The sequence below is a fragment of the Somniosus microcephalus genome, chromosome 13 (genome assembly GCF_052327205.1).
Source record: "Somniosus microcephalus isolate GS21.2 chromosome 13, FLI_Smic_1.0, whole genome shotgun sequence".
Classification (NCBI taxonomy): domain Eukaryota; kingdom Metazoa; phylum Chordata; class Chondrichthyes; order Squaliformes; family Somniosidae; genus Somniosus; species Somniosus microcephalus.
The window spans coordinates 174,019,449-174,091,537 of NC_140999.1; the positions used below are offsets into that span (position 1 = coordinate 174,019,449).

General features: G+C 45.0%; 1 protein-coding gene across 14 annotated transcripts; it reads left to right on the forward strand.

Moving 5' to 3' along the window:
* Window positions 1–5,913: 5,913 nt before the first annotated feature.
* On the forward strand, window positions 5,914–46,795 carry LOC147108783 (uncharacterized). Of its 14 annotated transcripts, XM_086005613.1 has the most exons (5): window positions 28,602–29,623; window positions 29,655–29,876; window positions 30,218–30,318; window positions 34,258–34,375; window positions 36,849–46,795. In XM_086005613.1, exon 5 carries the CDS (start codon window positions 39,501–39,503, stop codon window positions 40,401–40,403), a length of 903 nt encoding a protein of 300 aa, XP_085861739.1. In that variant the 5' UTR covers window positions 28,602–29,623; window positions 29,655–29,876; window positions 30,218–30,318; window positions 34,258–34,375; window positions 36,849–39,500; the 3' UTR covers window positions 40,404–46,795. The 14 variants fall into 14 exon arrangements, with proteins under 14 accessions (XP_085861741.1, XP_085861742.1, XP_085861747.1 ...); XM_086005614.1 differs by lacking the exons at window positions 28,602–29,623; window positions 29,655–29,876; window positions 30,218–30,318 and adding exons at window positions 8,373–8,616; window positions 9,889–9,949; XM_086005611.1 differs by lacking the exons at window positions 28,602–29,623; window positions 29,655–29,876; window positions 30,218–30,318 and adding exons at window positions 9,261–9,530; window positions 9,889–9,949.
* Window positions 46,796–72,089: the final 25,294 nt, after the last annotated feature.

Here is a 72,089-nt window from a genome sequence, read left to right on the forward strand (position 1 = left end):
CAGGACTAGACAGACTAGATGCTGGAAGGATGTTCCCGATGGTCGGGGAGTCCAGAACCAGGGGTCACAGTCTAAGGCTAAGGGGTAAGCCATTTAGGACAGAGATGAGGAGGAATTTCTTCACCCAGAGAGTGGTGAACCTGTGGAATTCTCTACCACAGAAGACAGTAGAGGCCAATTCATTAAATATATTCAAGAAGGAGTTGGATACAGGAAACTTTCGATTAACCGGCCCCTAAATAACCAGAACGCTCTATCCACCGGCAAAATTCAGGAGTCGGTTCAGGTAACTTTTTTTACTTTTAGTTACATTTTTTTACTCCATTTGTTGCTGTGCAAGGGTGTAACTGAAGCTGTTGCTAAGCTACAGAGACGCTTGCAACTTGTGCCGATTGTTTTGAAGCTGTTGCTAAGCAACAGGTTTTGTTGCTTTATACGGAGCTCTGAGCTCCGTATCTTTTACTATAGCGTTCGGTTATCCGGAATTGTTGATGAACCGGCAACACGTCGATCCCATCCGTGCCGGATACCAGAAAGTTTCCTGTATATTTCTTAAGGCTAAAGGGATCAAGGGATATGGAGAGAAGGCAGGGACAGGGTACTGAATGTGGATGATCAGCAATGATCTCATTGAATGGCGGAGCAGGCTCGAGGGGCCGAATGGCCTACTCCTGCTCCTATCTTCTATATTTCTATAGGTCCATCTGTTATAGCTTCAGAATCATTATCAGCGACTCATGCAATGTCAATGAGAGAGATGGAAAACTATTCTGTCACCAGCTTGCTGTGATGCACCCATCTGTCCATCCCCCACTTGCGCCTCATCCTCCAGTCCTACAATCACCAGGACCACCTCCTCCCAGGGGGTGAAGTGGGCTACTGATCGTGGCCCTCCTCCTGTCCTCGCTCGTTCTCTTTTATTGTGAGCTCTCTTTTCCTGCAATGAGGGAGACAAGTGGAGGTTGAGTGAGAATGAAGGAGTGAGTGTAGAGAATCCATAGCATAGATGCTTAGAAGGAGACAAAGATGGAGTGAGGTGGCAAGACCAAGGGCCTGCCCTGTGTGTTGTCAGTTATTTTCATAGCATCAGAGTGATAGGGAGTGTGAGCACTTCATAGTCGAATAGTTAGGTGAATGTGAGCATAGAGAGAGAGGGAATGGTTAAGGGTGCATGGATGTGTGTCAAATGGGATGTTGAGGAAGAGATTGCTAAAGCTGAGTACTGGTGAGGAGAGGCAATGGAGATCAGATTGAGAGTGATGGGAACTTCATACTCACTTTTCCAGTGTGCTGAAGATCATGAAATCTCAGGAAAAGAGAGCTCACAACAAAAGAGAGCGAGCCAGGACAGGAGGAGGGATAGCCTCAATAGCCCACCTGACCCCCTGGGAGGAGGCCGTCCTGGAAATTAAGGGAATAGAGGATGATTCGCGCGTGGGGGACGGACAGATGGGTGCAACACAGCAAGCTGGTGACAGAGAAGTTTCCCATCTCTCTCTTTGACAATGCATGAGTCGCTGATAATGATTGTGAAGCTGTAACAGATGGACTTATGAGCATCTGCAAAAAGCTATGTGCATGTAGCCTTTGCATCACATCTCTGACTCTTTCCTTTACTCCCCCACAGGACCATCACAAGCATCCATCCCCTCTAGCCAGGAAGAAGAGGCTGAGCAGCCAGACTCCTCAGAGGAAGCTGCAACCTCTGAGGGCGCAGCGTCACCAGAATTCAGTGCACCCAGCACCAGCGCAGACACTCACACCTTGGTGGGGCTTTCGGGACATAGAGTAGTGTTGTCACCTGGTGTATCACAGCTCACAAGTGAGCATCAGCAGATTGTGGAGACAGGGACAGCGGTGGAGAGTCCTAGTCAGAGGGCGCAGGATTCTGCCAGCTCGGCTCAGCAGCATGTCGACCCTCTGCCTCTGGGTCCATCCATAAGATCAGAGGTGATGGAACTCCAGGCACAGATGCAGGAGTCTCTGGCAGGTTTTGTCTCTAGGGTCGCTGCGAGTGTGGAGTGAATGGAGGAGTCCATAGCGAACATGAGCAGAGCCTTTGTGGAGTCATTGGCGCATGAATGCATCACCACGGAAAGGATGTCAACCTCCGTGGAAAGGATGGCTACCATAGAGGAGAGGATGGCTACGGTAGAGGAGAGGATGGCTACGGCCATGGAGGAGCTTAGTCGCCAGGGTATGGAAAATATGGTCATTGTTCAGAATAGAATGACATCTCTTGAGGAGTGATGGGCATCTATTGAACAGAGAAACCAGACCTTCATGGAAGTCCTTCTGAGTAGGACTGCCATTGCAGATATGGGTCCCCATGGCCCCCCCTGATGTGCAGGAAGATGCTCTCCAGCCACTTCCAGGCGCTGGCCCCTTCTGGCCTGTGCAGCTTCAGGTGGGTGAGCAGCAGCCTGTCGCTCCTGCTGCTGCTGCTGCTGTTGTTCCTGGTTCTGCTGCTGCCCCGGCTGGTGCTCGAGCTCCTCTAATGCCCAGATGGGAATGAAATAAATGGCTCCCATGCTTCTGGTATATGCCTCCGTTGAGGAAGCGCTGAGTGAAGGTGGCGAGAGGGGTTTCCCAGGAGGTCACACTGGAGATCTGTGTGAGGCTCCAACCTTCCACAGGTGTGGTTAAGCCTTCTAAAAGTTGCCCCAGACCTGAGACCACTAAGTCCTGCCACCTGCAAATGATGTCTGATCAAATCTGCTCTTTAATGGTTGACATGCAGTTGATAGTCAGCAATCCAATAGTGCTCCCGCCAGGTTTCACCATCGTGTTTCCCACCAGGCGTGTTTTACGTGGGAAAAGGGTTAAATTTGCAAAGGCCTGTTAAAATAGGATTATAGAGGCCATTTAGTGGTTATTAAGGGCCTTAAAGACCAGTCCCACCTGTTAGATGCGGGACGGAGTCGGGACCATCAGACATGCCTGAGTTAAAATTGCTTGGAGTCGGGACCCAGGCGGGGGGGTCCCGCCGGCCAGTTTTTGCGATTTTAACCCCCCGCACGCCTCCAAGCTCGCCTCCACGGCTCAATGAAAATCGAGCCCAATGGCTTCGATCTTCCCAATATTTAATTGGAAGAAATGTCTTCTATACGTGTGTCAGCCAGTGGCTCAGAGGGTAGCACTCTCACCTCTGAGTCAGAAGGTTGTGGGTTCAAATCCGGGCTGACATTCCAGTGCAGTACTGAGGGAGTGCTGCACTGTCGGAGGTGCCGTCTTTTGGATGAGACGTTAAACGTCTGCTCTCTCAGGTGGACGTATGAGAGCCCATAGCACTATTTCAAAGAGCAGGGGAGTTATCCCCGGTGTCCTGACCAATATTTATCCCTCAACCAACATAACGAAAACAGATTATCTGGTCATTATCACATTGCTGTTTGTGGGAGCTTGCTTTGCGCAAATTGGCTGCCGCGTTTCCTACATTACAACCGTGACTAGACTTCAAAAGTACTTCATTGGCTGTAAAGCGCTTTGAGACGTCTGGTGGTCGTGAAAGGCGCTAAAAAAATGCAAGTCTTTCTATATTGGAAGAGTTCAGTGATGTTATAAATTGAGTGCATTGTAATCTTGGATACATTTCCCATGCTTTTATAAATTAATGCTATAAACAGTTTTTTAAAGTTATGAGGCATTATGATGTTATCATGCCCAAAGTATTGATAGCTGAGGTCTGGTTATGCAACCCTGGGCCTTACATTAATGATGTGTGTTTCCATAGTGATGCAAAGTGTTTGCACCCCTCCTCCTCCTCCAAATTTCCTTCCTGTGTTCCTGAATTGAGTGCTGAATGCCTGTGGAGTAAGAGTTACTAGTGCCCTCTGGTGACCGATTGCTCTTACTGCACCCCCCTTAATCTAATTCCTTTTCACAACCTTTGCAAGGAATTCTTTATTAAGCTTTTATTTCAAAAATCAATGATTACAAACAGATTACAAGTTCGGTCAGGAAATGGTCAAACCATTTAACAATTAGTGCTCAAGATATAAAACGTTTAAGAAAAAAATCCCAAAGAGAAATGATAACGGGCTTTCCACAGTGATATGGTAGCGATACATACTGTCAACAGGGCATTTATAAAGATGAATATAATTATGCTTGTTTTTACAGTGGCGTAACATACTTCTGGCTCCAGGCAGGCAAGGAGGTGGGACAGCACAATTGGACACAGACGCGCAGGGGCTATGCCGCCTTATCTGGCCGTGTTTTTTTTGCTGCGTCACTCTTCTTGTCCCTCGCAATGCTCATTCTGTGCCTGGCAACCATTGCAGCTGTTGTGGGCCTTATGTGAGGGGCCTCTAGACTTGGTGCTTTCCCAGTTCCAGCAAGAGGTGGTGCATCCTGAGCTGTGACCAGCTCATAGAAACATAGAAACATGGAAGACAGTAGCAGGAGTAGGCCATTCGGCCCCTCGAGCCTGTTCCGCCATTTAATGAGATCATGGCTGATCATCCAAATTCAGTACCCTGTCCCTGCTTTCTTCCCATATCCCTTGATCCCTTTAGCCTTAAGAAATATATCTAACTCCTTCTTGAATATATTTAATAAGTTGGCCTCAACTGCCTTCTGTGGTAGAGAATTCCACAGGTTCACCACTCTCTGGGTGAAGAAATTCCTCCTCATCTCAGTCCTAAATGGCTTACCCCTTATCCTTAGACTGTGACCCCTGGTTCTGGACTCCCCGACCATCGAGAACATCCTTCCTGCATCTAGTCTGTCTAGTCCTGTTAGAATTTTATAAGTTTCAATGAGATCCCCTCTCATTCTTCTAAACTCCAGTGAGTATAAGCCTAACCGACCCAATCTTTCCTCATATGTCATTCCTGCCATCCCAGGTATCAGTCTGGTGAATCTTCGCTGCACTCCCTCCATGGCAAGAACATCCTTCCTCAGATAAGGTGAACAAAACTGCACACAATACTCAAGGTGTGGTCTCACCAAGGCCCTGTACAACTGCAGCAAGACATCCTTGCTCCTGTACTCGAATCCTCTCGCTATGAAGGCCAACATACCATTTGCCTTCTTAACCGCCTGCTGCACCTGCATGCTTACCTTCAGCGACTGGTGCACAAGGTTATTATACCCCACGGGTGTTAATCCGCATGTCTGTGGTTGGGGTAGGGTAGCGTGTTGTCATGCGGAGGCACCTTCTTGCCACTGTCAGTGAAAGCTGTGCTAACCTGTGCATCTCAGGCAGACCTGGGGGCCCCTGGGGGGCAGGCCTAACAGACAGGGGAGTGGATCTGTGGGGAAGTCAATGCTCGTCACAGCCTATTTCAAACCTCAATGTCCATAAATTCTATTAGAAGAGTTGCTTGAAATAAAAAGAAAGACCATTAAAGGTTACAGAGATTCTATGAATTCTTCAATAAAATATAATTATATTATGGGCCACTTTTACCGTTGCTAGCCCTTAACTTTATGACGCTTTTTTACTGTGTAAATGTATTAACTGTGTGTAGTGTGGGCTATGTGGGGATTTCTGCTGAACATTTCAGTTGAATTTTTAGATTTCTGCTGCCTGAGTGGTAATAAAATATTATATAAAATGTTTTATAGCTTATAAAGACACATTATTATCCTTATACATGCTCACTTTTGCCTGTCTACCTAACATTTTGTGAACTATGCTTGCAATGGCTTGTACAGCAGATATGTTAATCTCCTTCAGATAATGAAAAGTCTTACTCAGAGGGCAAATTTTCATATCTAAACAGATGATTCATAGCAACAACAATTTGCATATACAGTATAGCACCTGTAATGTAGAAAAACATCCCAAGATGCTTTACAGTGGCATAATCAGACAAACTAGTCGCGGAGCCAAAGAAGGAGATATTAGTTGGGCCGTGACCGCCTGACTCAGAGGTAAGAGTGCTGTCATTGAAACCGAGCTGACATTCAAAACTATTTTGTATTTCTAGTTCTCAACTTACAAGTATGTCCGGCTAAATTCCAAAGCATGCCTAAACTTCAGAGCCCAGCCAGTTTGCATGCTGCGACGCTAAGATGTGATTTTTTTTTTAATTCGTTTTTATGGGACGTGGGCATCGCTGGCAAGGCCAGCATTTATTGCCCATCCCTAGTTGCCCTTGAGGAAGTGATGGTGTGCCGCCATCTTGAACCGCTGCAGTCCGTGTGGTGAAGGTACTCCCACAGTGCTGTTAGGGAGGGAGTTCCAGGATTTTGACCCAGCGACGATGAAGAAACGGCGATATACTTCTAAGTCAGGATGGTGTGTGACCTGGAGGGTAACTTGGAGGTGCTGGTGTTCCCATGCATCTGCTGCCCTTGCCCTTCTAGGTGGTACAGGTCGAGGGATTGGGAGGTGCTGCCGAAGAAGCCTTGGTGAGTTGCTGCAGTGCAGCCACGATACACCGGTGGTGGAGGGGGTGAATGTTTAAGGTGGTGGATGGGGTGCCAATCAAGCGGGCTGCTTTGTCCTGGATGGTGTTGAGCTTCTTGAGTGTTGTTGGAGCTGCACTCATCCAGGCAAGTGGAGATTATTCCATCACACTCCTTCCTTGTGCCTTGTAGATGGTGGAAAAGCTTTGGGGAGTCAGGAGGTGAGATACTCACCGCAGAATATCTAGCCTCTGACCTGCTCTTGTTGCCACAGTATTTATTTGGCTGGTCCAGTTAAGTTTCTGGTCAATGGTGGCCCCCAGGATGTTGATGGTGGGGGATTCGGTGATGGTAATGCCATTGAATGTCAAGGGGCGGTGTTTAGACACTCGCTTGTTGGAGTAATGGTACAATGGCTGTTGGTTGACACCGATTTACATAGACTCAAAGTCCCTTTGGTAAGCCTGATCCCTCAATAGATTCCCTGTAACATCTTAAGTTGGTATTCTGAAGGGGTGCTGGTTGCATTGTTTACAACACTTGATGAAGCCCTATTCCAGGTAGTTAAGCACACAGGCCTGGATGTTTCTATGCTAGCCCACTCCAACTCAGGCGGATTAGCAGCAGAAAAAGGTGGGAAAAATCAGGCAGCGTGGCCCACCATCACAGTCCCACCCAGTCCTCCAACCCCAGTTGGAAAGGCCTTTGGCCATGACATTACTGTTAACCACGTACAAGTGCCAGGGGAGAGGTCCTACTGTCCTCAGCGATTGGCAGGAGAGGGGTGATGGTAATCCTTGGAGCAGCAATGGAAGGCCCACTGTTGCTCCTTTTTGGGAGAGAGGGTTCCATAGTGGGTAGGTCTCCCTCATATTTAGAGTGCAATTTTTTTTACTTTAGTCCAAAACCTAATAGTAAAATGTACCTTTGGTCTTCAAGGTCCTGTGGCATCCACTTCGTCTGCTGCTGCAGTGGCGGAACTGTAACTTGCCTTTGTTACAGCAGTGGGCTCTCATTTGCTGGCATTAGTGTCTGCTGTGGTACAGTTGGTAGCCCACTCGCCTCTGAGTCAGAAGGTTGTGGGTTCATAGTCCCACTCCAGGCACTTGAGCACATAAAGTTAGGCTGACACTCCAGTGCAGTGCTGAGGGAGTGCTGTACTGTTGGAGGTGCCATCTTTCGGATGAGACATTAAACCGAGGCCCCGTCTGCTCTCTCAGGTGGATGTAAAAGATCCCACAGCACTATTTCGAAGAGTAGAGGAGTTATCCCCTGTGTCCTGGCCAATATTTATCCCTCAACCAACATAACAAAAACAGATTACCTGGTCATTATCACATTGCTGTTTGTGGGAGCTTGCTGTGCACAAATTGGCCACATTACAACAGTGACTACACTTCAGAAATACTTCATTGGCTGTAAAGTGCTTTGCGACATCCGGTGGTTGTGAAGGGCACTGTATAAATGCAAGTCTTTCTTTTTTTTCAGTGATCCCACCAGGAACCTGCCCTGCATGCAAAATGACACCTGACCCACGAAGGTGGGTTAAGGTCACGGTGAGGTCAGGCAGTGGGCAGTAGTCCAGCACACAGCCCCCTCCCCCTCCCCTGTCAGGAAGAGGAGAATCCAGGTCCTTGTGTCTACGCTGCCATTTCAGAGCAGTACTGAGGGAGTGTGGCATTGTTATAGGTTGTACAGTTACTATCATTTGGTTGAGAGGTTAATCTGCGGCCCTGTCTGTCTGTTCAGGTGGATGCAAAAAATCCCATGGCAGTATTCAAAAAAGAGCACAAGAGTTCTTCTGGCGTTCTGGCCAAGATTTATCCCTCAACCAGCACTACCAACAATGGATTAACTGATCATTTATCTCATTCCTCTATCTATGACCTTGCTGTGTACAAATATTGGCTGCTGTGTTTGCCTACAGAATGGCTGTGACTGCACTTCCAAAGTAATTCACTGGCTGTGAGAGGCTTCCTGAGGACATAACTGGTTCTATATAAATGCAAGTCCTTTTTTTTCTTTCTTTATCCAGTATTTGGAAGTTAAAAGATGCATTGCTTTGAATGTTACATTGTAGAGTGTGGACTACAGTGCACAAGGCACTGCATCATTAGATTAGATTTCTAGACCTTCTTTAAACAGTTTATATTAAGAAGTCTGAGTGATTTTCTGTGGTAACTTTACAGATAATTAGACAGGTAGGCGCATATGGAGTCAAAGAGCCTGCTGGGAGAATACTTTAAATAAATGATAATGGTAAGACTTTTCATTCACTTATCACAGCAGACAAAATCTGGTTAATAATGCATAATGCTTCTACAAATAGAGGAAAGATTGAGGACTGGAAGAGGCAGTTAAACTCCCACGGGGCTGTTTTTAAGAACATGCCTAATGATAGTAGCTATCTAAAGTTTCCAGACTAGCATACCTTAAATAACAAGAGCCCAGCTCAACACCAGTGAGAATGTAACTCACAGCTGTGAAACGACTTTGCTCAGGTTGTGTACTTTAAAAATTGTTGTAATGTTTCTTCTGTGTACCCCAGCATGAAGTTAACCCCCCACCCCCCATCCAGTCAGGAAGGTGGCACATGACCCTCCAGGGAATGTTGTGTGTGTTTACTTTTGTACGTATGCTCTGCACCTTCTACAGTGCACATTGGAGAGTTCACGATGAGCAGCAATCTCACTTCATGTAGAGGGCGGGTTCATTACATAACAGAAAGCATCAAAGCACTGTATAGGTATTGATTTATACACCGAGAGGCTGGCCCATCCCGGAGCAACATCAGGGAGTCTCGGCCGATTTTAGCGGCCGGGCCTCATTAGCATGCCGCTTGCCAACTTGTCAACCTAAACAGCCCAGGAGTGGTGGTAACAACTGCCGACTGTAGGAATTATTTATGACTTTCACACCTCCAACGTTGGGTGTTAGAGTGGGGTTCGTGGACCTGAATCCACCTTAACAGAAACACACAGATACACTATCTCTCACACTGATCTTTTATTTAACCACGAACACACGGATAAAATAAGAAACACAACTTGACCTGTCCTGGAGTCTTCAAGTTCCCAAACCGATGTTCACTTGAAGTCTGTTGAATCTTTAGATGTCTTCTTTCTGTTAGACCAGGACGTGTTTGTCTTAGACGACTGCAGTAAAGGAGCTAGGTATTTGTTAAATTATTATATTCTTTGTGTCCACACTTCCCTTGTGATTTTCACATGCACATCCCAATGATTGGTTCCTTCAAGCGTGGCTATTCCCCTTGTTGTTAATGGTTAGTTCAAAGTTTAGTGGGGTTACCTCATAATGCATGTCACTTGTTGAAGTTTAATGGGGGTCTTATCTCAAGATTTGTCCTTGGTTACAAGCTGCCTTTGTCTGACAGATAATGTCTGTTAAATGAGCCTCTATATTCCTGTTTCTCAGCTTGCAGTTTAATGTGGTGTAGCCATCATTAAAGTTTTCTTTCGTATTAAAGTTCTTGTTGTTAGGGATGTTTAAAACAGATTTTCCCTTCACCAGCCACTGAAATCTGATGGCTGGGAGGCCGCAGTGGACCCGGGGGAATGGTCCCTGACATAAGGTAAGTGCATCGGAAGGCTCGCGGAGGGAAATCGCACGGAAGGGGGAGGAGATCCCCAGGTAGGAGAGGCCCAAGGTTTCCTTGTGGGATGCAAAATTGTTTAGTTAATATTGTAATTAGGCTGCGTATAATCCTTCTGATGATAGTGTTAGTTACATCTCTGCAGTTTACAATGACTCTCACATCCCTCTCATGGCAGGAACTACAGTCCAATATACAGACTTCCTTTGGTATTTGGCTGCTGCATTGTTCCATTTCTCATTATGCTCAGATAAACTCATTTTTTCAGTCACTTTGGGCCTGATATTAACTCGGAGGCATGTTGGGAGTGGGGGGGGCGGGCGGGTCCAATACCGTGCGTGAAACCCGGAAGTAAGTTCAGTGAGGTAGTGCAGGGGTCCCCTGTGACCATCTCCCTCTCCAACAGATATACCGCTTTGGATATTGTTGGGGAGGATGGCTTATCAGGGGAAGGCAGCAGCAGCCAACTTCCTGGCACCATGGGTGGTTCTGCTGCACAGGACGGGAGGAAAAAAAGGGGTAGAGCTATAGTAATAGGGGATTCTATTGTAAGGGGAATAGATAGGCGTTTCTGCGGCCGCAAACAAGACTCCAGGATGGTATGTTGCCTCCCTGGTCCAAGGGTCAAGGATTTCTCAGAGCGGCTGCAGAGCATTTTGGAAGGGGAGGGTGAACAGCCAGTTGTCGTGGTGCTTATAGGTACCAACGATATAGGTAAAAAACGGGATGAGGTCCTAAAAGCTGAACATAGGGAGTTAGGAGGTAAATTAAAAAATAGGACCTCAAAAGTAGTAATCTAAGTTTTGCTACCAGTGCCACGTGCTAGTCAGAGTAGAAATAGAAGGATATTGCAGAAGAATATGTGACTAGAGGAATGGTGCAAGGGGGAGGGATTCAAATGCCTGGGACATTGGAACCGGTTCTGGGGGAGGTGGGACCAGTACAAACTGGACGGTTTACACCTGGGCAGGACCAGGACCAACATCCTAGGGGGAGTGTTTGCTAGTGCTCTGGGGGAGGGTTTAAACTAAAATGGCAGGGGGTTGGGAACCTGAGCAGGGAGACAGAGGAAAGGGAAACAAGGATAGAAACAAAAGACAGGAAGGAGAAAAGCAAAGTGGCAGTCAGAGAAATCAAGGGTTTAAATCAAACATGGCCACAGTAAATAATAATTCTAAAAGGTCTAAGAGTGTTAAAAAAACAAGTCTGAAGGATTTGTGTCTTAATGAGAGGAGCATTCGTAATAAGGTGGATGAATTAGCTGCGCAAATAGAGTTAAACGGATATGATATGTTTGGGATTACGGAAACATGGCTCCAGGGTGACCAAGGCTGGGAACTCAACATCCAGGGGTATTCAATATTCAGGAAAGACAGGCAAAAAGGAAAAGGCGGTGGGGTAGCATTGCTGGTTAAAGAGGGGATTAACACAATTGTAAGGAAGGATATTAGCTCTGATGATGTGGAATCTGTATGGGTAGAACTGAGAAATACCAAGGGGCAGAAAATGTTAGTGGGAGTGGTATACAGACCCCCAAACAGTAATGCGGAGGTTGGGGATGGCATTAAATGGGAAATTAGAGACACGTGCAATAAGGACACAGCAGTTATCATGGGTGACTTTAATCTACATATAGATTGGGCTAACCAAATTAGTAACAATACTGTGGAGGAGGAATTCCTGGAGTGTATACAGGATGGTTTCTTGGACCAATATGTCGAGGAACCAACTAGAGACCAGGCCATCTTGGACTGGGTATTATGTAATGAGAAAGGAATAATTAGCAATCTTGTTGTGCGAGGCACCTTGGGGCGGAGGGATCATAATATGATAGAATTCTTCATTAAGATGGAGAGTTAAGTAGTTGACTCAGAGACTAGGGTCCTGAATTTAAATAAAGGAAACTACGATGGTATGAGGCGCGAGTTGGGTAGGATTGATTGGGGAATGTTACTCAGAGGTTTGACGGTGGATAGGCAATGTTCATCCCTGTTTGGCATAAAAATAAAACCAAAAAGGTGACTCAACTATGGCTAACAAGGGAAATTAGGGATAGCATAAGATCCAAGGAGAGGACTTATAAATTGGCCAGAAAAAGCAGTAAACCTGAGGATTGGGAGCAGTTTAGGATTCAGCAAAGGAGGACAAAGGGATTAATTAAGAGGGGGAAAATAGAGTATGACAGTAAGCTTGTAGGGAACATAAAAACTGACTTTAAAAACTTTTATAGATATGTGAAGAGAAAAAGATTGGTGAAGTCAAGCGTAGGTCCCTTGCAGTCAGAATCAGGGGAATTTATTATGGGGAACAAAGAAATGGCAGACCAATTTTTCTCCGGGTGTTCCGGTTTCCTCCCACAGTCCAAAGATGTGCGAGTTAGGTTGATTGGCTATGATAAATTGACCCTAAGTGTAAGGGGGATTAAATACGTGGGGTTACGGGGATAGGGTGGGATATGTGTTGGTGTAGGGGTTACGGGGATCGGGTGGGATATGTGTCGGTGCAGGCTCGATGGGCCGAAATGGCCTCTATCTGCACTGTGGGGTTTCTGTGATTCTGTGATTCTGTGATCATGGCTGATCATCCAAATTCAGTACCCTGTCCCTGCTTTCTCCCCATTTCCCTTGATCCCCTTAGCCTTAAGAAATATATCTAACTCCTTCTTGAATATATTTAATGAATTGGCCTCAACTGCCATTTGTGGTAGAGAATTCCACAGGTTCACCACTCTCTGGGTGAAGAAATTCCTCCTCATCTCTGCCCTAAATGGCTTACCCCTTATCCTTAGACTGTGACCCCTGGTTCTGGACTCCCTGGCCATCGGGAACATCCTTCCTGCATCTAGTCTGTCTAGTCCTGTTAGAATTTTATAAGTTTCAATGAGATCCCCTCTCATTCTTCTAAACTCCAGCGAATATAAGCCCAATCGACCCAATCGCTCCTCATACATCATTCCTGCCATCCCAGGTATCAGTCTGGTGAATCTTCACTGCACTCCCTCCATGGCAAGAACATCCTTCCTCAGATAAGGCGACCAAAACTGCACACTATACTCAAGGTGTGGTCTCACCAAGACCCTGTACAACTGCAGCAAGACATCCTTGCTCCTGTACTCAAATCCTCTTGCTACGAAGGTCAACATACCATTTGCCTTCTTAACCGTCTGCTGCACATGCATGCTTACCTTCAGCGACTGGTGCACAAGGACACCCAGATCTCGTTGCACTTCCCCTTCTCCCAATCTATTGCCGTCCAGATAATAATCTGCCTTACTGTTTTTGCCACCAAAGTGGATAAACTCACATTTATCCATATTATACTGCATCTGCCATGCATCTGCCCAATCACCCAACCTGTCCAAATCATACTGGAGTTTCTCGGCAACCTCCTAACAGCACACACGCCCACCCAGCTTTGTGTCATCTGCAAACTTGGAGATATTACATCTAGTTCCCTTGTCTAGATCATTAATATATATTGTGAATAGCTGGGGTCCTAGCACCAATCCCTCCGGTACCCCACCAGTCACTGCTTGCCACTCGGAAAATTAGAGACGCGTGCACTAAGGGCACAGCAGTTATCATGGGTGACTTTACATATAGATTGGGCTAACCAAATTAGTAACAATACTGTGGAGGAGGAATTCCTGGAGTGTATACGGGATGGTTTCCTGGGCCAATATGTCGAGGAACCAACTAGAGATCAGGCCATCTTAGACTGGGTATTATGTAATGAGAAAGGAATAATTAGCAATCTTGTGCGAGACCCCTTGGGGCGGAGTGATCATAATATGATAGAATTCTTCATTAAGATGAGGAGTGAAGTAGTTGACTCAGAGACTAGGGTCCTGAATTTAAATAAAGGAAACTACGATGGTATGAGGCGCGAGTTGGTTAGGATTGATTGGGGAATAGTCCTCAAAGGGTTGACGGTGGATAGGCAATGGCAAACATTTAAAGATCGCATGGATGAACTACAGAATTTGTTCATCCCTGTTAGGCATAAAAATAAAACAAAAAAGATGACTCAACTGTGGCTAACAAGGGAAATTAGAGATAGCATAAGATTTAAGGAGAGGACATATAAATTGGCCAGAAAAAGCAGTAAACCTGAGGATTGGGAGCAGTTTAGGATTCTGCAAAGGAGGACAAAGGGATTAATTAAGAGGGGGAAAATAGAGTATGAGAGTTAACTTGCAGGGAACATAAAAACTGACTGTAAAGGCTTCTAAAGATATGTGAAGAGAAAAAGATTGGTGAAGTCAAGCGTAGGTTTCGTAACAAAATGAATGAGTTAACGGCACAAATAATGACATATGGGTATGATCTTGTGGCCATTACAGAAACATGGCTGCAGGGTGACCATGACTGGGAATTAAACATACCAGGTTATTTAACAATCAGGAAGGACAGGCAGGAAGGGAGAGGAGGTGGGGTGGCTATGTTAATAAAGGAAGGAATCACTATAATACAGAGAAATGATATTGGGTCAAAGGAGCAGGATAGTGAAACAGTTTGGGTGGAGGTAAGGAATAATAAGGGGAAAAAAACACTAGTGGGTGTAGTCTATAGGCCTCCGAACAGTTGCAACTCTGTTGGATGGAGTATTAATCAGGAAATAGTTGAGGCTTGTAATAAGGGAACAGCTATAATTATGGGGGATTTTAATTATCATATTAACTGGACAAATCAAATTGGGCAGAGCAGCCTTGAGGAAGAGTTCATTGAGTGTATTAGGGATGGGTTTCTTGAGCAGTATGTAACTGAACCGACCAGGGGGCAAGCAACCTTAGATTTGGTCCTGTGTAATGAGACAGGATTAATTAAAAATGTCCTAGTAAAGGATCCCCTTGGAATGAGTGACCATAACATGGTTGAGTTCCATATTCAATTAGAGGGTGAGAAGGTTGGATCTCAAACAAGCGTGCTGAGCTTGAATAAAGGAGACTATGAAGGTATGAGAGCGGAATTAATTAGAGTGGACTGGGAAAATAGATTAAAGGGTAAGACGGTACATGACCAGTGGTGTACATTTAAGGAGTTATTTTACAACTTCCAAAAAAAATATATTCCACTGAGGAAAAAAGGGTGTAAAAGAAAAGATAGCCATCCGTGGCTAAGTAAAGTAATTAAGGATAGTATCCGACTAAAAACAAGGGCATATAAGGTAGCCAAATCTAGTGGGAGGATGGAAGATTGGGAAGTCTTTAAAAGACAGCAAAAAATAACAAAAAGATTGATTAAGAAAGGGAAGATAGATTATGAAAGTAAATTAGCAAAAAATATAAAAACAGACAGTAAAAGTTTCTATAGTTATATAAAAAGAAAAAGGGTGGCTAAAGTAAATGTTGGTCCCTTAGAGGATGAGACCGGGAAATTAATGGTGGGAAACATGGAGATGGCAAAAACACTGAACAATTATTTTGTATCAGTCTTTACAGTAGAGGACACTAAGAATATCCCAACACTGGACAAACAGGGGGCTCTAGGGGGGGAGGAACTAAATACGATTAAAATCACTAAGGAAGTGGTACTTGGTAAAATAATGGGACTCAAGGCGGATAAATCCCCTGGACCTGATGGCTTGCATCCCAGGGTCTTGAGGGAAGTAGCGGTAGGGATTGTGGATGCATTGGTAATAATTTTCCAAAACTCACTGGACTCAGCAAAGGTCCCAGCAGATTGGAAAACTGCTAATGTAACACCCTTATTTAAAAAGGGTAGTAGGCAGAAGGCTGGAAACTATAGACCTGTTAGCCTAACATCTGTGGTTGGTAAAATGTTAGAGTCCATTATTAAGGAGACAGTAACGGGACATTTGGATAAACATAATTTAATAGGGCAAACTCAGCATGGTTTCATGAAGGGGAAGTCATGTTTAACAAATTTGCTTGAGTTTTTTGAGGAAGTAACATACAGGGTGGATAAAGGGGAACCAGTGGACGTAGTGTATTTAGACTTCCAAAAGGCATTTGACAAGGTGCCACACAAAAGACTATTGCTCAAGATAAAAAATCACGGGATTGGGGGTAATATTCTGGCGTGGGTGGAGGATTGGCTCTCTAACAGAAAGCAGAGAGTTGGGATAAATGGTTCGTTCTCAGATTGGCAACCAGTAACTAGTGGTGTTCCGCAGGGGTCAGTGCTGGGTCCCCAACTCTTTACAATCTATATTAACGATTTGGAGGAGGGGACCGAGTGTAACATATCAAAGTTTGCAGATGATACAAAGATGGGAGGGAAAGTAGTGAGTGAGGAGGACATAAAAAACCTGCAAAGGGACATAGACAGGCTAAGTAAGTGGGCAGAGATTTGGCAGATGGAATACAATACTGGAAAGTGTGAGGTTATGCACTTTGGCAGGAAAAATCATAGAGCAAGTTATTATCTTAATGGCAAGAAACTGGAAAGTACTGTAGTACAAAGGGATCTGGGGGTCCTGGTGCACGAAACTCAAAAAGTTAGTATGCAGGTGCAGCAAGTGATTAAGAAGGCCAATGGAATGTTGGCTTTTATTGCTAGGGGGTTGGAATATAAAAACAGGGAGGTATTGCTGCAGTTGTACAAGGTATTGGTGAGGCCGCACCTGGAATACTGCATACAGTTTTGGTGTCCATACTTAAGAAAAGACATACTTGCTCTCGAGTCAGTACAAAGAAGGTTCACTCGGTTAATCCCGGGGATGAGGGGGTGGTCATATGAGGAGAGGTTGAGTAGATTGGGACTCTACTCATTGGAGTTCAGAAGAATGAGAGGCGATCTTATTGAAACATATAAGATTGTGAAGGGGCTTGATCGGGTGGATGCGGTGAGGATGTTCCCAATGATGGGTGAAACTAGAACTAGGGGGCATAATCTTAAAATAAGGGGCTGCTCATTCAAAACTGAGATGAGGAGAAACTTCTTCACTCAGAGGGTGGTAGGTTTGTGGAATTTGCTGCCCCAGAAAGCTGTGGAAGCTACATCATTAAATAAATTTAAAACAGAAATAGATAGTTTCCTAGAAGTAAAGGGAATAAAGGGTTACGGGGAGCGGGCAGGAAATTGGACATGAGTCTGGGTTCGGAATGGTCATGGCCCTGTGGGTAGTGGAGCGGGCCCAGGGGCCGTGTAGCCTTGTTCTGCTCCTACTGTGTTCTAATTCTGTTAGATTTCAGAAGATGGTTTTATTCCTGTTCCTGGCTGGGGTGGAGATCGCCTTTACAGAAGGTAAGTACTGTAGAAAATATAGGGACAGAGTGATCTCCTGGAAGAATTTCGATCGCCTAGATGGGTCGGAGAGGAATTTCCCAGATTTTTTTCTCCCAAATTGGCCATTGGGTCTTTATCTGGTTTTTCGCCTCTCCCGGGAGATCACATGGGTTCGGGTGGATGCAGAGTGATAGAAGATTTGAGGTTAGGATCAGATCAGCCATGATCTTATTGAATGGTGGAGCAGGCTCGAGGGGCCGATTGGCCTACTCCTGCTCCTATTTCTTATGTTCTTATGTTCTTATGTCCCTTGCAATCAGAATCAGGGGAATTTCTAATGGGGACCAAAGAAATGTCAGACCAATTAAATACATACTTTGGTTCTGTCTTCACAAAGGAGGACACAAATAACCACCCAGAGATGTCGGGGAACATAGGGTCTAATGAGAGGGAGGAACTGAATGAAATCAGTATTTGTAGGGAAATGGTGTTAAGGAAATTGACAGGATTGAAGGCTGATAAATCCCCAGGGCCTGTTAATCTACATCCTAGGGTACTTAAGGAAGTGGCCCTAGAAATAGTAGATGCATTGCTGGTCATCTTCCAAAATTCTATAGATTTTGGAACAGTTCCCATGGATTGGAGCGTAGCTAATGTTACCCCACTATTCCAAAAACGTGGTAGAGAGAAAACGGGGAATTATAGACCGGTAAGCCTGACATCGGTAGTGGAGAAAATGCTAGATTTGAGGGAGAGGGGGACAATAACTGAGGAGAGAGAACCGTTAATAATATCAGCTAACATGGGAACCAGAAAAGGAAATTGGGTGGTTAGCAGTTTGGGTCGATGAAAAGGGTAACCATTGAGCAGCAGCAGAGTATGTGAGATGTACTGACAGGCCTTCCAAGCACACTGACCACGATTGTAGAGAGAATGGAGGAGACTGCCTCAAAATGAGTGTGATAATGTTTCAGGGCATTGCGATGATGTCTTCTTGCATGGATAGAGCAGTCAACCCCATGGAACATCAAACGCGGCAATCAAATGAGTCCATGCCCATCTTGACCATGGCTGTGCAGACTCTGGATGCCAACATATCTATCGCCTTACATAGGATGACAGAAAGCTTAACCTTGGCCTTACTGCGGTGCACTGACCGTCAACAAAGTCCTCTGCAGCAGAGTGGTAGCAGTGAAGTGTGGCTGGACCATGAGTGGGATGATGAGTGCAAAAAGGGACGTGGATGTTGGAACTCCACTCAAAGTGCTTCCACTTCTCACCCGTTGCAGTATTTCCACGAGTTTGAATCATCCCCCTCAATGGCCATCATGTCTTCGCCTTGCTTTCACTGGCAAGTTTCAGGAAGCCCGGGAAACCTGGTGGATGAGCCGTTAAATTTGAAAGTCACTTGAAATATCGCTGCAGTTGAGCGATTAGCATATGTTAATAGGCAACACGCCTCTCCTGAAGAGTTTGCGCGAAGGCAGCCTAACGAGCTTGAGTTAAACGAGGAAGTCAGGGGGTTGCAGCCGGCTTTCCAGCGCACTCGCATTTTTCCTGGTTTTCACCCCCCACCCGTACCCAAACCCACGCGCTCCTTGAGGTTAAAATTCCCCCCTCTATCTCTGCGGATACCTGTGCTTATCTTGCATCATCGTGCAGAGGGGAAAAATCAATTTATCCGTGCACTTGAAGCACCGCAATGTTGGGTTTGTTTAGCAGGCTGGGGCTGGGGAGTGATACAGATGATGCTGCAACTAAAAATAATCCCTCAATTAGCATCTGTAACTGAGGAAATCACTTCAGAACAGTGAAGATGGTGAGAACCAAGGAGTCAATCCACCTTGTGGGGAATAACAAATACAAATAAAAAGAAAAATCATGAATGATGGACGTGCACAGCATTAGCATTTGAAAGAGAAAAGGTAGGTTAATGCTTCAGGAGGGACTTTCCATCTGATTAGCATTCCCGTGCATAGATATACCCTTGGGGCCCGGGTCACCAGCGGATTTCCCTCCTGTCCGTCTCAATTACTGTCATTTCCTGGGACCACCATGGGAATAGTAGCAGTAGGCCCTGGGAGCAATCGTAATGACCCTGGGTTCTCAAATTAAGGTGGCAAGTGGGTTCTGCTTGTAGCATACTCTTCGACATCCATATCCACCCCACCACCACCTCCCCCCCCGCCCCCACCACTTATCATCTTGTGTAGGCCTCAATCTCTGCCAATATCTACCATAGAATGCCAGTGTTCCAATCTTGGGGGGACTGCTGCTCCGTTAACTGGCCGGTCTCCTCTTGTGCTGCTGCAACTGCATCCCCACTTCAGCTCTGCCGGGATTTCGAGGACAGGCAATGGCAGATTCCTTCTTGGTGGTGGGAATCTTGTGGGGAGCTCACCATGCATACGGGATGAACCTTGAACCAGGAAATTGGGTCAGGGTTCCAGCAGTAACAGAGGGCCAGGTGCAAGTCCTTCCCCACCAGAACACCAGCGCTGGGAGGACATTCCCAGTGCACATTTTCCAAAGAGCAGGGAGGTTATGCTAGAACTGTATAAAACACTAGTTATGCCACACTTACAGTATTGTGTGCAGTTCTGGTCACCACATTACAGGAAAGATGTGATTGCACTAGAGAGGGTACAGAGGAGATTTACGAGGATGTTGCCAGGGCTGGGAAATTTTAGCTATGAGGAAAGATTGGATAGGCTGGGGTTGTTTTCTTTGAAATGAGGAGGCTGAGGGGAGATTTAATTGAGGTGTATAAAATTATGAGGGGCCTAGATAGAGTGGCTAGGAAGGATCTATTTCCTTTAGCAGAGAGATCAATAACGGGGGGCATAGATTTAAAGTAATTCGTAGGAGGATTAGAGGGGAGACGAGAACTCTTTTCACCCAGAGGGTGGTGGGGGTCTGGAACGCACTGCCTGAAAGGGTGGTAGAGGCAGAAACCCTCATCACATTTAAAAAGTACATGGATATGTACTTGAAGTGCTGTAACCTACAGGGCTATGGACCAAGAGCGGAAAAGTGGGATTAGGCTGGATAGCTCTTTTTGGCTGGCAGAGACACGACGGGCCGAATGGCCTCCTTCTGTGCCATAAATTTCTTTGATTCTATGTATGTGCCCGTCGTGTCATTAGAAGTCTGATATTTATGGGGCATTCTCCCATCTTTCATTGAAAGGGGTATTTCACCCTCTTAAGCTGCTTTTGTCTTGCACTAAGATCTGTACTAATGATAAGGGTCTCGCACAACTAGCCGAGTAGGAGAAATGCCCTAAGAATTGCTTTAAATGTGTCCTCAAACTTTAGTCAGTAATCATACTGAACGCTAGGAAAGTAAAGTAAAGAGCTAATGCTAGTTTATCTATGAAGATGTATACAAAAAAAACATTCCTTAACAGGGACAGAAGACTTTAAGACCACAGGCCAGGAGATGGCTTATTGAGGAGGACACATCCTGCCTTGTCTGCAACTGTGTCAGGCCCTTTGTTCGCAAAGACCTGAAGCAGTAAACAAGCAAGCTGGCATGTCTAGGTGCCAGCGGTTCATTGATTTGCAGGTCATTAAGGGTACCAACAGGGCTGTGTGAGGTGATTAACATCAGAAGGGCTGAACTCTTCTAACACATGTACAAAAGCAAAATACTGCGGATGCTGGAAATCTGAAATAAAAACAGAAAATGCTGGAAATACTCAACAGGTCAGGCAGCATCTGTGGAGAGAGAAACAGAGTTAACGTTTCAGGTCTGGGACCCTTCATCAGAACTGGAAAAAGCTGGAGATCGAACAGGTTTTTAAGCAAGTGCAGGAGCTGGGAGAGGGGGGAGGGGGGGAAAGAACAAAAGGGGAAGGGCTGTGATAGGATGGAAGGCAGGAGAGATTAAGAGACATTAAGAGATGGTGCAAGGCAAAAGGAGATGGTAATGGGACAAGATAAGAAACAAAAGATGGCTCTAATTGAAGTGTAAATGGCACTGGCAGAAGAAGAGATAGCTGCCATGTGGGAGAGAAAAAAATATATAATAAAATATATGAAAAAAAAAGGATGGGGCAGAGGTTATGGTCTGAAATTGTTGAACTTTGTGTTGAGTCCAGAAAGCTGTAAAGTGCCTAATCGAAAGATGAGGTGCTGTTCCTCGCGCTTACGTTGAGCTTCATTGGAACAGTGTAAGAGACCGAGGACGGTGAGGTCTGAGTGGGAGTGGAGCTGAGAATTAAAGTGACAGGCGACCAGAAGCTCAGGGTCACCCTTACGGACTAAATGGAGGTGTTCCGCAAAGCGATCACCCAATCTGCGTTTGGTCTCCCCAATGTAGAGGAGACCGCATCGTGAGCAGCGAATACAGTATACTAAATTGCAAGAAGTACAAGTAAATCACTGTTTCACCTGGAAGGAGTGTTCGGGGCACTGGACAGTGGGAAGGGTGGAGGGAAAAGGGCAGGTGTTGCATCTCCTGCGCTTGCACGGGAAGGTGCTGGGCAAAGTGGAAGGGGTGTTGGGGGTGATAGAGGAGTGGACCAGGGTGTCGCGGAGGGAGCGGTCCCCTCGGAATGCTGAAAGGGGAGGTGAGGGGAAGATGTGTTTGGTGGTGGGATCACACTGGAGGTGGCGGAAATGACGGAGGATGATCCGTTGAATGTGGAGGCTGGTGGGGTGAAAGGTGAGGACAAGGGGAACCTTAACGTGGTTCCAGGAGGGAGGGGAAAGGGTGAGAGCAGAAATGCGGGAAATAGAACGGACACGGTCAAGGGCCGTGTCAACCACGGTAGAGGAGAATCCTCGGTTGAGGAAAAAGGAAGACATGTCGGCAGCACTGGTATGGAAGGTGGCATTGTCAGAGCAGATGCGGCACAGACAGAGAAACTGGGAGAATGGAATAGAGTCCTTACAGGAAGCGGGGTGGGAGGAAGTGTAGTCCAGGTAGCTGTGGGAGTCAGTGGGCTTGTAGTGAATGTTTATCAATAGCCTATCCCCAGAGATGGAGACAGTGAAGTCGAGGAAGGGAAGGGAAGAGTCGGGGATGGACCATGTGAAGGTGAGGGAAGGGTGGAAATTGGAAGCAAAGTGAATGAAATTTTCTAGTTCAGGGCGAGAGCAGGAAACAGCACCGATACAGTCATCAATGTACCGGAAAAAGAGGTGAGGGAGGGGACCTGAGTAGGACTGGAACAAAGAATGTTCCACATACCCCACAAAAAGGCAGGCATAGCTAGGACCCATGCGGGTTCCCATAGCAACACCTTTAATTTGGAGGAAGTGAGTGGAGTCAAAGGAGAAGTTGTTCAATGTGAGAACAAGTTCAGCCAGGCGGAAGAGGGTGGTGGTGGATGGGAACTGGTTGGGCCTCTGCTTAAAGAAGAAGCGGAGTGCACTCAGGCCATCCTGGTGGGGATGGAGGTGTGGAGGGATTGGACGTCCATAGTGAAAAGGAGACGGTTGGGGCCAGGAATCTGGAAATTGTTAAAGTGACGGAGGGCGTCGTAAGAGTCATGGATGTAGGTGGGAAGAGACTGGACAAGGGGAGAAAAGATAGAGTCGAGATAGGAAGAGATAAGTTCCATGGGGCAAGAACAGGCTGAAACGATGGGTCTACCGGGGCCTGTTTGTGGATCTTGGGAAGGAGGTAGAAGCAGGCTGTACGAGGTTGGGGAATTATAAGGTTGACGGCCATGGGGGGAAGATCTCCAGAGGAGATTAGGTCAGTGATGGTCTGGAAATGGTGGCTTGATGTTCGGTAGTGGGGTCATGGTCCAGGCAGAGGTAAGATAAGGTGTCGGCGAGTTGGCGTTCAGCCTCCGCTAGGTTGAGGCCAGTTCGCCAAACAACAACAGCACCATCCTTGTCAGGAGGTTTAATGACAATGTTGGGGTTGGATCTGAGAGAATGGAGTGCTGCAAGTTCAGAGGGAGATAGGTTGGAGTGAGTGAGGGGAGCAGAGAAATTGAGACGGCCGATGTCACGCCGGCAGTTTGCAATGAAAAGATCTAGAGAGGTTAAGAGGCCAGAGGGAGGGGTCCAGTTGGAACGAGAATTCTGAAAATGGGAGAAAGGGCCAGCTGTGTGGGGGGAGGACTCCTGGCCAAAGAAGTGGGCATGGAGTTGAAGGCGGCAGAAAAAGAGCTCAGCATCTAACACATGCATTGGTCAATTAAATTGGGGAGGTTTCTTTGGAAATTAAGGATATATAAGTTAGTCTTTTTGACACTAAAGTTCAGGTTCCGTTCTCAGTCCTCAGTTTCAGTCTTCGGTCCCTAGTTCCCATCCTTTCATTTATACTTTGTTTAGTATATATAAAAAGGGTGACATTGTCCTAAATAAGGGGGGAGAGGGTCCCGGTGGAGAGAAATTTAGAATGCTAAAGAGAAAAGACCAGGAAGCAGTGCAGGAAAGTGATTGGGGTAAGGATAGCCAGATTGTGTCAGGAAGGGACAGAGCGAACAAATAAAGGAGTGCACTAACAAATAGGGTCCGGGTGAGAGAAACTGGTAATAGGACAAATAGGGCCATAGTACAAAAAAAAGTTAAGATGTCTAAAATGTTAAAAAGACAAATCTAAAGGCACTGCATTTGAATGCACGAAGCATTTGTAATAAGGTAGACGAATTAACAATGCAAATAGATGTAAACGGATACGATATAATTGCGATTACGGAGACATGCCTGCAGGGTGACCAAGGCTGGGAGCTGAATATCCAAGGATATTCGATATTTAGGAAGGACAGGCAAAAAGGAAAAGAAGGTGGGGTGGCCTTGTTAGTAAAGGATGAATTCAGAGCAATAGTGAGAAAGGATACTGGCTCAGAAAATAAAGATGTAGAATTAGTCTGGGTGGAGCTAAGAAGCACCAAGGGGCAGAAAACATTGGCGGGAGTTGTCTATAGGCCTCCAAACAGTAGTGGTAATGTAGGGGATGGCATCAAATAGGAAATTAGAGATGCATGTAACAAGGGTACTACAGTAATCATGGGTGACTTTAATCTACATATAGACTGGCCAAACCAAATTAGCAATAATACTGTGGAGGATAAATTCCTGGAGTGTGTACGAGATGGTTTTTAGACCAGTATGTTGAGGAGCCAATTAGGGAACAGGCTATCCTAGATTGGGTATTGTGCAATGAGAAGGGGTTAATTAATAATCTTGTTGTACGGGGTCCTTTAGGGAATCTTCATTAAGATGGAAAGTGAAGAAGTCCAATCTGAAACTAGGGTCCTAAATCTAAACAAAGGAAACTACAAAGGTATGAGGAGTGAGTTGGCTATGATAGATTGGGGAGCTTCATTAAAAGGCATGATGGTGGATAGGCAATGGCTAACATTTAAGGAACGAATGCATGAATTGCAACAGTTATACATTCCTTTCTGGCGCAAAAACACAAAAGGAAAAGCGGCCCAACCATGGCTAACAAAAGAAATTTAGGACAGTATTAGATCCAAAGAGGAGTCATATAAAGTTACCAGAAAAAGTAGCAAGCCTGAGGATTGGGAGCAGTTTAGAGATCAGCAAAAAAGGACCAAGAGATTGATTAAGAGGCGAAAAATAGAGTATGAGATTAAACTTGCAAGGAACATAAAAGCAGATTGTAAAAGCTTCTACAAGTATGTAAAAAAAAAGATTAGTGAAGACAAATGTAGGTCCCTTACAGTCAGAAACGGGAGAATTTATAATGGGGAACATATAAAATTCTGACAGGGCTAGACAGACTGGATGCAGGAAGGATGTTTCCCCTGGCTGGGGTGTCTAGAACGAGGGGTCACATTCTCAGGATACGGGGTAGGACATTTAGGACTGAGATGAGGAGAAATTTCTTCACTCAGAGGGTGGTGAACCTGCGGAATTCTCTACCACAGAAGACTATGGAGGCCAAGTCACTGAATATATTTAAGAAGGAGATAGATAGATTTCTAGACACAAAAGGCATCAAGGGGTATGGGGAGAGAGCAGGAATATGGTATTGAGCTAGAGGATCAGCCATGATCATATTGAATGGCGGAGCAGGCTCGAAGGCTGAATGGTCTACTCCTGCTCCTATTTTTCTATGTTTCTGTGAAAGGGTATCTCTGACAGAGCAAGTGATTATAGAAGTTAAGATTCTACGCCGATACCAGTCAGATACAGACGTATATAAATGTGTCACTTAGATGCACAAGTTTCTCTGAAATCAAGGGAGGTGAAATTTAAGCCAGCTCGTCCAGAGACAGCTACCAACACAGAAGGTGAATTTATTCAGGAACAGAGGATCCAGGAGGAAACAGTAACAACTCTACAAATGGGGGTTGATTACTTTGATGTCTTAGGAGGCAAACGCCATACTTCCGAAGTAAGGCGAAGCAAACAGTCCATCTGCACCAGCTCATAAGAACGAGGTTGTATAAGTTCTGGAAATATTGCTAACTGGAAGCATATAGACTTTAATCTATTCAATAGATTAATGTTGTTAACGTGTTTGCTCTCTACGGAGTCTAATCCTAAATTAATCTCACCAATTTATATCAATCTCAGACACTGATCTCAAGTGTATATTTATAATCAGCAAACTACAGCTGAATTACCGGCACATAACTGAACCGCCATTGTAACCTCTGTTAGTTATTTTGTCAATTAACCCTATGTATTAATCATTTGTCTACTCACTGGGGATGGAATATGACTTGGGCGGTAGCACAAAGTTGACTTCAATGGAAAAGAAAATCGGGCGGAGTGCCAATTTGCTATCGCCCGTGTTGCACTACTGCGCAACATTAATTTCACCCCAGTGTTAAAGTGCTGCTAACTATGATTCTAAGGTTAATAAACAGTTGTCAGGTCATTGGCCGTGTGGTTGATAATGAAGAAGAAAGCTGCAGACTGCAGGAAGATATCAGTGGACTGGTCAGGTGGGCAGAACAGTGGCAAATGGAATTCAATCTGGAGAAGTGTGAGGTAATGCATTTGGGGAGGGCTAACAAGGCAAGGGAATACACTATAAATGGTAAGACACTGAGAGTGCAGAAGATCTGAGGGACCTTGGAGTGCATGTCCATAGATCCCTGAAGGTAGCAGGACAGGTAGATAAGGTGGTTAAGAAGGCATACGGGATACTTGCCTTTATTAGTCGAGGCACAGAATATAAGAGCAGGGGGGTTATGCTTGAACTGTATAAAACTCTAGTTAGGCCGCAGCTAGAATACTGCGTGCAGTTCTGGTCACCACATTACAGGAAGGATGTGTTTGCACTAGAGAGGGTACAGAGGAGATTTACGAGGATGTTGCCTGGACTGGGGAATTTTAGCTATGAAGAAAGATTGGATAGGCTGGGGTTGTTTTCTTTGGAACAGAGGAGGCTGAGGGGAGACCTAATTGAGGTGTATAAAATTATGAGGGGCCTAGATAGAGTGGATAGGAAGGACCTATTTTCCTTAGCAGAAGGGTTAATAACCAGGGGGCATAGATTTAAAGTAATTGGTTGGAGGTTTAGAGGGGATTTGAGGAGAAATGTTTTCACCCAGAGGGTGGTGGGGGTCTGGAACTCACTGCCTGAAAGGCTGGTAGAGGCAGAGACCCTCATCACATTTAAAAAGTATTTGGATATGCACTTGAAGTGCCATAACCTACAAGGTTATGGACCAAATGCTTGAAAGTGGGATGAGGGTGGATAGCTCTTTGTTGGCCGGTAAGGACAAGATGGGCCGATGGCCTCCTTCTGTGCTGTAAATTTCTATGATTCTATGATTCTATGACTCTGTTAGTGCCAGGTGTGGCTCAGTTGGTAGCACACTCACCCCTGAGTCAGAAGGTTGTGGGTTCAAGTCCCACTCCAGGGACTTAAACACATAAAGCTGGGCTGACACTCCAGTGCAGTGCTGAGGGAATCCTGCACTGTTGAAGGTGCTGTCTTTCGGATGAGATGTTAAACCGAGGCCCTGTCTGCTCTCAGGTGGACGTAAAAGATCCCACAGCACTATTTCAAAAAAGAGCAGGGGAGTTATCCCCGGTGTCCTGGCTAATACTGATCCCAGTTACAGCTGCCGCCCAAAAGTGAACTTGCTGGGATTTGCTAAGGCTGGTGGCCAGGAAGACCTGATTTTACTGTATTTTCCCAGCCAATGGCCTTAGTGATTTCCAGCAAGTTTGCTCTCAAGTTGGGGCCGGCTGCATCAGAGGAGCCAGCATCGCTGGCATGGGCCTCGCACAATCTAACAGCAGCTTTAGAGTGTTGAACTGCTGAGCATCAGACTCCAGGCCTCAACCAATGCTCCGTCATCTGTAATGGAGGTACGAGCAGCTTTTATCAGCCACATGAGAATAAACATTGAACTGTTCGGGAAGTGGTGCCAGATGTGAAATAAGAGAGGCTGGAGAAATGTGCACTTAAAGGATTGTACTGTTTAATTGCAGGTTTGTTTAAATGCAGTCACAAGGTGGCAGTAACAACCACAAACCGATCCTCTGCTGGAGTAAGAAATGGATAGGAAAATTAATTAATTATTGTAATTTGCCCTTGGAGAATGGTTATAAATGTATTCAATATTTTTATAGTCATCTACATAATTTACAAAACCTTACAAAAATGACATGCAAAGCTTATCTTATTATAGCCTAGAAACCACTGTGATGATATTAACAGCTGAACACTTAACCGACACATAAAACATTGCACTGCCCGCTATTTTAATATAGAAATGAAATATCATATGAATGGGTCAAGCATTCATCATCTAATTTGGTCAACAGTAATTTTCAGACTTACGTCCCATTGATGTAAAAATGAATCTTTCACCAGTTTAAATTTTTAAAAGGTGAAGTTTAAAAACAAATGCCATCAGATTGTTAATATAACTGAAGTGAAACGGCCGCAATGGAACACCCAGTGATGTCATTTTTTTTTGGTTGCTGTGCTATTCTAAGCTGGACATCAATACACTTTAATATTTAATAGTCACTTCATTATATGTTAAATGAAGGTGGATGTATTAATTTATTTTTCAATCGCAGTCTACAAATACAGAAATCTAATTGACTGAATGCTTCATCTTCTAATTCAGTGGAAGACAGTCTGACCTAGATAATGGGGAAATGCCCTTTTAACCTCTTCAACAACAACAACAATAACAACTTGCATTTATATAGCACCTTTAACATAATAAAACATCCCAAGGCGCTTCACAGGAGTGTTATCAAAACCAAAATTTGACACCGAACCATATAAGGAGATGTTAGGGTAGATGAACAAAAGCTTGGGCAAAGAGGTAGGTTTTAAGGAGTGTCTTAAAGGAGGAAAGAGAAGTAGAGAGGCAGAGAGGTTTAGGGAAGGAATTCCAGAGCTTAGGACGTAGGCAGCTGAAGATATGGCCACCAACGGTACAGCGATTAAAATCGAGGAAGTTCAAGAGGCCAGATTTGGTGGAGCGCAGATATCTTGGGAGGTTGTGGGGGGGGGGGGTGGAGGGGGAGGGGGTTGTACGACTGGAGGAGATTAGAGAGATAGGGAGGGGCGAGGCCATGGAGGGATTTGAAAACAATGATGAGTATTTTAAAATTGAGGCATTGCTTAACTGGGAGCCAATGTAGGTCAGCGAGCACAGGGGAGATGTGTGAGCGGAACTTAGTACGAGTTAGGACATGGGGGGCAGAGTTTTGGATAACCTCAAGTTTATGGAGGGTAGAACTAGGGAGGCCGACCCGGAGTGCGTTAGAATAGTCAAGACTAGAAGTAACAAAGGCAGGGATGAGGGCTTCAGCAGAAGATGAGCTGAGGCAAGGGCAGAGACGGGCGGTGTTACAGAGGTGGAAATAGGTGGTCTTAGTGATGGAGTGTTTAAGTGTAGCAATGGTGGCAGAGAGAACTTCACCACCATTTAAGATGGACAACAATTCTTGAAAGTTGTAAAGGACCAGAAAAACAGTTCTCTAGTAGCTAAAATAGTAGCGAGAAAGAACACATTAAATATTAAGGTCTATTGATGCCCAACTCAGGATATCATAACATTCAAAATAAAAATGTGCTGAATGGGTTTTCCATTGAGGCAGCCCTGCTTTCTGCTAAATCAATAGACTGATGTCAGTTTTTTTTACTTTCATTTTTTAAAGATGTAAACTGCTAAAAGATTCAGTTTTATATCAGTGTAATATAATCAGGTAAATGTTGTAATAATACTCTGCTGGGAGCTGAGGATTACAGATCAATTGAAGAACTCAACCTGCATTTCATTTTGCTGGTTGAGTCTCACACCCTCCATTCTGTCTCAGTACAGAAAGCCATCCACCTACTTAAGAACTGTTGACAGTTCAAGTGCGCTGTAGTGTGACTGAGTCACGCCTGGTGACCACTAAGCACTAACCACTAGGCCCAAAAGGATTTCTGCCTCTTCATAATCAGGATGCTTCCTTCCGTAAGTGTCTCCGCAACTGACATCAATTCTCCTTTACGATCAGCTGACAGGAAGGTATGTTTGCAATGGAGGAAGATCTAGAAGGTCAAATCTTCCCTTCCCAAAGATCTAGAAGGTCAAATCTTCCCTTCCCAAGGGAGGACACGATCCTATCACAAACAGCTCCACATATTGACCTCAGCTAAAATAGGCAAATTACAGCATCACTGTGTCATGTGCATCTCAATGGCACTCAACCCGAGGTCTCCAATCTATAACCATCTCATTAGTTAGCACTGTAGTTGCTTGACTATCAGGCTACTGGGTCTTAATTACACAGGCAAGAGCTGAGGACAAGGTATGTGGACACTGGTGATTTTGCCCTGCTGGAGTTTTTTTTAAGAAAAGTTAGGGTTAGGAAACAAATGGGATTTCAATCAAACTTTCTAAATAAATGTTCTGAGTTGCCATACACTTTAATTTTACAACACAGTGAGAGTTGATCACTGTTTCTCTTTGCTCCACAGTGGTTTAATGTTCTCTAGTGCGCACATACACTAGTTATTTCTCCTCCACAATTGCTGGGTGTAAATGGTTGTGATTCTGGGCGATCTGACGGATTCATCTGTTTTTATTTGCACTGAAGAACTTATGTGCACACAGCTAATTGCAAATCTCATATATTTCTTTGTGAGGCAGGTGTACGTTGTACGCTTTACTCTTTTGCATAGCCTGCTTGCACAGCATCTTGGAATAAACAATGTTGGCTGTCAACTGAAACCTATGCTACTAACTGCTTTGTGAGTATGTGTTATTTTTTAAATTGTGTCGAAGACATATCTTGTCTCATAGCACAAATGAAAACTATTACAAAGAATTCTTTTTTTGCATAAAATTTTCCCCTTTTAAGGTTAAACTTCCCTGTGATTAAATATATACAGAACAGTGTCTATATTATGGTCTTGCACTGAAACATAGGGGGGAATTATAACATAGGTGAGCAGGCAGGAGTGGGTGCGGGTGGGGAGTTAAATGGGGGAGAATTGGAAGCGTGTCGGGAAACCGGCTCCAACTCACCCACTTCCGGGTTTTACCCGAGGTGGGACAAGGGGAGTGCAGCCAACCTGCTCCCAGGAGGTGGGTTGGCAATTTAAATATGATAATGAGGCTGGAAGCCTCGGATTTAACCTACTTTGCAGGTTTTACTGTCGCCGGCCAGGGTTCAAAATCATGAGGGGTCTAGACAGAGTAGATAGAGAGAAACTGTTCCCATTGGTGGAAGGGTCGAGAACCAGAGGATTTAAGGTGAGTGGCAGAAGAACCAAAGGCGACATGAGGAAAAACATGAGGCAGCGAGTGGTTAGGATCTAGAATGCACTGCCTGAAAGGGTGGTGGAGACAGACTCTATCGTGGCTTTCAAAAGGGAATTGGATAAGTACCTGAAGGAAAGAAAATTGCTGGGCTACGGGGAAAGGGCGGGGGGGTGGGACTAGCTGAAGTGCTCTTGCAGAGAGCTGGCACGGGCTCAACAGACCAAATGGCCTCCTTCTGTGTTATATGAGTCTATGATTCTATGGTTCCTGGGCCATGGGTATCCTGGCAGCTGCAGCGAGGCGAGGACAGCCTCGGGGAGTAGGTAAGTGGGCCAGGAGTAGCAGGAGTGCTTCCTCCCGGCCCTCCAAGCTACCCACTATCAGGCCCCCCCCCATACAAACCCCCGGGATTAGGGATCGGACCCCCTTGGGTCAGAGATCAGACCTACCTGGTCCTGCTGCCTCCTCTTAGAAAGAATGACTTGCATTTATATAGCGCCTTTCACGAACACCAGACATCAAAAAGCACTTTACAGCCAATGAAGTACTTTTTGAAGTGTAGTCACTGTTGTAATGTAGGAAACGCAGCAGCCAATTTGTACACAGCAAGCTCCCACAAACAGTAATGTGATAATGACCAGATAATCTGTTTTAGTGATGTTGATTGAGGGATAAATATTGGCCAGGACACCGGGGATAACTCCCCTGCTCTTCTTCGAAATAGAGCCATGGTATCTTTTACGTCCACCTGAGAGGGCAGACGGGGCCTCGGTTTAACATCTCATCTGAAAGACGGCACCTCCGACCTGGAGTATCAGCCTAGATTTTTGTGCTCAAGTCTCTGGAGTGGGACTTTAACCCACAACCCTCTGACTGAGAGGCGAGAGTGCCCGGCTGGAAGCCAAGCCTGTCAATCAGGCTGACTTCTGGGCAAGGAACCTGTCACTGACGTCAGACACACGCTGTGCAGTTAAATCGCCACAGTGTGCGGGGAAACCCAGACTTCCGTGTTCCTCACGCGCTACCGGACCGCCCCCCCTCCCCCCCCGCTCCCAACGGGTCTGCAGGTAAAAATTCCGGCCACGGTGGCTGAAGAACTATGAAAAAACATTGACAATCAGGCGCAAATAAACAAAAATTGGGTGACTGACTAGTTCTTACCACATTAGTCATTCTCTCATGTATTTCTACAAATAGAGCTGTAGAGGTAGATTTTCAACTTGCTACCCAGGCATAAAACTGGCACTGCAGATTGGCTTCCTGTTATAGACTTCAATGGAAATGGAAAAAGGCGGATTCTATAAGGGCACTCGATCCACTCTGCCACATATGCTCCCAAATGATAAAGGTGAAAATTTACCCCATAGGCTGTAAAAGTGTAACAAAAATATAAAATGTGTTCACTTTGCAGCCTTAGTGGTGACCATGTGTAACCAGTTTATTTGTTCTCCATTCACTGTTACATTTTGGTAGGTTTCCTTAATTGACAAAATCAAGAACTGAAGTGAGTCACCAGAGAATCCTATATTGAAATAGTCAGAATCTTCTACCGTTTACAATTCCAGTGTGTCAGGTTAATTCTGTGACCAAGTATTATGGAGTTGGAAATAATCTCTGGTTGCTACAGCTAACTAAACAATGCAAATGGTAATGTGTGTAATAACATAAATTTCTATTTGTACTTGTAGCAGAAATATAAACTAACTATATCCCTGTAGACACTTGTGTTGATCTCCTGTCAGTAGGCTTTGATTTTCTTTGCTTTTAGTCAACTATCAAAGCATTGTCCACCAAGCAACTGAATTTGTCTGATGTAACTGTGCAACACCCCTATGTCTCCATTCAAGTGTCCAGAGGAAACATGCATTACCCATATAAGTCTGGAAATTACTGCTGCAATATCTACAAACAAATGCTTTAAATGCTTGTGTGACATTCCTCTGTCTGCTATTTAAGTGGAGGCGTTAATGCCTGCATTAAAATGACTGCATTAGTGTTTGTCCACCCGGGTTCAAATCCGGCCTCGAGTGACTGTCTGTGTGGAGTTTGCACATTCTCCCCGTGTTTGCGTGGGTTTTCTCCGGGTGCTCCGGTTTCCTCCCACAGTCCAAAGATGTGCGGGTTAGGTTGATTGGCCATGATAAAAAATTGGCCCTTAGTGTTAGGGGGGATTAAATACGTGGGGTTACAGGGTTACGGGGATAGGGCTTGGGTGGGATGTCTGTCGGTGTAGGGCCTGGGTGCTAGGGTTTGGATGATCAGCCATGATCTCGTTGAATGGCGGAGCAGGCTCGAAGGGCCGAATGGCCTACTCCTGCTCCTATCTTCTATGTTTCTATGTCACCAACAGTGATTTCTACCAGAACAGCTTCCATTTATATAGTGCCTTTAAGGTATGAAATACCCCGAGGTACTTTGCAAATAGGTGTAAGGAAAATGGATGCCAAGCCTGGAGGGGATGTTTTAGGAGGGGTGACACAAAGCTTAGCCAAAGAGATGGGCCTTGAGGAGGTTTTTAATAGGTTGAAAGAGAGGTGGCAAGACAGAGGTGTTTAGGTAAGGAGCTCCAATGTGTAGGACCACGGAGGCTGGGAAAAGGAAGGGGGAGAGTTGCACAGAAGGCCGGAGTCGGAGGAATGGAACATTTGGGATGGGATATAAGACTCGAGGAGATTGAGAAGATGGGTGGGGCAAAGACATGGAGGGATTCATAGATAAGGACAAGGATTTTGGATGTGATTTGTTGAGGGACCAGGAGCCACACACTCTCATTTTATATTATTTGATTAGCTGATACACTGGGGGATTGGGAGTGGGCAATGTTGTGGAGGTGGAAGTAAGGACACCCTCAAGGACACCCTCAAAGCCTCCTTGAAAAAGTATAACATCCCCACCGACACCTGGGAATCCCTGGCCCAAGACCGCACAAAGTGGAGGAGAAGCATCCGGGAAGGCGCCGAACATCTCGAGTCTCTTCGCCGGGAGCAAGCGGAAGCCAAGCGCAGACAGCGCAAGGAGCGCACGTCAACCCAAGCACCCCACCCACCCGCCCCTTCAACCACCATCTGCCCCACCTGTGACAGAGACTGTAGGTCCCGCATTGGACTCATCAGTCACCTGCAAACTCATTTTTAATGTGGAAGCAAGTCATCCTCAGTTCCGAGGGACTGCCTAAGAAGAAGGGGAAAATAAGAAACCTTAGGCTATAATTGCCATTACTCAAGTATTAACCTGATGAAAAATGTCAATGCACATCTCCTTTCAACTGTAGACAACTACCTTCATTATTTAGTGAGAAAATCATTTCTGCACATTCTACTGTAACAGCAATATATTAATCATCAACCTTAATTAGCACAATACTACAGTAAGGTCTGCATTTTGCTTTTTGATCTGTGGTTCTCTCTTTCTCTCCATGATTGTAGCCTACTTTGTTGCATGGAACCTCATTCATGTTTCATCACCACTGTCCCAAATGCCAAAATGAACCATCCATGTTACGCACCATCGGATCACCAGCGCATACAGCTGCACACCTATTTGGTAGCTATTCCGTCGGGATGTTACCAGCTTTTACTATTCCCAACTAAAATTGTGAAAGAATAAAACCACCAAAATAAATAACAGATTTCTTTTTATATTGCTTGTACGGCTTTATGTCTAAATTTTATGCCGTTTTCCCAATGCTAAAACAGACAAAGTGATATACGGGTAAATACAGATGGGTAGATTTGACCTTCTAAGCTTCCAAAGCTCCCTGGACTCGGCAAAGGTCCCGGCAGACTGGAAAACTGCTAATGTAACACCCTTATTTAAAAAGGGCAGTAGACAGAAGGCTGGAAACTATAGACCGGTTAGCCTAACATCTGTGGTAGGTAAAATTTTGGAGTCCATTATTAAGGAGACAGTAACAGGACATTTGGATAATCATAATTTAATAGGACAAAGTCAGCATGGTTTTATGAAGGGGAAGTCATGTTTGACAAATTTGCTGGAGTTCTTTGAGGAAGTAACATATAGGGTGGATAAAGGGGAACCAGTGGACGTAGTGTATTTAGACTTCCAAAAGGCATTTGACAAGGTGCCACACAAATGATTATTGCTTAAGATAAAAAATCACGGGATTGGGGGTAATATTCTGGCATGGATAGAGGATTGGCTATCTAACAGAAGGCAGAGAGTTGGGATAAATGATTCATTCTCAGACTGGCAATCAGTAACTAGTGGTGTTCCGCAGGGGTCAGTGCTGGGTCCCCAACTCTTTACAATCTATATTAACGATTTGGAGGAGGGGACCGAGTGTAACATATTAAAGTTTGCAGATGATACTAAGATGGGAGGGAAAGTAGTGAGTGAGGAGGACATAAAAAACCTGCAAGGGGACATAGACAGGCTAAGTAAGTGGGCAGAGATTTGGCAGATGGAATACAATACTGGAAAGTGTGAGGTTATGCACTTTGGCAGGAAAAATCGTAGAGCAAGTTATTATCTTAATGGCAAGAAACTGGAAAGTACTGAAGTACAAAGGGATCTGGGGGTCCTGGTGCATGAAACTCAAAAGGTTAGTATGCAGGTGCAGCAAGTGATTAAGAAGGCCAATGGAATGTTGGCTTTCATTGCTAGGGGGATAGAATATAAAAATAGGGAGGTATTGCTTCAGTTGTACAAGGTATTGGTGAGACCGCACCTGGAATACTGCATACAGTTTTGGTGTCCATACTTAAGAAAAGACATACTTGCTCTCGAGTCAGTACAATGAAGGTTCACTCGGTTAATCCCGGGGATGAGGGGATGGATTTATGAGGAGAGGTTGAGTAGATTGGGACTCTACTCATTGGAGTTCAGAAGAATGAGAGGTAATCTTATTGAAACATATAAGATTGTGAAGGGGTTGGATTGGGTGGATGCGGGGAGGATGTTCCCGATGATGGGTGAAACTAGAACTAGGGGGCATAGTCTTAGAATAAGGGGCTGCTCTTTCAAAACTGAGATGAGGAGGAACTACTTCACTCAGAGGGTGGTAGGTCCATGGAATATGCTGCCCCAAAAAGCTGTAGAAATCACAGAAATCACAGAAACCCCACAGTGCAGATAGAGGCCATTTCGGCCCATCGAGCCTGCACCGACACATATCCCACCCGATCCCCGTAACCCCTACACCAACACATATCCCACCCTATCCCCGTAACCCCACGTATTTAATCCCCCTAACACTACGGGTCAATTTATCATAGCCAATCATCATTACATAAATTACATCATTAAGCTACATAAGCTACATCATTACATAAATTTAAAACAGAAATAGACAGTTTCCTAGAAGTAAAGGGAATAAAGGGTTACGGGGAGCGGGCAGGAATTTGGACATGAGTCTAGGTTCGGATCGGACATGGCCCTGTGGTTAGCGAAGCGGGCCCAGGGGCCGTGTAGCCTGATCCTGCTCCTATTTCGTGTGTCTAATTCTGTTAGATTCAGGAGATGGTTCTGTGATAGTAGATTGGCGGTTAGGATCAGATCAGCCATGATCTTATTAAATGGCGGAGCAGGCTCGAGGGGCCGATTGGCCTACTCCTGCTCCTATTTCTTATGTTCTTATGTTCTTATGTTTAAAGCTAAAATGGTGTCTAATTCAATGAACTGATCCATAATGTAGTTCGGTGAACAAAGTGAGAAAATATTAACTGGTCCATTTTTAGATATAAGAAAATTGCTAATTACAGAGTAGTAAATTTTATCAGATCATAAATAATGAAAGGCATCTTTTGGATAATTGGGATGGATTTGCATGTTGGTGAATATACAATGGGATTAGCATGCAAATTTCTGATTCATTGCGTGTTAATGTCCTGGTTCAACATTGATTCTCCAGGCTTGGATAGAGAGATTGACCTCCTAGAAACTAGCATATTTAACAGAAGAAAATAAAATTGAGCTTAATGATGAATATTTTCAGTGACAATGGTCATTTTTAACACAAAAAGTTACTCCTTCTTATAATTCCTTGCTCTTCCAACAGATCTTGGACAAAGCAGAAATCCCACTTTGAAGAAAAAGCAAAACACTGTAAAAATCTGAAACAAGAACAGCAAGTGCTGGACACACTCAACTGGTCAGGAAGCTTCTGTGGAGAGAACAGAATGTTAACGTTTTCGGTGTGAACTTTTCATCAGAGCAAGAGATCCACTTTCTCTGAAATGTTAGTGAATTAGGCATCACCGACCAATCCTTGCTGATCTCATCTGCAGGTTCGACTTCTATGGCCGGAATTTTGCCTCCCTTGGCGGGTCCGGTGCGGGCGGTGTCCATGGCGGGTCGCAACCCCACAGCTGGCTCCACCCACTGTTGAAAATGACTTTTCCTTAATAGGGCCTATTAAGCCCTCCTAGCATGTTACTCGGCTCAATTAGATGGAGCGGGTCTGGTGACATCATTCATGACGCGTTTTCAGCCAGGATCTTTAAAGGGACCAGGGCCACATTAGATTTGAAGTTTCATCTAACATAGTGCTGTCAGCGTTCTACAGCATTGAAGTGCTGCAATCACTGACAATGACTGCACAGAGGCAGAGGGCTGCACCAAGGTTCTCCCATGACTCCCTCCATATGCTTATGGAGGGAGCCAGAGCACACAGGGAGGTCCTCTTCCCTTCCGATGGGCGGAGGACACCTCCCCAGGAGACCAAAACAACCTGGTTGCACGTTGCAGCGGAGGGCACAAGCAGGGATGTGTTTAGGAGGACCTGGGTGCAGTACCACAAATGTTTCAATTAGCTCATTAAATCAGGAAACGTTAGTACAAAGCCACACACAACTCCATCCTGCTGTGCCTCTCATCACATCCCCATCACTCTGCCTTCCCTACCCTACTCCTGTACATCCTTACTCATACCAACATATCTTGCACCTCCACCCATCCCTCTTTCTCTAGCTACATTATCACTTCCCCATCTCACTAGCCACCCCTCATACTCACCCTCATCCTGGTGCAATCATACCAACTAACAACACACAAGGGTAGCAACTTGCATGTTTTATCCAATGTTTATGTAAAGTTTCTGTTAATGTGGTGTCAAACATAAAAATCTTTATTTTCAACACTTTCCAGCCTTGGACAGATTTGTGTGCACCTTTAGAAGTGGCTTAGTGAGTTGCTGTGAATGGTGAGACATAGCGATACCCCCCACAATGGTGGTGAGTGTGAAAGGAATGGCTTGGACATTGTAGGGATGCTTTATAGTGTTGGTGTGGGGTGGTGCCAACCTGGCGTATAATATGGCAGCCATATGGGTGTACAGCGTAAAGGTAACTAAATCTGGCCATGATGAGGCCATCCCTGGCCTCCCGGGCACCAATGTGGTCGGGTGCTGATGCCCTCTGTCCTGTGCAGCATCAGGTGATTGCAGAGAAGTTTGGTGTTGTTGGTGGTGCTGCTGGTGTGCCTGGTGCTGCTGGTGTTGGGGCTGATCGTGGGCCGATTCTGAGGACCAAGGTGAGACAGTATAAATGGCAACCATGTTGATGGAATAGATGGCAGGTGAAGTACAGATGACAGGTGCATTCTGTCACTAGTGAGAAAGTCCTTCCAATGAGGTGACACTGGATGGAGACGTTGCTGGAAAGACTTGCAGCCTGCAGAATCTGTGCTGGAAATGGACTGAGCAACAGCTTCTGCCTGAGGAAAGTGATCATCTGTCAGGTGAGAGCTTTTACTGTACATTTGATGGTGTCAACTAATCAGTTGGAGCGATGGCCACGGAACTGCCGCCTCAGGTTGACAGACGAGCTTCCCGAACTGCGTGAATCCCGTGGCAATGCAGGGAAATTTAAAATGTAAGGGGGGAAAAGGCTCTTACGTGCTTGTAAACTACCTGATAATGGTTTCAATTGGGTCGCCCGCCTCTGCCGGTCGGGCCGGCTCCGTGATGACAGGCGCACCTGGGGGACCGGCGTGAGGGAGCGAGATGGCAGCAGGTTCCCGACCCGCTGTCAAAAATAACAACTTTCATACCCGTCCCGCCTCCGATTGTGCCCGCTACCACCTCAGAAAATTCCAGCCTTTGTTTCATGGCAGAGAGCACATCAAGGTTCAGAGATGTTCTCCACAGCCCAATGGAATGAAACATATAGCAGTCACTCGCCAACGCCTGGTAATGTATACAATATGCACCCACCTCCAAACATTTAGATACAGTATAAATGTTAAACCTGTAGGAAATATAATGGAAGTTTATAAAAAGTTAAGATTTGAAGTGTTAAAATTAGCTCACCATGAAGATCGTGGATTCCTGTGTTCCTGGATTTTCTCAGCTAAAGATAGAATTCATTCTTACCTGAAGCTATTCGCACAGATTGCCACCTTTTGTAATTTAGTATTCACCTTTATCTTGACCCAAGGCTGGGAACTTGAGCAAAAATAAAATAAGTAATAGATAAAAGGGTTGGAATAAGCTGTCATGATTAAAGATTACGGCATAGAAATTCGTCTCGGGCAGGGGCGCACAACGGGCGGTATCAGATCAGCCACCCGTTATACACAATGCCTGACAGTCGGTTCCATTGCTGTCAATTGAACTGAATATTAGGAGCTGAAGGCTTTGTGTCTTAATGCAAGGAGCATTCGTAATAAGGTGGATGAATTAGCTGCGCAAATAGAGGTAAACGAATATGATATGATTGGAATTACGGAACCATGGCTCCAGAGTGGCCAAGGCTGGGAACTCAACATACAGGGGTATTCAATATTCAGGAAAGATAGGCAAAAAGGAAAAGGAGGTGGGGTAGCATTGCTGGTTAAAGAGGGGATTGACACAATTGAAAGGAAGGATATTAGCTCTGATGATGTGGAATCTGTATGGGTAGAACTGAGAAATACTGAGGGGCAGAAAACATTAGTGGGAGTGGTATATAGATCTCCAAACAGTAATGCGGAGGTCGGGGATGGCATTAAACGGGAAATTAGAGAAGCGTGCAATAAGGGTACAGCAGTTATCATGGGTGACTTTAATCGACATATAGATTGGGGTAACCAAATTAGTAACAATACTGTGGAGGAGGAATTCCTGGAGTGTATATGGGATGGTTTCCTGGACCAATATGTCGAGGAACCAACTAGAGATCAGGCCATCTTAGACTGGGTATTATGTAATGAGAAAGGATTAATTAGCAATCTTGTTGTGCGAGGCCCCTTGGGTCAGAGCGATCATAATATGATAGAATTCTTGATTAAGATGGAGAGTGAAATAGTTGACTCAGAGACTAGGGTCCTGAATTTAAATAAAGGAGACTACGATGGTATGAGGTGCGAGTTGGGTAGGATTGATTGGGGAATGTCACTCAAAGGGTTGACGGTAGATGGGCAATGGCAAACATTCAAAGATTGCATGGATGAACTACAGAATTTGTTCATCCCAGTTCGGCATAAAAATAAAACAAAAAGGGTGACTCAACCGTGGCTAACAAGGGAAATTAGGGATAGCATAAGATCCAAGGAGAGGACATATAAATTGGCCAGAAAAAGCAGTAAACCTGAGGATTGGGAGCCATTTAGGATTCAACAAAGGAGGATTAATTAAGAGGGGGAAAATAGAGTATGAGAGTAAGCTTGCAGGGAACATAAAAACTGATTGTAAAAGCTTTTATAGATATGTGAAGAGAAAAAGATTGGTGAAGTCAAGCGTAGGTCCCTCGCAGTCAGAATCAGGGAATTTATAATGGGGAACAAAGAAATGGCAGACCAAATACATACTTTGGTTCTGTCGTCACAAAGGAGGACACAAATAACCTCCCAAAGATATCAGGGAACATAGGGTCTAATGAAAGGGAGGAACTGATAGAAATCAGTATTTGTAGGGAAATGGTGTTAGGGAAATTGATGGGATTGAGGGCCGATAAATCCCCAGGGCCTGGTAATCTACATCCTAGGGTACTTAAGGAAGTGGCCCTAGAAATAGTAGATGCATTGCTGGTCATCTTCCAAAATTCTATAGACTCTGGAACAGTACCCATGGATTGGCGGGTAGCTAATGTTACCCCACTGTTCAAAAAGGTTGGTAGAGAGAAAACGGGGAATTACAGACCGGTAAGCCTGACATCGGTAGTGGGGAAAATGCTAGAGTCCATTATAAAGGATATAATAGCAGAGCACTTGGAAAAAAGTGACCGGGTCGGACAAAGTCAACATGGCTTTACAAAAGGTAAATCATGCTTGACTAATCTACTGGAATTTTTTGAGGATGTAACTGGTAAAATAGATAAGGGAGAACCAGTGGATGTGGTGTATTTGGATTTTCAAAAGGCTTTCGATAAGGTCCTGCATAAGAGATTAGCGTGTAAAATGAAGGCACATGGCAAGGTATTGACTTGGATAGAGAACTGGTTGGCAGACAGAAAGCAAAGAGTTGGAATAAATGGTTCTTTTTCCGAGTGGCAGGCAGTGACTAGTGGGGTACCGCAGGGATCGGTCCTTGGACCCCAGCTATTCACAATATATATTAATGATCTGGACGAGGGAACAAGATGTAATATCTCTAAGTTTGCAGACGACACAAAGCTGGGTGGGCGTGTGTGCTGTGAGGAGGATGCCGAGAAACTCCAGTATGATTTGAACAGGTTGGGTGATTGGGCAGAAGCATGGCAGATGCAATATAACGTGAATAAATGTGAGGTTATCCACTTTGGTGTCAAAAACAAGAAGGCAGATTATTATCTGAATGGCAATAGATTGTGAGAAGGGGAAGTGCAATGAGACCTGGGCGTCCTTGTGCGCCAGTCGCTGAAGGTAAGCATGCAGGTGCAGCAGGCGGTTAAGAAGGCAAATGGTATGTTGGCCTTCGTAGCGAGAGGGTTTGAGTACAGGAACAAGGATGTCTTGCTGCAGTTATACAGGGCCTTGGTGAGACCACATCTTGAGTATTGTGTGCAGTTTTGGTCACCTTATCTGAGGAAGGATATTCTTGCCATGGAAGGAGTGCAGCGAAGACTCACCAGGCTGATACCTGGGATGGCAGGGATGACGTATGAGGAGACATTGGGTCGATTGGGCTTGTACTCGCTGGAGTATAGAAGAATGAGAGGGGGTCTCATAGAAACTTATAAAATTCTAACAGGACTAGACAGACTAGATGCTGGAAGAATGTTCCCGATGGTCGGGGAGTCCAGAACCAGGGGTCACAGTCTAAGGATAAGGGATAAGCCGTTTAGGACAGAGATGAGGAGGAATTTCTTCACCCAGAGAGTGGTGAACCTGTGGAATTCTCTACCAAAAAAGCCAGTAGAGGCCAATTCATTAAATATATTCAAGAAGGAGTTGGATATATTTCTTAAGGCTAAAGGGATCAAGGGATATGGAGAGAAGGCAGGGACAGGGTACTGAGTTTGGATGATCAGCCATGATCTCATTGAATGGCGGAGCAGGCTCGAGGGGCCGAATGGCCTACTCCTGCTCCTATCTTCTATGTTTCTATGTGTATAACAGGCGGCCAATCCAATACCGCCTGCTTTGTGCCACCGCCCGAGAATAATTACTACCCCTATATTGGGAATCATCGAGCAACCATGGCCAACCAAGATGGCAGATGAGGGTCAATGGGCTGAATGGCCCGCTCTTGTTCCTATGTTCTACACTGAGCCCTGAACTAAATAAGCTGAATGAACATTGTTAATAGTAGCAATTACAATAGACGAGCATGAATGGGTACTCTTCAGAGAATAGAAACATAATTCTCAAATTTTCAGTACAAAATGCAATTTGCAGCTGGGTTAAGAATTGACAGGGTGCTGATTTCAATGCTGGTGAAGCTTGTAACAAGTCGTAATAATTAGAATTGTCAAAACCAGGTAGTGGAAAGGACATAAGAATGAATCATTTATACTGATTCTGAGAGAAATAGCTGAATGAATGGGGCAAAGTTGAATACTAATAAAGACTTAACAGTTTGTTAGGAAATTTTATGATTGGGAGTACTATAGAATGCTTGTAAAAAAAAATGATCACTCTAAAATATTTGTGTATCATCCTAATTAATAATTTATACTGATTCTGACTCTACATTAAATGATTTTATTGCATAAAATGCAAGGTTTTACAAGATGTTATTAGCATTGAAAGATGGCTGACATGTATTGGAGTGACAATATGCAGTGTAGTGAATAATGAAAATATAAAGAATTGGGCATGGTTGGATTAGTATTATGTGCTTAAATGTTGCCTTGATTAGAACTTGGAAGTAATTTAGAACATTAAAATTTGCTTTAATCAGAATCATGTGTGGATATGAGTCAGTACTATAATAGTAAATTATGTGCATTCTTAGATGTTTCCTTACTTTTGTAATGTCTAGCTTTATACAGCATAGCAATTGGTGAGATTGCAGGAAGCATCTAAAAGTAACCCCCCCTCCCACCCCCACACTATCCTGCCCCTTGCAACCAGGAGAAAGACATAATTAATAATAACAGATCGTCTGGCCAAATTAATAAAAGGAAATTTATACAGCGCCTTTCACAACCTCAGGATGTCCCAAAGTGCTTTACAGTTAATGAAGTGTATATAATAAATAAACAGTCATTTAAATTACATTTATAAGATCAGGTAGAAGGAAGCAGTTAATCACATCTGGTGCTCACCAGTTGAAAATTGCTCCAAGCAAACCACTGGACAGCATGGGGTGGATTTTCGGGCTGGCTGTACATGGACAGGCAGTGAAGGGAGCGCTTGCGCCACACTCCCTATGGCGCTAGCAGGAGGCTAAAATCGTTTTCATGATTAGGCCTCATTAATCTAGAATTGCTGAGCAGCCAGCAATGAACAAGTGCTAACAGGAAAAAAGGCAGGGAATTTTTAATCTTTCTAATGTTACATAATGACATAAGAATATAAGAATTAGGAGCAGGAGTAGTTCATTCGGCCCCTCGAGCCTGCTCCTCTGCTCAGTAAGATCATGGTTGTTCTTTGAGCTCAACTCCACTTTACCGCCCGATCCCCATATCCCTTGATTCCCCTAGAGTCCAAAAATCTATCGATCTCAGCCTTGAATATACTCAACGACTCAGCATCCACAGCCCTCTGGGGCAGAGAATTCCAAAGATTCACCACCCTCTGAGTGAAGAAATTCCTCCTCATCTCAGTCTTAAATGGCCGACCCCTTATTCTGAGACTATGCCCCCTAGTTCTAGACTCTCCAGCCAGGGGAAACAACCTCTCAGCATCTACCCCTGTCAATCCCCCTCAGAATGTTGGCAAGGAGCTGACTATACTTATGTTCTTTTCTAGCTTTAAAATGTAACCACCATTTGGGCATGGGTAAGCAGAGCTTTGTGCATACATGGAAACACATGAGCAGAGCTCCACTTTCACTGAAAAGAGTAATGTCCTTAAACTGAAAATTGATTTAAAAACTTACTTCATTGTGGCTAATGCAAAAATCAAAGTTTAGTGCAGTATTTACTTCTTTGGTTTATAACAAATAATCCAAAAGGAAACAGTAAGGGCATTTATAAGCATATTAAAAATGAAAGAATAATTAAAGAGAGGGTAGGACTGCTCACGGATTGAGGGTGAAGGCTATTAAATAAATATTTGGTGTAAGGTTTTAAAATGATGGTCAAATAACATGTATTAGAGGAGGATGTGGAAAATCATGAGGGGTAATTGTAGAAAAACAAACTGTTCTTAAAAAATTAGTACTCAAAGTTTATAAAAGCATATAGCCTAGGATGCATCACAGGGTTCTGATGGCATGCATTCTAGGCTATTTGTGGAGGTCAGAAAGGAGATAGCACAGGCTGTGATCAGTTGTTTTAATCCTCCTTAGATGTGCAAACTGTGCCAGGGGACTGGAGAGTTGCCATTGAAATCATTGTTCACGAAGGGAGAGAAAGATAAATTGGACAGGTACAAACAAACCAGTTAGTTTCAAATCAGTTGTGGACAAACTTGGAATTCATAATTCAAGATTAAATTTGTGAGCAATTAGCAATGCATGGGTTAACCTAGAACAACCAGCATGGATTTGTTAAAGGCAAGTCATGTTTGACAAATTTAATAGAAATTTTAGAAGTCACTAATTGTACAGACAAATGGACTGCAGTATATGCAGCGCATATTGATTTTCAGAAGGCAGAAGATGTCTCACAGGAGGATTGTTACATAAATTCAGGCATATGGTATAAGAGGAAGTGAAGCACCATGGATAGAAAATTGTTTGATGGACAAGAAACAAAGGGTTAGGGCAAGTGGGTGTTGCTTTGATTGGAAAAGGTTTGGGAAATGGTATGCCTCAGGGTCAATGGTGGGTCGATATAGATGATTTGGATTGGGCATAGGGAGCATAATCTCAAACTTTGCTCATGACACAAAATTATGGGGTCTGGCAAATAGTGTCGAGGGCTGTAAAAGACTTCAGGAGAACCTAGACAGATTGGTGGATTGGTAGTAAATGCAATTTAATGCAGAGAAGTGTGAGGTAATGGCCCAGTAATTTGGGTCCCAACGCGTGAGCACGGACGGGGTACACACGCGTGGGCCCGATGGAAGTGTTGGTTTTCAGCATGCACAGCGCATGCGCGGAAAACCGGCATTTCCTTTCCTCAGAGGTCGAACGCATGTGCGCAGGAGTCTGCGCGTGCGCGCTGAAATTCCTTTTTTTTTTAAAGGTTTGCCCATGCGTGAAGGCCTCAACTTTTTACAAATGAAAAAAGCAGACGTAAGGACTTAGTTTTAAAAGGTAAGTGGTCTAATAATTAAAGTTAGAATTTTTTTTCCACAGGTTTATTATTTTTAAAGACTTTACAGTAAGGTAAGTGTATTTTTAGACCCAATTTGTTAAAAAATTATTTTTTTCAAAAATTTGAATAATTGTTTAAATTAGTTTTTTACAGTTATTAATAGTTCATTTAATTAGTGGGATTTTTAAAAACTTTTATTTGAAGTTTAAGCACTGTTTTGGGCACCCGGAGTTTTCATGAGTTTGACAGTTCTTACTATCAAACTCATGAATGAACTTTTGCAACCTCCAATTGGTTGCCCAGTGCTCACGTGATCCCAGCCGGCTCATCGAACTAACTACGCCACTGGATCACACAAGCACAGCACGCCGGGAGCTGAACCGGGCCACTGACAGGAAATCCATGCAGGGCCAGGCTTCAACTGTCGGCGCGCTATGTAAGTGTAGGTCGGGGGCTTGCACCCGCGGGAAGCCCCCGACACCAATTTCTGGGCCAATAAGTTTAAGGAGGGAAATCAAGTAATGGGAGTATATACTCAACAAAAAGATGCTGAAAGATGTGGAGGAATAGAGTGACCTAAGGGTGAAAATGTATATTCCAATACATTCTGAGTGCAGATAGATAAAGTCATAAAAAAGACCAATAGCATTTTCAGTTTTATTCATAGTAGCAAAGAATACAAAACAAAAGACTTCAATTTATATAGCGCCTTTCACCGCTTTACAGCCAATGAAGTACTTTTTGTTGAGTTGTAGTCACTGTTGTAATGTAGGAAACATGGCAGCTAATTTGTACACATCAAGCTCCCACAAACAGCAATGTGATAATGACCAGATAATCTGTTTTTAGTGATGTTAATTAGGGATAAATATTGGCTAGGACCCTGGGGATGGCTTCCCTGCTCTTCTTCATAGGATCTTTTACGTCCACCTGAGAGGGCAGACGGGGCCTCGGTTTAACATCTCATCTGAAAGACGGCACCTCCGACAGTGTAGCTCGCCCTCAGCACTGCACTGGAGGAGTGTCAGCCTAGATTTTTGTGCACAAGTCTCTGGAGTGGGACTTGAACCCACAACCTTCTGATAAGAACAACGGGGGAGAAATTTGGTTTAAAAAATTAGTGCCAGGCGCTAATGTCTTTCAACTTTTAAAAAATTCGGATTTGCGCTCCAGGAAGGAAGTGGAGCGCCAAGTCAAGCGCTCCACTTCCTTCCTGGAGCACAACAGGCAGCAGACGGGGTGGTAGGTGAACAGCGCAGCCCAATGGGCCGTGCAGCGCTGCTGTGTTGGAAGGCTCCTTCCCTCCCTTAAAGGGAAGGTCCATTGCTGCAGGCTCTGCAAGGAAAAAACTCACCTGGTCCCCGACGGCAACCGTGATCCAACCTGATCAGCCCAATGTACTGCAGCAGAGTGCTGGGCTGATCGATCGCTGGAGAAGAAAAATGAAAAAAAACCCAGAAGGACCATTTGAGAATTTCTTCCACTTACCTTGGCCACGTCGCCTTTAAGTATTGCCTCCAGAAGCGCCCGGCCTCCCAATGATGATATCACAATCTCCAGGCAAAGGAGATTGGGGCGCAACACCATACTGCCGGCGCAAACCTCCTGCCGAATATAGCGGGAGTCGATCTTCTCGCCGCACCCAGTTGGTAAGTGATTAGCGCCCCGTTATTGCCCCCCCCCGCCTCCCCGAGGTGATAATGGGAGGCGTAAAGGGACCCAATTTCTCCCCCAAAGTGGTAACAGTAAGTTTGTACAAAACAATAGTTAGGCCATTGTTCGAGTACTGTGTGCAACATTGGGAGCCCCATGATTTAAAAAAGCCATAGGTTCACTAGAATGATACCAGGGATGAAGAACTACAGTTATCAGATGAGACTTGAAATACTGGGACTACTCGCACGGAAGCGAAGAAAGCCAAGAGTTAATCGAGGTTTTAGAAATTATGGAAGGTTTTGATAGGGAGGAGAGTCAGTGACAAGGGATCAATTTAAAATTGTATCTAAGAGTGTGAGGAGAGAGGTTAGGGGAAATGTTGTGCATGCAGAGAGTTGTTAGAATGTGGAATGCTTTTCCACAGCGAGTAATTAAGGCAGAGACCATCGCATCTTTTATGGGAAGAGTAGATAAACATTTTTAGCAGAATAAGCTACAGGGCTATTTGGAGAGAAAGGCGATGGGATTGCACCAGCAAATAGCTGGCAAAGGCAAGATGGACTGAATGGCCTCCCTCTGTGCTGTAAGCTTCCATGGCCAGAAATACTTCAATAATGAGCAATTTTGTATAAAATAATGTAATAAGCAACACAGCAGAATATAGATGGAAACTGAGGCAGTCTGTGTGTGTATAGATGATCTGATGGTGTACAGATACTGCACCTCTAGGTTAGCTGATAGGGATGTGATTGAAGTTGTAGGAGAGAATAGCTGTGTTTTTTAAGATTACAGTGAGAATGAGAGAATTATGCTAAGTCAGCATAAGACAAAGAGACTGGGGGCAGGAAATGGACACAAACACACAGTAACTTGAACCTGCAGAGTGAAGTTTCACTGTAGACTTTTGCCAGTACAGTCTCTTATTATCCAGTGTCAGCTCTATTTATGAAGATCAAAGTACAGCATTTAAAATGCAATGACATTGCTGAATGATGGGGATTCTGCTTCAACTAATTACCATCAAATCTCTTTATTACAATTCATAATATGAACAATCTACAACTTTGAAAGTAATATTGCTCTACAAAGTTCCAATATGTATGAGCATTATTATTGGTGTTAATAACGTAAAGGTAGAGGCTGAAACAATTTAGCCAGTCACTGGGAATTCTTACCAATAAAGTGAAAATTAATCACAAACTGCTACAAACATCAGATGATAGAATATGTTACAAGGAACTACTGGCAAATAAGCTTGTAGTTTCTAGGAGAGAGGTTGCTATATTAGAGGAGTTCCTCTTACATTTATACATTATTTCCACACAGCAAAAATAGGTAGGCACTTGGAAGTTGTACGGCATTGAGTAGCAGCGTGAAGATTTTATTAGTTAGGGACTAACCATCTCCCAGTTGTAGGGCTACATCCATAAATCACTTCTACCAATCAACTGGCTGAAATCCCAGACCGGTACTGCATGTACCGGTACAGAATGTGTACACGCAATCCACGGGCCACTGGGGCAAGGCTGCATTAATGTTGAGCATCAACAGCAGTTTTTTTGACTGCAAGCAAGAAATTCTTGTTCATAAAGAAATGAGTGATTGGAAGTGTCTTTATAAGAATGATGATTTTGGAGTATGTGCTGCCCTTACTCGATCTTAACAGTAGATTATGATTTTTATTCAGCACAGCCCTGGTTTTCATTCAGCTTATTACTAGATGAATAGTAGAGCTAGAGTGAACAAAAATATAGTCGTACCAGAAGTATAGGGAGTTAGTCAAATCCTACCAACAGCTTGTAACAGTCTGATTTGTCACCATACCTCTGAGATGAATGTCAATAAGTCAAAAATGCTGATACAAATTCCATTTCACCACAATTATTAGAAGGGTAAGATATCACGGGGGAAAAATTCAGTTGGTTTGCGCCTCCCGTTAGCGCCTTAAGAGGGCACTAATGGGGCGCAAAGCAACTAGCGCCTGTGCACGGCGATGTTTGCGCCGCTCACAAAATTAACTAGACATTTTGCGGCGGCGCTAAACACTACCGCCACGATCTCCTGCGCCGGCAGACCGTGACGTCAGTTGAGTGTGCAACGCCCCGGTAACGCCCCGGACCGGATATTGAGTGGCGCCCCTGCCTTACCGCCTGCCGCTAGCAACGACAGGTTGAGAGGAGTGTTTTGCAGTCAGGAAGGGACTGGGGGAGCGCTATTTAAAAGCGACCGCTTCCTGCCTTTTTTTGTTGGTGACATTTTTGCACCACACATTCTGAGAAAGAGAGAGACTTTTGGAGAGATTCAACGTTGTGTGAAGGGGTTTTGGGTACTGAGCAGCACTTTGCAGGTTCATTTTGATTTGCCCTTCCTTGTATCGATTTAGAAGAGACTATGGGGGCTGCACTCTGAGCTCTTTCCCTGGGTCTCTCCATTGTTCTTTCTAGCAGATTTGATGTACAGGTCTCTCCAGGCCAAGATTCAAGGCTGCAATGAGCAGGATGTAGATGGAGAGCAAAATCAACCCTCCCCTTTAAGAACTGGCCGGCGCCATTGTGTCTGTGTTCCATTGCTGACTGACATCACATGAGCTTCGCCAGCGCTCTGAGGTAGCGCCTCGCTCCTCGGTCTTTGCACCTTAAGACAGTTGTGAAGCGCCTGATTTAGTGCTCCAATCACCTCCAGGGACGATAAAAGCCAAGTTTGCAGTCAGAGGCGATAATTAGCGCTAGGCGCTAATCTTTGTGCCCGGCTGATAATCGCGCCCCAAACGGGGCGATACTGAATTTTCCCCCCCACATTCCTCAAAATTATCATGCTTAAAAAAATCCATGTCACCCACTTCTTTACAAAGTAGAAATTGTCTATCATTGCTCATTGCCTAGGCTCAAACCTGAAGAATAGCCAACTGGGCAAAGTCTCAGAGAGCTGCCAATATCTGTGCAACCATATTCCCACATTTGTTACCACTTTGAGGAAAGACAGAGGGAGAAAAATGGGATTAATCAAGAAATAAATAAAATGGGGGAGGAGATTCCAACTTCAAAATGATGACCATGCAAGAACATAATCTGCTTTCTATAGCCCATGGCTGGAATACACTGCATTTGACAGTAAAAGAACATTCAAATCTCTTTATATTGAGTTATTACTTCTGAGAAAGTACGGAAGGATCCAGGAATGGATTAACAATTTATAGACATGACTACCATGGACCAGATCAAAGGAAAAATTTGAATAATAGAATAGATTATGGAACCCCGAGGGCTAAATTGGATAGCTCCCAAAAACGGGCGAGGGGATCGCAATGCGTGATTAACCCATGCCTGTTGATCGCAATGCAGGCAGCATACCAACTTTGTACTGCCTGCTCATTTGAATGATTTCAGCATGCAGCCAGCACTAACCGTTCATTGGCTCTACGCATCAGCAAGGGGCCTAAAATCGTAACTTGCTAGCACCAGTTAAAGCTAGCCTGCACTGCTTGAAGCTAGCCTGCCCCTCTTAAAGGGGAGGTGCATTGTGTCTGGAGCAGGTGCTAGCAGTCATTCAGGAAGTGAATCTGACCTGGGAAACAGTGAAGAGTGGCACAACATGGGAGCGAGCAGGCTCCAAGGTTTTCGAACGCTGCACTGAAGGCCTTGGTGGAGGAGGTGGAAAGTAGGAGAGATGTCCTTTATCTGCAGGGGCCAGGAGACCCACCAGACACACGATTAAAAGGCAATGGAAGCAGATAGCCATGGCGGTCAATGCCAGGAGTCAAGCCCCGAGGACCTGGATGCAGTGCCGCAAGAAGTTCAATGACGTCACTTGAGTGGTCAAGGTCAGTGAATGCATCTTCAAATGCCATATCCTACCAACTGCAACACTAGCCTCAGCCATTGTTCAATTCACACCACCCCATCACTCAGCTACCAACAATCTCTATCAATCAGGACTCATATCTAACATTCATAGCTTCACCACACATCTGCACGTGGTGAAACACCAAGCACGAGTGGCCTGCAGCCTGCAGCCAGAGCAGGGGGCAAGGGTAGCGTCAACAAAGAAAATTGGCTTGAGTTTAGATCACTGAAATCAACAATTTTGAACAATGAAATATTAGAGATAGGGAAAAGTAATGACAAACGAATGGAAAGCGAAAGAGCTAAAGAGTTGTTGCTATTAATTAGCGAAATGTATAGAGTGCAGAGTTTATTCTATACAAGTTGGACATTACTTGTACATATTCATTAAAAAAGTGCCACTTTACTTTATGCTGATACAGACATTTCTAACATTTTTCACTTCATGCACTTTTATCCTACATTAGGAAGCCAGGAATATACTATCTGGTTTAATCCAATTTACTAAAGCTACACAAATATAGGACAATATGCAGTGCATAATATGTTACAAGCAATGTTCCCTGGAAGCTGCGCTGTGTTCTGCGCGGCTTGTTTCTTTTAATGCGCGGTCCCTTTAAATTTCTGTGCGTGTGCGGTATTTACAGTGTAAAAGCCGGTGAGCGGCCTGCACGGGACCTTTCAGATAACTGCATGGCTGCACGCGTGTGCACCTTAGCGGGGACATTGGTTACAAGCCCATAATACATTAGGAGTTCAGAGTGGTGTATTAACATCCTATCAGCCTTACAATGTGTAACAACCTTGGAACATACTCAGGAGTGTATTATGCTTTATAGCACATGCAAACTTATTTTATCTATTTCCAATGGCCATTTTAATATTTTTAATTCCCCACCAGCAGTGAAGAGATCGCAAAGTCTCTGTTTGAAGAATGGACTCAGTCGAGAATATTTTGTGGACATTATGGGATTTTCTGAGGACATTTTCCCTGTGATGGGATCGCCCTGTGCAGATACGTGAAAAAAACTGGTTTGTTAAAACTCCAGAGAACGCATGGCAGTTGGCTGTGACAAAAGAACTGTCAGTCATCCAGAATGTATGGGTTCGCCCGACAGTCCTGGAAAAAGGAAGGGGGCCATTGACGAAGGGGCTGAGGACCCTGAGGCACCCATTGAACTTGAACCTATTAGAAAGCCACTCTAATATGTAAAAGCACTTCTCCATCTCAGAAGAGAAGCAGAACAATGAACCCACTAGCCTCAGCCAGCTGAAGAGGAGCCAGTTTTTCCCAACACAAAGACCGAAAGATATGTCCCAGACTTAGGGCCATTAGTCCAATCATTGAATACTCCTGGGTCTGATGATGACCCATCACTGATTAAGCACCGGAGTGCTTAGAAACAAAAGGATTTTAAGGATTGGCGGGAAAGATAGGGGTAGCAAGACTCCTATAAAGATAGATCTTTTTCCACCATTCTCTCTCTCTCTCTCTCGCTTCCTCGCTCCAACAAAATCGACCTAACAAGAAGTACCACAGGAAGAAGCCACTGAGCGGAGCGATCGAGACCGACTGTGTGTGGTGGTAAGCATAGTCTCGAGTGTCCCAAGCCGGTAACCAGATGTCCCAGGCAAGCTGGGTAAGGTGAAGGGGGCTCAGAGTTTTCTCAGAAGTGAAGTTTTTGGGCTATTCCGAGGGTGGGAGCTTCGTTTGGTTCAGCCAGGCGAAGGGGTTTATGCGACTGGATAATTCGTTGGTAGGGGTGGAGTTAGAGTCCACCATAGCAACAAGGGAATTGCTGCTTGTTATAGTCCCCAGTCGTGTACTGTATGTATGTTGTTTGTAACCTGGATTTTATTGTCCACAGAGACAGTGATTTTGTTTAGTAGTGCATGTTTTAGCCACTGTACGTTAGACCAAATAAATATAAGTCTGATTTTTCACCGAAGCATTCCTGTCCGTGACTTATTCCATTTACACTCTGAACAATAATTCCTGGGTATAGAACTTTCGTAAGGCGGGGGCGATTCGAACCGTCCGTCTAGCCATTGGGCTAGGATCAAAACCGCTTACAGCAGAGGTGTAATGGCAGACAGCAACAGATGGCAGACTCCTTCAAATCACGTGATTTGAAAAGCAGCTGAATGATGGAGGAAAATATAACAGCCTTTATATATATTGTAACAAAAATAACAGCGTGTACAAATGTCTACTAAATAGATTTGGACTTAGGAATAAGTAACTAAAGGGGGAAACATTCAGTTGGTTAGCACTTCCAATTAGTGCCAGGGTGAGGCGAATCCAGTGACACACGCCTAACCCGGTACCCCCGTAGTACCGGCGCTATGAGTTACCGCCGGGGACCACAGCGCCAGGCAGATCATGATGTCAGTGAGCGTGCAGCACTCACTGGGCACCCAGTCTGCAAAATTCATTGTCGCCCCCCTGCCTTAGTGCCTCGCCCCGACAGCGACAGGGAGAGGAGGCGTCAAGCAGGCAGATGCCAGCTCCAGGGGCATTACTTAAAGGCATCCTCAGTAATGAGTCACAGCTGTCAGGTTAGTGGTGTTTCACTGCTTCCTTGTCAGTTTTACATTGTGAAACCAATTCATTCAGTCATTTAAAGGTTTTATAGTATCAGGAGTGTTGTGGCTACTAAAATTTGGTTACATTTATTCTCACAACATATCGAAGTGCCACACTTGGTTACATTAATGGGGGCTGTACTGGCAGTTGACCTTGCCCTCCAGGATCTATGGCAGAGGGAGCGGAGGCAGCGAGAAAGATTGGAACATGTGGCCAGGGGGAGGAGAAGGACCATGAGGGCTCTCAACAGGAGGCCTTACCCTCCTAGGGTATTCCGAGAGCACTTCTCCTGCCTCCAATTAAGTGAGGAGCATGCTAGTCAGAGTAGAAATAGAAGGATATTTCAGATGAATACATGGCTAGAGGAATGGTGCAAGGGGGAGGGATTCAAATTCCTGGGACATTGGAACCAGTTCTGGGGGAGGTGGGACCAGTACAAACCGCACGGTTTGCACCTGGGCAGGACTGGGACTGATTTCCTAGGGGGAGTGTTTGCTAATGCTCTGGGGGAGGCTTTAAACTAAAATGGCAGGGGGTTGGGAACCCGAGCAGGAAGACAGAGGAAAGGGAAACAAGGATAGAAGCAAAAGACAGGAAGGAGAAAAACAAAGGTGGCAGTCAGAGAAATCAAGGGTTTAAATCAAACAAGGCCACAGTAAATAATAATTCTAAAAGGTGTAAGAGTGTTAAAAAAACAAGCCTGAAGGCCTTGTGTCTTAATGCGAGGAGCATTCATAATAAGGTGGATGAATTAGCTGCGCAAATAGAGGTAAATGGATATGATATGATTGGGATTATGGAAACATGGCTCCAGGGTGACCAAGGCTGGGAACTCAACATCCAGGGGTATTCAATATTCAGGAAAGAGAGGCAAAAAGGAAAAGAAGGTGGGTTGCATTGCTGGTTAAAGAGGGGATTAACACAATTGAAAGGAAGGATATTAGCTCTGATGATGTGGAATCTGTATGGGTAGAACTGAGAAATACCAAGGGGCAGAAAACGTTAGTGGGAGTGGTATATAGACCTCCAAACAGTAATGCGGAGGCTGGGGATGGCATTAATCAGGAAATTAGAGATGGGTGCAATAAGGGCACAGCAGTTATCATGGGTGACTTTAATCTACATATAGATTGGGCTAACCAAATTAGTAACAACACTGTGGAGGAGGAATTCCTGTAGTGTATACGGAATGGTTTCCTGGACCAATATGTCGAGGAACCAACTAGAGATCAGGCCATCTTAGACTGGGTATTATGTAATGAGAAAGGATTAATTAGCAATCTTGCTATGCGAGGCCCCTTGGGGCGGAGCGATCATTAAGATGGAGAGTGAAGTAGTTGACTCAGAGACTAGGGTCCTGAATTTAAATAAAGGAAACTACGATGGTATGAGGTGCGAGTTGGGTAGGATTGATTGGGGAATGTTACTCAAAGGGTTGACGGTGGATAGGCAATGGCAAACATTCAAAGATTGCATGGATGAACTACAGAATTTGTTCATCCCTGTTTGGCATAAAAATAAAACAAAAAAGGCGAATCAACCGTGGCTAACAAGGGAAATTAGGGAAAGCATAAGATCCAAGGAGAAGACATATAAATTGGCCAGAAAAAGCAGTAAACCTGAGGATTGGGAGCAGTTTAGGATTCAGCAAAGGAGGACAAAGGGATTAATTAAAAGGGGGAAAATAGAGTATGAGAGTAAGCTTGTAGGGAACATAAAAACTGACTGTAAAAGCTTTTATAGATATGTGAAGAGAAAAAGATTGGTGAAGTCAAGCGTAGGACCCTTGCAGTCAGAATCAGGGGAATTTATAATGGGGAACAAAGAAATGGCAGACCAATTAAATTCATACTTTGGTTCTGTCTTCACAAAGGAGGACACAAATAATCTCCCAGGGATGTCGGGGAACATAGGGTCTAATGAGAGGGAGGAACTGAAAGAAATCAGTATTTGTAGGGAAATGGTGTTAGGGAAATTGACGGGATTGATGGCCGATAAATCCCCAGGGCCTGATAATCTACATCCTAGGGTACTTAAGGAAGTGGCCCTAGAAATAGTAGATGCATTGCTGGTCATCTTCCAAAATTCTATAGACTCTGGAACAATTCCCATGGATTGGAGGGTAGCTAATATTACCCCACTATTAAAAAAAGGTGGCAGAGAGAAAACGGTAGTGGGGAAAATGCTAGAGTCCATTATAAAAGATGTAATAGCAGAGCACTTGGAAAACAGTGACAGGATCGGACAAAGTAAACATGGATTCACAAAAGGTAAATCGTGCTTGACTAATCTACTGCAATTTTTTGAGGATGTAACTGGCCATTGACTGCACCCACATGGCTTTGCGGGGCACCGCATAACAATCCTTAGATCTTTCATAACCGCAAAGGTTACCATTCACTTAATGTGCAGTTGGTGTTCGACCACAGACAGTGAATCCTCAATGTGAATGTCCGCTATCCTGGCAGCAGCCACGATGTCGCCATCCTGCGCCAGACCGGTGTACCGACACTCTTCAAGCTCGCGGTTGGCTGCTCGGAGACAAGGGCTATCCGCTCTCCACCTGGCTTATGACTCCCCTCCGCAACCCCAACACTCCTGCCCAGCACTCATATAATGAGAACCATGCCACCACCATGAACATCATCGAGCAGACCATCGGGGTGCTCAAGCAATGGTTCCGCTGCCTTGACCGATCGAGAGGAGCTCTCCAGTTCTCACTGGAGCAGGTGTCCCATTTCATGGTGGTCTGCTGCATGCTCTATAACTTGGCCATCATGAGGGCCCAGCCCTTGCCACCAGGGATTGCGTGACCACCTCAGGATGAGGAAGAGGGAGAGGAGGAGCAGGTGAAGGAGGAGGAGGAAGAGAATGAGGAGGAGGAGGAGGAGTAACAGGAGCGAGGGAGGAGGCAGCCACTCAATCGGCCTTTCGGAAGTGCAGTCCGTGATTGCCTCATCAGACTGCGGTTCCAATAAATTAAACCCCAGATCCCAGTTGCTCACCACATCCCCATCATTCCCATCCCTGTCGCAGGCCATATCACAGCGCAAAGCTGAAATGAGACACACCACAAAAGAATCCAAACTAAATGAATAAATTTATCAATAATCAGCAACATTATTACCTATTCACCCTTGTGCAATCCCTTAGTGCATTTCGTTACTGTGCCTTTGCCTACTCCAGTGCTCCTACGAAGTGTTGGCCTAGTGGCTGTAGCAGGGCTGGTGGAAGGCTGCTGAGTGTCCGTGTGGGAGACTTCCGATGGCCTTGCAGGTCACCCTGGAAGGCCCGGCTGTAGACTGGACCACCTCAGCATGGGCGGCAGCAGTTTGGGCTGGCTGGATGACAGGCAGCGACAAGGACAATGGCCAATAGTGGGAGCAGGAATGCTGTCCTCCTGAGAGAGGACAGCAGGTCCCTGCTCCATTGACCCACTGCCACTCCCACTGCAGCACCTCAGCATCCCTAGCAATCTGTTGCAGCACAGATTGCTGGCCTGCTGCGACACCATGAAAGCCCCGGTCGACGGTGGTAGACCCAGCCATGATGGCAGCAGTCAGAGCTTGCATTGCATCAAGCTGAGACTGCGTGAAAGGAGTTTGAGATTGGATGCTACCAAGCATAGACTGCATTACAGCACTAAGATGTTGCGTCGCTTCTGCCTGTGCTGTAATGGAAGCTGCCAGATCGCCCATCACACACAGCATCAGGTCTGGAACTCTACCATCCTTTGCAGACTGGAAATGTGCAGAACTCTGTGCAATGTTGGAAGCGGACTCCTTTATGCTCCTTACCATTGCCGAGAGGCACCCTTGCCATCGCACCCATCATCTCCGTGTGCATGCTCACCACCCTTCTTCTAAAGACGTCCTCATCTGAGTCCTGTGCAGCAGAACTCGCGCGTGAACTCGCCCTCCGGGGAGCTGTCTCCCAAGCTACCCTTTTCCCCTGGCCTTGGTGCAGCCCACTCGTCCCGGGTGCCTCACCCTGTGCAGATCCGACTACTATACTATCCTCTAAAGAACGCGTAGTGCCAGTATCTGAGCTGGTGCCTGCGATTGAAGCATGCAGTGACACGGTTTCTTCTTCCTCCTCCTCTTCTCCCGCCTCGCTCTCTATGGTGAGCTCAGGGACAGGCTGCTCAGGTGCTTGCTGATTATCTGAAAGTATAAAGGCACAAGATTCAGGTTAAGGTAAGGGGAGGGGGCAGGAAGGGAGAAATACATGCATGCAGCATGATTAGCTGGAAAGTGTGAAACGCTTGTGGGGTGAGGGGGACGTGGGATATGAGAGGAAGGAGTAGGGATGAACATGCCATTGTTGTCCCCAAGGAGGTCAATGTTGCTGGTGCGCACCACCTGGTGCTCAATAATCTGCAGCACTCTAGTCACCAGTGCACACCGTGGTTGGGTGTCGGCTTGTCCCCTGCCTGTGCGCTCCTGCTCCCTCCTGTTGTGAGCCATCTTGGCCTGCAAGAGAAAGGAAAGTGTGTGAGTGAGTGTGGAGCAATGTGTCTGCCATAGTTGAATAGCTGTGACTGTGTGCAAGGTATGAGACGTGGGTGTGAGAGTTGGTAGGTAGAGATTGTTGGTGGGTGAGTGCTGGGGGTGTGGTGCTTTGGGCAGTGTGTGCAGACTGTGGTTCAGATGGTGGTATGTAGCATTAGTTGAAGCATTAACTCACCCTGACCACCCGAGTGAGGTCATTAATGTTCTTCCTGCACTGCGTGTGGATCCTCGGGATTACAGTGCTGCCCGAGACGTGCTGGGCTACCTCCTTCCACATGGTGCGGAAGACTTGTGGCGAGGACATCCTGCCACATGTCGGGTAGAGCACCGCCCTCTGTCTTTCCACTGCAAACACCAACGCCTCCAATGCTTGGTCACAGAATCTGCTGGCTCTCTCCCCGGGGCGTGGATCTTCCATCATTATGGCTGCTTGAGTCTTCCAGCTCCTTCTCCTTGACCTGCTGCTGCTGGCTGAGACGGCTGCACAGCTAGCAATGATGAGAATGAGGTTCTGCAGCATCAATGAACCTCCCCTTTAAGAACTGGAAAGAGCCTGTAGCAATGATGACTTTTGATTAGACTGCACCTGATATTGGTCAGTGCTTCGGGTTTAACGCCACTGAACTAGGCCATTAGCGCTTGATTTAGCGCTCCAATCCTTTCTTTGTACAATGAGACTGAATTTTGCGTGCAGTCTGAAGCATTAGCGCCTGGTGCTAATTCTCAAACTTTTCAAAAGTTACCACCTATTCCTGGGATATAATCAATTTCTCCCTTTAAATATCAAAATCTGCAGATGATACCAAATTAGGGGGTATAGCTAACACTGAGGAAGAATGCAATGTAATACATGAAAACATTAGAAAACTTGCAGACTGGACAGTTTAGTGGCAAATGAACTTTAACATAGATAAATGTGAGGTGATGCACATTGGTAGGAAAAATAGAAACAGAGGTGTTCCACAAAGCGGTCACCCAATCTACATTTGGTCTCCTCAGTGTAGAGGAGACCGCATCGTGAGCAGTCTGACAGTTCTGGTCTCCATACTATAAAAAGGACATAGAAGCACTGGAGAAAGTGCAAAAGTAACATAACTGAGAGATTACAGCTACTGGGAAAGAATGAACACGTTAGAGTTTTTTAACTTCAGAAAAAAGGAGATCTGATAGAGGTCTTTAAAATTATGAATGGGTTGGACAGGGCAGATGTGTAGAAAATATTTCAACTTGTGGGAGAGTCCAAAACTAGGGGCCATAAATACAAGATAATTACTCATAAATCCAATAGGAAAATAAGGAGATATTTCTTTACTTAGAGTTAGAATGTGGAACTCGCTACCACAGGAAGTGGTTGAGTCAAATAGCATAGATGCTTTCAAAAGGAAACTAAATGCGTATGAGAGAAAAGGGAATAGAACAATATGCTGAAAGGCTGAGATGAGATAGATGGAATGGGAGGAGATTCGTGTGGAGTATAAACAGCAGCATAGACTAGTTGGGCCGAATGGCCTGTTTCTGTGCTGTATATTCTATGTAAAATCAATAGATTTTAAATATTTCTTCAGACAGGATCTATCACCATTCACTTTAGGGAAACTGAAAGAGCCAAGTTTGGCTTTTCTCGCCTTTTCAATCCAGCTATATAATCAAGTTACCATGGTTACTAAAACCAACAGCTAACTGTTGAACTAGTAGGCATTTACAATAGTCATACAACATCATGATGCTCTGCATTCAAGGACAACATTTATTATGGCTTTTCATTCCTCAAACATGCGATCTTTTATTTTCTTCGAGTGCAGTATTTTGAGTTAAAATTGGCTTTGGAGTTAACTAATATAGATACCTTAAAATATCCATTAAGACATTGTATGGGACCGTACCAGAATACAGGAAACTTTGTGTTATCCGGAGGCTAAATGTCCGGCAAGCTCGAGCCACCGGCAAAAATCAGGAGCCATTTCGTTAGGTTTTTTTTCTTTTCGTTGCTTTTTTCTCAACAGTCAAGCTCTGCAAGGTCTGTAGCTAAGCAACAGCTTCAGCTAGAGGCGCTACAGAGACGCTTGCCGACTGTTTAGAAGCAACAGGGTTTGTTGATTCACACGGAGCTGAAAATCTCCGTATGTTTCAACATCAGCGCTGGTGTGTCCGGCAGTTTTGAGGGAACGGCAACAGCTCGGTCCCGTCGGTGCGGATAGCACAAAGTTTCCTGTATGTTGTTTATAGAAATATTAAATATTGAGCAGCAATAATGCAAATATACATATAGGAATCAATATCTGACTGAATGCTAGGTGCTAGGACCCCAGCTATTCACAATATATATAAATGATCTAGACGAGGGAACTAGATGCAATATCTCCAAGTTTACAGACGACACAGACGACACAAAGATGGGTGGGCGTGTGTGCTGTGAGGAGGATGCAGAGAAACTCCAGTATGATTTGGACAGGTTGGGTGATTATACTGCATTTGCCATGCATCTGCCCAATGTGGATAAATGCGAGGTTATCCACTTCGGTGGCAAAAACAGGAAGACAGATTATTATCTGAACGGCAATAGATTGGGAAAAGGGGAAGTGCAATGAGAACTGGGTGTCCTTGTGTGCCAGTCGCTGAAGGTAAGCATGCAGGTGCAGCAGGTGGTTAAAAAGAAACATAGAAACATAGAAACATAGAAGATAGGAGCAGGAGTAGGCCATTCGGCCCTTCGAGCCGAATGGCCTACTCCTGCTCCATACTCAAAATAGTATGTTGGCCTTTATAGCGAGAGGATTCGAGTACAGGAGCAAGGAAGTCTTGCTGCAGTTGTACAGGGCCTTGGTGAGACCACATCTTGAGTATTGTGTGCAGTTTTGGTCCCCTTATCTGAGGAAGGATGTTCTTGCCATGGAGGGAGTGCAGCGAAGATTCACCAGACTGATACCTGGGATGGCAGGAATGACGTATGAGGAGAGATTGGGTCGATTAGGCTGATATTCGCTAGAGTTTAGAAGAATGAGAGGGGATCTCATTGAAACTTATAAAATTCTAACAGGACGAGACAGACTAGATGTAGGAAGGATAGTCCTGATGGCGGGGGAGTCCAGAACCAGGGGTCACAGTCTAAGGATAAGGGGTAAGCCATTTAGGACAGAGATGAGGAGGAATTTCTGCACCCAGAGAGTGGTGAACCTGTGGAATTCTCTGCCATACAGGGCAGTTGAGGCCAATTCATTAAATATATTCAAGAAGGAGTTAGGTATATTTCTTAAGGCTAAAGGGATCAAGGGGTATGGGGAGAAGGCAGGGATAGGGTACTGAATACAAATGATCAGCCATGATCTCATTAAATGGCAGAACAGGCTCGAGGGGCCGAATGGCCTACTCCTGCTCCTATCTTCTATGTTTCTATGTTTCAATTATTTTCATATTTGTTAAGGTTGTATGAGTTTGCATGTTATAGAAAGTACAGACCAGTCCTTATGTACTAATTCAAGAATAAGGAAATTTGGGTCATTTTCAGCTTCATCTCCTGGGCAGTAATCTGCAAGTCTGGAACGCCTGCCCGTTATAGAGGCACCCGACTTTCATCCAATTGATTTCAATGGAATGAAAATCGGGCAGGTTCTACAATGGGTGGGTGATTTGCTATGACAGATTAGCCTCCCAATGGTGTTTTTCTCCTAAAGTGAATTCTTTAGTCCTCATCAATTTACTTTTCCACAGTTCTGCTCTTTCATTTTGTCATGAGCACTGATGATAGTTTTACTTTGTAGTGGCAATTGCTTTGCCTCTTATTTCCTTCTTTAATCACGTTATCTTCTTTAGTTTCCAACTTGACTTTGTCTAGAAAAGTTTTATCTCCCCCCTTCAACAATCTCCTGAGCTTCTTTCCTTGCACTTTCAGCTTTGGATGAATTTATGTTTTTTTTTATCCTCTCTCTGTAATGCTGATACTATTTTCTGACCTTTCCCAGTTTTTGTAACTACTTTACTAAATGTTTCACCGAGCTATCTCACACTGTTCAATTCTCCAAGTACCGTACATTTTTAAATCTCCTTTCTAACGTCCACTTTTCATTCAATTCCTAATTGGTGAAATCTGAAGTTCATTCTAAAGTTGCTCCAACTGCTTTTTGCATATTGGAAAGGATTCTGATTCTTCGCATTACATCGACATTAAGTAATTATCGTGTAAGTCTAGAATCAAGGCTCAAACTGACCCTGGAGTGGAGTGAGAATAGCCCTCCTCCAAGGATTCTCAGTCTGCTTTATTTTGGGTCCAGGACTTGACTCCAGATTTACACTGCAACTACTTCATGTTGATGTGAAGCAAAACCACTTTGCACCAATGCTACATTCATAGTGTAAATGCAGTTTTTGAAGTGCATTCTAAACCCAGTTCATTGTGCACTATACATAACACGCATTTCTTCATTTGTTCATCTGCAGGTCAATGTAATGTTGAATGAAACCAATAAAATACCACGGTCACCTCCTAACACTGGTTATCTTCATAACTCCTGATAAGGCCCTTGTCACAAATTTGGGTCTACCATGGCACCGGTGCTCCTGCAAGAGGTCTACACATCTTACTTTTGTGAGAATTGACTCACATTGCCTTACATCTACTTGTATGATGGCAGGCTCAGGAGTGTAATAATGAAACCTCCTTGCGATCTGGACCAGATCACTGTATCTTTCACATGCATATTTCCTCAGTCTCTTTGAAGGCAGTTTGAGTTAATACTACATAGAAATTACAGCATGGAAATAGACTGTTCGGCTCAGCTAGTCCATGTTGGTGTTTATCCTACACATGAGCAGTAGTCCTAATCTGACATTCCCACCCAGTTCCCATATCCCTTTATGAGGGGAACTTTGGTTCAATTTGTTAAGGTGCTTTATTCCACAACAAGGTAAACATATACGGCAATAGTTATAATGGTTTAATCGACATAACTTATTTCCATGTATTAATACGAAAATAATGTGCATGCTATGTGACACTACTTCAGTTGTTCATCTTGCTTGACTTCAATAGAAGGTGTTCTAACTATCCTCCAGTATTTCTAACCTCTTCACCTCACTGAAGGCTCTAATAGCTTTTCCCTTAACAAAAACTGACTACCCTTGCAGTTTAGCTGATTTCAAAGCTTCCCTGAACAGGAAATTAGCTTGTTTTACTCCTGATTCTTTTCGGGACCGAAGCTGATCAGTAGAGGTGCCAATCACGTCGCCCTTGAAATTAGCTCCACGTAAAGCTCAAAAAGAATGAGGCATTCGAATCGCCAAGATGTGAATGTTTGCTGGAATGTATTTTAACAAGCCTCTATTGTCTGAGATCATTTAGCCAGATGGTATATCTGGCTTCTGATTCGCATCCCAGTATGAGGCTGTCCTGAGAAACTAGCCCCTTTAAAGCAAGCTTCAATTTAGAAACATAGTTAAAAATAACTCATATCTAAATCCTTTCCATGGAAAATGGTCAACACATGTGAAACAGGACAATCCTTTTAAATTGGTGTGTGGCTGGTTGACTATTTCTCATTTGGTAACGCAACAGACAAACATAAACCGGAAAGCAATCCATCATTTTATTTAAAGTATCGGTGGCATAGTGATTAGCACTGTTGCCTCACAGCGCCAGGGACTCGGGTTCGAATCCGGCCTCGGGTGACTGTCTGTGTGGAGTTTGCACATTCTCCCCGTGTTTGTGTGGGTTTCCTCCGGGTGCTCCGGTTTCCTCCCACAGTCCAAAGATGTGCGGGTTAGGATGATTGGCTATGATAAATTGACCCTTAGTGTTAGGGGGATTAAAAATACGTGGGGTTACGGGGATAGGGTGGGATATGTGTTGGTGTAGGGGTTACGGGGATTGGGTGGGATATGTGTCGGTGCAGGCTCGATGGGCCGAAATGGCCTCTATCTGCACTGTGGAGTTTCTGTGATTCTGTGATATCAGAGCAACATACAAGATACATCATTATTTATTCCAAGTAAAGTGCAGGTTCAATTCATTGCGCTTTGTAAGATCCTGTGGCCGAGAAATTCATTTGCGCCTGAACAAGAAGACCCAAGGTGCACCCGATATTGGGCCTTAGGCCTCATTAAATGAGACCGGTGATCTGCAAACACCTGCTGGGCGTCCCCAGGCAGCTCACCAGTGAAGAGGGTTTGAATTTTGGGCCAATGCATTGCTGCCAGTGGCCCTCGGGCAGGTAATTGAAGAGGAAGAGAACATGATCAGGAGGGCCCGGGGGGCGGGGGGGGGTGGGGGCGACCGAGAATGTGAGGGTGATCGGGAGGGGGCAACTGGGAAAGGGAGGCTGATTGGAATGGGTGCAATCGGGATGGGGGGTGCAATCGGGCGATGGGGGCTGAGACAGCAATTGGGAGGAAGGCAAGTGATGGCCAGCAACGGCCCCCGGTTTTAATGTGGGATCAGGAGGAGCACTCCTGCTCCTCCCTGCTCCACATGTAGGTAAGTATTTTTACAAACTTATCTTTTTGGTGGCAGCCTGTAGTGGTCCCTTTAAGGACTGCCGGTTAGGCTGCATGTAGACCTGGTTTTCCTGAATGCAGCTAGCTCAGCACTGGCTATGTTCAGGGCAACCCAATTTGGCACCGGAGACCTCAAATGGGCATTAGACCATGTATTTGCATACGCAAAGAGACGAACACCTGTTTCAAAGAAAGAAAGACTTGCATTTATACAGCACCTTTCACGATCACTTGACATCCCAAAGCACTTTACAGCCAATGAAGTACTTTTTGAAGTGTAGTCCCTATTGTAATATAATCTGACCCTGACACCTTATGGGGGGTGATGAGATTCTTTATTGAGATGATCAAACCAAGTACAAATTAAGACAATTACAATGCCCGAGCAACAGTTATAAGAACAGAACAATATTTCCTTGTTCCCTTCTTGAGTAGAGTCATAACTCGACTGCTATTCTCCTCTCCTCTGTAGCTTTACCTCTACTACTGAACTTTTATTATCACCTGTACTTATACAGGTCTTGTAATCAGTACGAGCCCAACCCTTGCACCTGGAGCCTTGAAATGTGATATTGGCCCAGAAATTCGGGTCCCAATGCGTGAGTACGCACGGGGTACTCACGCGTAGGCCCAATGAAAGTGCCGGTTTTGTGCATGCACTACGCATGTGCGGGAAACTGGCACTTCCCTTCCCCTGAAAGAAGGGGTTCAGAAGTTGAACGCGTGCGCATTGAACTTATGTTTTTTTTGCAGGTTTCTCCGGGAGGGTAAGTCTCCAGCAGTTACACTTATAAAAAGCCAGCGCAAGGCCTGCTTTTAACAAGGTAAGTGGTGAATTAATTAAAATTAAAACATTTTTTCCACAGGTTTATGATTTTTAAATACTTTAAAGAAAGGTAAGTTTATTTTTAGCCCTGTTAGAAAATGTAATTAATTTTTTCAAAAATTTAAATTATTGTTTAAAATAGTTATTTCATGTAATTTATAGTTTATTTTAAAAATGTGATTAAAAAAAAAATTATTTGAGGTTTCACTGATGTTTTGGGGCTTATAGGCCTAGAAATTGAGTAGCCTTAGCGCCGCATTTGAGGCGCTAGAGGGCCTAGCGCCGGAGTTATGGCCAGTTTAGAAATTCCCTGGGGCCCTAGAATCGGCGGGAGACCGGTTGCGCTGCGCCGGCACCGATGACGTCATCGGTGTGCGCAGCGTCCCGGTTGCCATGCCGACGGGCCCCAGCGCCGAAATTCAGTTGCGGCCGCCTCGCCCGTGGCAGCCGCAACTAAGACTCTGGCAACAGAGTCTTACATCAGTTAGCGCCTGCGCCTTAAGGTCGCGCGGCGGCCGGCCGCTTTCCCGCTGGCCGCCTGCCCGCACCTCCCTCCCCGGACTCCTCCACCCCCCCCCCGCGGAACAGATGCTTCCGGGCTGCGAGCCCGGCACTTCCCCGAGGTGCCGGGCTCATTTTTCTGATGAGTTTACCGGCCAGCGGGCGGGTGCAGGCAGCTCCTCCTTAACTGAAGGAGGAGGCCTGCACTTCCCGAGCCTGCCGCACCGCATCGGGCGCCGCAGCGCCGGAATAGCGCCGCAAAGCGGCAGGTAGCGCCCATTTTCAGGCGCAAACACCCTTCAGTAGCGCCGGCAGCCGTTTGGGCGCGGCGCTACTGAATTTTTGGCGCGCGCAGGGGGACATAGCGCCGGCGCTAACTTTCCGGCGCTAAAGCCCTGGCGCGGCGCCAACTGAATTTCTAGGCCATAGTATTCATAGGGTTGACAGCTCTTCCTGTCAAATTTATGAATGAAGCATTCCCTGCTACCATTGGCTCTCCATGGCCCACGTGATCCCAGGGGATGCATCAAACTAACTGTGCCCCTGGGATACGCAAGCACTGTGCACCAACAGTTGGAGGAGGACCAGAATCGGAATCCCACGCGGGCCCACAGCTCAACGGCCGGCGCGCTTACACCCACGGGAAGCCCCCGACCCGAATTTCATTATTTTTCCAACATAACAAGGTCAGGGAAGCTAAGGTTGATTGGTTATTGTCAGCTTGATGAGCTTAGACTAGAGGGAGACAAGGCCGTTCAGCCATGAGTTGCTTATCTCAACAGACTAATTTCTTTCAGAGACAGGAAATTGTCCAGAGCTACAGTGACTAAGAACAGGCTGGTCGACCATGAGCAGCTTAACTCAACAAAGCATTCGTACTAAATTCTTTAAAAGGCATTGGGCCGGATTTTGCTCTCAGTGGTGATCAAACGGCGCCAGCCGTTCATTAATCGTACACTTGCCCAGGATTTTCTATACGATTTGCACTGAAACTTACTGTAATAAAAAGCCATTTTGACACAACACCATCTACAGCGGATCTGGCACCTGTGTGAGCAGGGAAAGCAACTATGTATCTCCTTAACCAATCAGATTGAAGAATTGTTAATGAGCAGCGCAGAGTCTGAACCAGGAAGTGTTAGTTAGAATATTGAATTCATTGTCAAATCAGGTACAGAAAATAAAATAAAGAGAGAGGGAAAGAAATATGGGATTAAGAGAGATAAAAGAGACAGAAAAAAAAGTAAAAATAAATGTTATCTACATTTTTAAAAAATCTCCAACAATAATTAAAATCTGAAGGAATGAGACACCACACTTGTAAAAGTTAATTTTCAGTGCCATAAAGGTTGCCTGGCAGTGATTAAGACTTACATAGAAACATAGAAGATAGGAGCAGGAGTAGGCCATTCGGCCCCTCGAGCCTGCTCCGCCATTCAATGCGATCATGGCTGATCATTCAAATTCAGTACCCGGTTCCTGCATTCTCCCCATACCCCCTTGATCCCTTTAGCCTTAAGAAATATACCCAACTCCTTCTTGAATATATTTAATGTATTGGCCTCTACTGCCTTCTGTGGTAGAGAATGCCACAGGTTCACCACTCTCTGGGTGAAGAAATTCCTCCTCATTTCTGTCCTAAATGGCCTACCCCTTATCCTTAGACTGTGACCCCTGGTTCTGGACTCCCCGACCATCGGGAACATCCTTCCTGCATCTAGTCTGTCCAGTCCTGTCAGAATTTTATAAGTTTCAATGAGATCCCCTCTCATTCTTCTAAACTCCAGTGAGTATAAGCCCAATCGACCCAATCTCTCCTCATACGTCATTCCTGCCATCCCAGGTATCAGTCTGGTGAATCTTCGCTGCACTCCCTCCATGGCAAGAACATCCTTCCTCAGATAAGGTGACCAAAACTGCACACAATACTCAAGATGTGGTCTCACCAAGGCCCTGTATAACTGCAGCAAGACATCCTTGTTCCTGTACTCAAACTCTCGCTACAAAGGCCAACATGCCATTTGCCTTCTGAACCGCCTGCTGCACCTGCATGCTTACCTTCAGCGACTGGTGCACAAGGACACCCAGGTCTCGTTGCACTTCCCCTTCTCCCAATCTATTGCCATTCAGATAATAATCTGCCTTCCTGTTTTTGCCACCAAAGTGGATAACCTCACATTTATCCATGTTATATTACATCTGCCATGCTTTTGCCGAATCACCCAACCTGTCCAAATCATCCTGGAGTTTCTCGGCATCCTCCTCACAGCACACACGCCCACCCAGCTTTGTGTCGTCTGCAAATTTGGAGATATTACATCTAGTTCCCTTGTCTAGATCATTAATATATATTGTGAATAGCTGGGGTCCAAGGACCGATCCCTGCAGTACCCCACTAGTCACTGCCTGCCACTCAGAAAAAGACCCGTTTATTCCAAACTCTTTGCTTTCTGTCTGCCAACCAGTTCTCTATCCAAGTCAATACCTTGCCCCCAATCCCATGTGCCTTAACTTTACACGCTAATCTCTTATGCGGGACCTTATCGAAAGCCTTCGGAAAGTCCAAATACACCACATCCACTGGTTCTCCTTTATCTATTTTACCAGTTACATCCTCAAAAAATTCCAGTAGATTAGTCAAGCACGATTTACCTTTTGGAAATCCATGTTGACTTTGTCCGATCCTGTCACTGTTTTCCAAGTGCTCTGCTATTACATCTTTTATAATGGACTCTAGCATTTTCCCCACTACCAATGTCAGGCTTACCGGTCTGTAATTCCCCGTTTTCTCTCTACCACCTTTTTTGAATAATGGGGTAACATTAGCTACCCTCCAATCCATGGGTACTGTTCCAGATTCCATCGAATGCTGGAAGATGATCAGCAAAGCATCAACTATTTCTAGGGCCACTTCCTTAAGTACCCTGGGATGTAGATTATCAGGCCCTGGGGATTTATCGGCCTTCAATCCCATCAATTTCCCTAACACCATTTCCCTACAAATACTGATTTCTTTCAGTTTCTCCCTTTCATCAGACCCTATGTTCCCCGACATCTCTGGGAGGTTATTTGTGTCCTCCTTTGTGAAGACAGAACCAAAATATGTATTTAATTGGACTTGCCATACTGTTAAAAGTTTACTTACACTGGAACGGACAAGCCCTAACTTTTTCTGGCAAGCTTAGTGGGTATATATTATGCATGGACAGCAACCCACACCACTCCATGTATTTCAATGCAGAGTCTCCCAGCAAAAATCTTCCGATTTCCGCATTTAAATGCGTATGTGCGGTCGCTGGATGTTGCTGTCAAATTTACACTATAATAACTGAGCGCTGATAGCCTCACCACTATTTCTACAGCAAAATCTGGCCCATAACCTCATGGGCTCTTGTTTGCATCTTCCTTGACCTGTCCATTCTTACAGTCCCCATCTTGGGGTCTAGGGGGAAGAAATCCCCCGAGGCCCCACCAACTACGATCTGATAAGGTCTTTCAATTCTAAGTTGGCAGTGCTATGCCAGAGCCTCTGTAAGAGGTACTGCTGCTGGCAGCAGGTGACAGCCATAGCAAGCACGCAGAGCAGCTCAAGCCTGACCCCATTCGTAATAGTGTACATCACATAAGCCTCACTGAGGCGTTGCATTGCGTAAATCAACAATAACTGGAACAATCTCATAACGTACATTTGTATACACAATTCGGTGGGTGGGCTGAGCCACTAACCTGTGGCTCCCAAATACAACACTCTAGCTCCAGGTTTGACGTGGATCTGGACAATGCCACCAAGAATCGCAGCCGTAAGCATCGATCTGAAAGCATTCTATGCTCGATACTCGGTCTTCATCTCTGTTTCCTCCACACCGATCCTCTTCTCACCCTATACTGACTCTCCAGGAACCATGTTCTTCATGACTAGCGCATCTTCCTTCGCAAGACAAATAAACATACCTTCGTGTCTGTGTAGCTCAAATGTAACTTTATTTCCTCCTCGGAATCTGCTTCAGCCGCTCTTTCTCTTACGTGGACTCCTCCTCATCTCAAAACTTTAATCTTCTCCTCAGATTTCTGTGCACCGAAGTAGGCAGCGTAATTCATCAATCGAATCGCACACTTCAATTTTCATTTTCTCTCCTAAACTGAAGTCTCTAAGTAACTTGACGCCGCCTCATACGGCATCATCCGTCCCTGTCAAATGGGAAATCAATTTCTTACTAAATTCTTTTAAAGGCATTACCTAGGACTGGAGCATTTTAGTTTTAACTGTTTCATTGCCAGGCAGTGTAATTAAAATTATATGTATACCATATCTTCATGGGCTCTTGCTCGCATCTTCCTTGACTTGTACATTCTTACACCTGGATGCCTATTTTTCTGCCTATACCAATATGGCGGGTGGTGCACTTCCAGCTTGTGGTGAACATGGTTTCCTGCCCATCATATTAGAGGCTTAGGCACCTGTTTAGCGCCAGAAAAGGGGCAGCTGTGCCATCAAATTTCTAGGTCTTTGTCTCTTGCAAACTCCAGTCTGTGTAATTATACTGTGTTTGTTTGTGTGCTGGTGGGACCATTTGTCCAGTAGTACTGGTGGTGGCTATAGTTATATTCCACAATTAATGGTAGAGGTTGTTAGAACTTTGCACATGTGCACTAGATGAAATGAGACTTACTGATGGACCAGTCAACTCTGTTCAATGTGTAGGTGCGGCAAAGACCACTTTGGTTTTTACATAGGATATGCGGCACAGAAACTGGCCATTCGGCCCAACCAGTCCATGCCGGTATTTATGCTCCACTCGAGCCTCCTCCCGTCTTTTCTCATCTAACTCTATCAGCATAACCCGCTATTCCCTTCTCCCTCATATGCTTATCTAGCCTCCCCTTAAATACATTTATACTATTCGCTTCAACCACTCCCTGTGGTAGCAAGTTCCACATTCTCACCACTCTCTGGCTAAAGAAGTTCCTTCTGAATTCCCTATTTGATTTCTTGGTGACTATCTTATATTGATGGCCTCTAGTTTTTCTCTTCTCTAAAAGTGGAAACATTCTCTCTGTGTCCACTCTATCAAAACCTTTCATAATTTTAAAGACCTCTATTAGGTCATCCCTCAGCCTTCTTTTCTCAAGAGAAAAGAGACCCAGCCCGGTCTGATAGGTATAACCTCGCATCTCTGGTATCATCCTTGTAAATCTTTTTTACACTCCCTCCATTGCCTCTACATCCCCCCTATAATATGGTGACCAGAACTGCACACAGCACTCCAAGTGCGGTCCAACCAAGGCTCAACAGAAGTTCAGCATAGCTTCTCTACTTTTCAACTCTATCCCTCTAGAAATAAACCCTAACGCTTGTTATTTTTTAATGGCCTTATTAACCTGCGTCGCTACTTTTAGTGATTTGTGTATTTGTGCTTCGAGATCCCTTTGCTCTTCTACCCTGTAATGTATGTACCTTTAAGGGAGAGAACTACTTTTTACAGCTCCTGTATAGTGTAGTACCGGCAGTGACCACACCTGTATATAAACCCTGAGTAGTGATCTGTACAGTTAGTTCTAGAGTAACCCTCATTCAGTAAACACCTGTTGTACCATTTCTCCTGCAGTCTGTGTTTTATTATACACAGACACAACATTGGCGACGAGCAGATTCGAACCTACCTGCAACTCTGCATCACCTCCCAGGGATTCGCTCCTGGAGAACAGTGGAAGGAGGTCGAGTCCAGAAGCACGGGTGTCGACCACGGGCAACCGCCCAGTCATCCAGCGGAGATTTGAGCATTGCAGGGGAGGCTGTCGAGAGCCAGGCTTGGCTTTCCAGTCACGGTGGTCCAGCGAAACGGGCTGGCAACAGGTACTGCGCAGACCCTTCCCGGACAGCGGCGGCTAGAGCCGACCGAGCGGCCCAGAAAAAGGCCGAGCAGCGTCGATGGGGGAGAGAGAGAGGGCAGAGCGCACAGGGCGCAGCCAGTGTCCAGGGCCGAGCGGCGTCAACGGGGGAGAGAGATGAGAGAGAGCAGAACGCAGCCGGTGTTCAAGGGCCAAGCAGCGTCAACGGGGGAGAGAGGCATGCAGGAAAACGCGCAGAGCGCAGCCGGTGTTCAAGGGCCGAGCAGCGTCAACGG

Coding starts and splice junctions, on each gene's coding strand:
- LOC147108783 (XM_086005615.1), top strand. CDS start 39,501: ATGATTGGAATTACGGAACCATGGCTCCAGAGTGGCCAAGGCTGGGAA.